This window comes from Cervus elaphus, chromosome 8 (assembly GCF_910594005.1).
Source record: "Cervus elaphus chromosome 8, mCerEla1.1, whole genome shotgun sequence".
NCBI classification, from domain to species: domain Eukaryota; kingdom Metazoa; phylum Chordata; class Mammalia; order Artiodactyla; family Cervidae; genus Cervus; species Cervus elaphus.
The window spans coordinates 42209690-42281562 of record NC_057822.1 but is presented as its reverse complement, the minus strand read 5'-3'; the positions used below and the strand labels follow the sequence as shown (position 1 = coordinate 42281562).

The window sequence follows — 71873 nt, the reverse complement described above, 5'->3', positions numbered from 1 at the left end:
TTAGAAAAGGCAGAGAAACCAAAGACCAAATTGCCAACATTCACTGGATCATAGAGAAAGCAAGGGAATTCCAGAAAAACATCTACTTCTGCTTCATTGTTCTTGCCTGGAAAATCCCAGGGACAGAGGAGTCCATTGGGCTGCCGTGTATGGGGTCACAGATTCAGACACAACTAAAGCGACTTAGCAGCAGCAGCAGCTGCTTCATTGACAATGCAAAAGCCTTTGACTGTGTGGATCACAACAAACTGCGGAAAACTCTTAGAGATGGGAATACCAGACCACCTTACCTGTCTCCAGAGAAACCTATATGAGGGTCAAGAAGCAACAGTTAGAACCTTACATGGAACAACTGACTGGCTCAAAATTGGGAAAGGAGTCTGTCAAGGCTGTATATTGTCACCCTGCTTGTTTAGCTTATATGAAGAGTACATCATGCGAAATGCCAGATTGAAGCACAAGCTGGAATCAAGGTTGCTGGGAGAAATATCAATAACCTCAGATATGCAGATGACACCACCCTTATAGCAGAAAGCAAAGAGGGACTAAACAGCCTCTTGGTGAGGGTGAAAGAGGAGCGTGAAAAAGCTTAAACCTCAACATTCAAAAAACGAAGATCATAGCACCCAGTCCCATCACTTCAAGACAAATAGATGGGGAAAAAGTGGAAGCAGTGACAAATTTTATTTTCTTTGTCTCCAAAATCTCTGCAGATGGTGACTGTAGCCACAAAATTAAAAGATGCTTGCTCCTTGAAAGAAAAGCTATGACAAACCTAAACATCATATTAAAAAGCAAAGACATCACTTTGCCGACAAAAGTCCATGTAGTCAAAGCTATGGTTTTTCCAGTAGTCATGTATGGATATGAGAGTTAGACCATAAAGCAGGCTAAGCACCAAAGAATTGATCCTTTCGAACTGTGGTGTTGGAGAAGACTCTTGAGAATCCCTTGGAAAGCAAGGAGATCAAACCATTCAATCCTAAAGGAAATCAACCCGGAATATTCATTGGAAGGAGTAATGCTGAAGCTGAAGCTCCAATACTTTGGCCACCTGATGCAAAGAGCTGACTTGTTGAAAAGGCCCTGATGCTGGGAAAGATTGAAGGCAGGAGGAGAAGGGGACGACAGAGGATGGGATGGATAGATAGCATCACCGACTCAATGGACATGGATTTGAGCAAACTCTGGGAGACAGTGAAGGACAGGGAAGCCTGGTGTGCTGAAGCCCATGTCCAACAGAGTTGGACACAAGTTAGTGACTGAACACACATATCCCCTTTGGCAACCTTAATTGTGTTTTCTATGAGGGTTAATGTCTTAATAGTCTCTGTCTCTATAACGAGTAAATAAAGAAGTCAAGATGGATGAAGGAAAAGAACAGAACTGTTTTCACAGCATCACCTTGCATTGAGAGAAGTATAGCAAAATAGCCTTCCTCCCATACAATTTTTAATCCTTAACAAATTTATTGAGCATCTACCGTGTGCAGTGCCTGTGTTTGTCATGCAGATATAATGGTCAGTAAAATAGACATTGTACTGGCTCTTGCGAAGTGTATAGTCTAATGGAGGAACACGGATAATAATCACTCGGGTATCTAATTCCTAAGTCTATTGAATGAGACAATGGAGGTAAAAGCATGGAAATACAAGATTTTAGCTGAATATAGTAGTTAAGTTTTTGGATGCATCTCGTGTTTTCTTCCCCTCTTCCTCCCATCCTCCTGTAATAATTAAGTTTTTAAACTCAAGATTTCTCTAGCAAAAATAGCATAAATTACTGTTTGTTTTCGTTATTTTATTGCTTGACCTGACTCTGTGGCTAATGGCAAAACCTGTTTTGAGGTAAACACACATCTGATTTACCCCAAAGTTGTTTCCCAATAGCGCTGATATTTAGTGAGTCAGAATTCTATTTTTGCGTGCAAGTTTTGGAGCTCTGAAAAATTACCAACACTCATAATCAGGGCTGGGTGTTCTTGCATATTAAGAATATGAAAAGACAAATAGATACCATGGTAGAAAATATGAATAGTGGTCACTCACACTGTTGTCCAGATGTCAGGAGGACTACTCTCAGGGACTTATGAAATAATTACACATAGCACAGCATATTTTGTTCTGGCTTAAGACCTAAGAAAATAAAATAACCTTTCAGTATTAGAAAGTGGACACTGTAGGGGCAAACTAACTTCTTTATTAGGGCAGGACAACACACTACTGTTCAGCTGAGGTTTCATAGTCCTCCTTGACATTTGTGGATATGAACTAGAAAAGAATTCCAGAATTCATTTCTTTTCTATTTTCTTCTTGTTTGCCTTCCTTCTGTTTTCTTCTTTTTCCTTTCTTATTCTCTGTCCACCTCCCCTCTCCTTTCCTTCCCTTCCCTCTTTTTTTCCCGAGTGCCGTCGTGTGGACCTCTGAGCCGTGTTGCTAATATTCATGATACACATGCTATACGCAGTAAACACGTATGCGGCTAAGAGGGCACACGAGACAGTGTAATGGTGTTGGGGAATACTTTTCACAGATACGTTATTTCTCGGGTTGAGGAAACTGCTAATAATCTGAAAAGGAAAGACTTATTTACTACTGTTGCTTAATGTGGTGCTCTTCTCTTTTAAATTTATCTTTATTGAAGTATAGTTGATTTACAATATTGTGCCAGTTCAGGTATATAGCAAAGTGATCCAGTTATATATGTGTGTGTATATGTGTGTATATGTATATGTGTATATAAATTCAAGCCCTTCTCTTTCTTTTTTTGGCAAAAGACTAACAAATTTTATTCATATTAGGTGTTTTTTTTTGGCATATAGTAGGTCCTTTTTGGTTATCCATTGTAAATATAACAGTGTGTATGTGTTGACCCCAAACCCCCTAACTTTCCCTCCCCCCATCCTTCCCCATTGGAGATGCAGAATCTAAAAAAAATGATACAAATGAACTTATTTACAAAACAGAAACACACTCACAGACTTAGAGAATGAATTTATGTTGTGCTCTTCTTGATGAAAATAAGATCTTTTGTCCTAGTCTGACTTTGAATTGCTTACCATTTTAATAAAAATACTAGAGCTGAATTGATAAGAATAAACATAGGAAGTGAAGAAAGATGGAATAAAAGAAATGAAAAAGAAAAGTGTGAAACACCACTGACATCGTCACCCCTAAAGCAGACACTTCCTCAAACCAGCGTCCCACCTCTGTTCACCTCTCTGGCCACAGATAACAGCCAGATAAGAACTGTATAAAGAAGCGGTGAGTAGAACAGTGGTTACCATGGGTGGAGGAAGTGGGCAGATGTTGGTCAAAGTGTATAAACATGTAGTTATGTAAGACACGTGGTCTAAGAGATCTAATGCACGGCATTACAGCTGTAGTTCATCATACCATATTGAATACTGAAAATTTGCTTTGAGAATAGATTCAGGTGCTCTTAACCACATGCACACAAAAGGTAACTGTGAGGAGATGACATGTTCATTAGCTTGACAGTAGTAATCATTTCAGTATGTATATGTATATCAGACATGTTATATGCCTTAATATATATAATTTTTATTAAAAACATGTATAAGATGCACTTCATATGCTCTAAATCATGCATTCTTGGCAGGGTGATTTCATCCCCAAGGAGTTGATGACTAGTTTACTCCCAGTGTATCTATCACATTAACATTTCATGGAGGAGGGGGGTGATTTAAAATATGTCTTAAAAGGTCCTTCAGGGGAAGACAATCGTGAAAACCAGTGCTTGAGAAACACTGCCCTTGGTGGTATCTTCATAAAGGAGATAATTTATCTCTGGTGAAATTACTTAAATCTTAAATAATTTGATATTTATATTACAGCATCAACTAGGAAATTACCACGATGGGATGAAGTCAAAATAGTAGCGTAGCTAGTAAGTGATGGAAGAGCTTGAGGCAAATTGATAGGCTTCTTGTAACCTTGAGCGCATGCATGCTAAGTCGCGTCCAACTCTTTATGACCCTGTGGACTATAGCCCATCAGGCTCCTCTGTCCTTGGGATTTTCCAGACGAGGATACTGGAGTGAATTTCTGTGCTCTCCTCCAGGGGATCTTCCTGACCCAGGGATCGAACCCATGTCTCTTAGGTCTCCTGCACTGGCAGGCAGGTTCTTTACCACTAATGTCACCTGGGAAGCAGTAGCTTTTCTGTAAATCTAACAAGCCAGGACCCAAACAGAGTCTTCACATTGGCCACAAACAAGTGGTAGGAGGTAAATCCATTTTTGCTTATTTACTGAATCTGTAGTTCTTATGTGTATATGTGCAGCAGCCATTCTTTTAATTAACTTGACGGATTGGCAGAGGTTCTCCATACCTTCTGTGATCCATCCTGGCTGAGGTCTGTGGCACTTGGAAAACTCCAGGCTAGTAGGCTTCTCCCTATTACAGCTTATGCTTATGTTCTTCCTAGTTGAGTCATATGCTCACCAACAGTCAACTTGGTTTGTTCCTGGGCCTGTTAATTAACCATTTGCATTTGTTACTATTTTAGTTATTGCTCAACAAAATAGCAGGTAAGCCTAAGAAAGCAAACAGAAAGAGGATTATTGTTTCTACAAGCACCAAGATGAACGCTTTAGAAAGAACCAGTAGAGTCACAAATTTAAGTTGAGAAGAGTCAAGGTTGTAGGCTTGTCCTCAGCCATGTTCGAATTCAGGTACAAAGAAGGTAGAGCTTTGGATTTAGCCAATTTGGGGGTTTTATCAGAGGGGTATGAGGGAGGAAAAGAAGATCTAGGGAGTTAAAGGTGTATGTGAGTTAGTGAATGCAGTGTTGGATATTAGACTTTAAGATGGCTAAGGAGGAAAATGAGAACATGAAGGTTGCGAGAGACATGGAAAAGAGGGTAGGCTTGGTCAGATGGAGGGCGCTGAGGGCGGGGGTGTCACCTGAAACACCGGAGGCTGTAATTGGAGAATGGAATGCCTGAAGTGGAGATTACAGAGGAGGTGCCATTCAGGGTGATGGCTAGGTAAGACTGGTGGCTGAAGTTGCAGAGGACAACTCAATAGGGTGAATAAAAAGGATCTGAGAGGCCGGGTTCTATTGGGGGTGGATATTGAAGCCATCAAGAACTATCCCAGGAAGAGGATTGGAGGGGGCCAGTGAAGTGGCTCAAGAAATAGAGTGACATGAGATTTAGTTAGTGGCAAATGTTTAAACGACAGAGAAGGTTGTGGGCTGCCATGGCTGGGAGAAGTATTATGGAGGAACGGGGTTACCCCTGGGCATTGAAGGCTGGAGAGTCAGGTTGGCATGGACAGAGAGGACAAGGGAAGGTGTTTCAGGCTGTATGGGTCACAGAATAAGCGAAGACCAAATGGTAGGAAGGAGCGTAGTAGATTTTTGAGGTCAGCGAGTTTAGCAGGAGTGGCAGCTTTGGATTGTGAAAGGTTTGGAATGCTGGACTGAGGATTTTGTGCTTCTGTGCTTTTCACTGTCTCTGTAGAAAAGTAATTATTCTTTGTCTGCCTTTTTGAATTCTCTCAAAGCGCTAATCTTTACTGATGTTATCCTGTGAGTCAGATTCATTCTCGCTTCGAAACTTTGAGGCTGTGAGAAATTGCCTATACTTGTAACATAGGTAAATAGTCAAACACACTAAAATATAAAAGGACAGGTGGAAATAGATTAGAAAACAAAAATTTAGCGTGTACCCAAGAGGCTATATTTTCAGAAGCTTGTGTCTGGTAAACCTCAAAGTCTTTATCTTTGAACCCTGATCTTAGAACTCTTTATCTTAGAATGCCACCCCTTCAGATTTGTGTTTTTTTTTTTTCCATAGAACTAAAAGTAAACTAAGTTAATTCTGCCATTTCCACTTCCCCTTGGCTTTCCATTCACTATTTTTATAAAACACAATAATAATTTACTGATTTGAGAAGAGATACTGAGCTTTCATGAGAACTTATATATATATATATATATATATATATATGGACAGTCTGACCAGGGTCTTCTATTTCTTACGCTAGAACAACATGGAAAGTCAAGTTACCAGAAAGCTCCTAGCTGAGGTGTAATCAGAATAAGGGTAATTTTTTTTGATAAGACAAATATCTAATGATATCAGGCTATGTTTACACAACTTGTTCATCTCCAAAAAGGTCTTCCTATTACTTGTCATCACTTATTTGAATCAGGGTCCTGGTGGGAAATAGATGGAACTGTCAGAAGTTTCATTGAAGAGACTAACAAAAGGACTCTTTACAGGGGTGTGGGCAGGGTTAAGGGAACTAACAAAGATGACAAAGCCCCTATGGGACTAGCATTGCTGGATGCTATTGCTACTCCTTGGCCTGAAGGGACAGTAGCCCTGGAGAGGAGCAACCCCCGCAGGTGCTTGTGGTCCCATGGAGAGGAATGTGCCACTGCCAACACCCTGCCAGTCGGGTGGAGCAGACAGAACAAATACCCTAGTCTCTCCCTCCTCTCACCCTCCAGCCAAGTCCAGTTGGTGGAAGCCCGCAGGAAGCCAGAAGTCAAGAGAACCCAGAGTGGTCAACCTCTTTCAGCAAGAAAGAGAAAAGCCAAGAATAGATCTGGAAAGGAAAAAGAGAGCAACCAGCCCCTGACTTTTTCAACTCTTCGATTCAATTGAAAATCTGGAAAAGTTCTTGTCATGAAGCGACTGGCAGGGTTTAGAAATGGGCTTAATAAGTAGAACGTAATGATGTTAGTCACTCAGTCATGTCTGACTCTTTCTGACCCCATGGACTGTAGCCCGCCAGGCTCCTCTGTCCATGGAATTCTCCAGGCAAGAATACTGGAGTGGGTTGCCATTTCCTTCTCCGGGGGATGTTCCTGACCCAGGGATTGAATCTGGGTTTCCTGCATTGCAGGCAGATTTTTTAATGCTAGAGCCACTAGGGAAGCCAAAATACCGTGTTTGTGATTGGTTCAGTTGGGCTGAAGGAAAGAGCTTGGTGGGAGGACCTATCAGTCTACCAGCCGAGCCCCAGATTTGATTCATCAGTCTTCTGCACCCACTCTCAGTGGCACCAAGTCATGTGAGAGAGAAAGTAGAGAATGTGTTGCTTCTTTCTTTTTTAAAAGTTTTGGCTGTGCTGGCTCTTCGTTGCTGACTGCAGCTTTCTCTAGTTGCAGTGAGTGGGGGCTCCTCTTTAGTTGCTATGCGCCGGCTTCTCACTGCAGCTGCTTCTCTAGTTGCAGAGCATGGGCTTTAGAGCACGTGGGCTTCAGGAGTTGTGGTACATGGGCCCAGTTGCCCCACAGCATATGGAATCCTCCTGGAACAGGGATCAGACCTGTATTCCCTGCATTCGCAGGTGGATTCCCAACCACTGGACCAGCAGCAAAGTCCAAGAACCTGTGCTTTCTGTGGGCAATTCAGCTCCCTTCCCCAAAGGATGATGGGGAGCAAAGGGGCAGGCCCACCCACCAGGGCAAAGCTAGGAGCATACAGCCCAGAATAGGCCCTTTGAGGGCACCTCACACCCAGGAGGAAAATGGGTGAGGCTGGACCACACATGCCTAGTTTCTCTTCCCAAACTTATGAGGCAGAGTCTCTCCACTGCCACACAGCAGAGTGAAGGAAAAGCATGGGAGGCGGCTGCCTTTTCTCCACTACCGTCTCTCATTCATTGGCCCATTCAACTTAGATGCTTTTAGGAGTTAGGCATCCTATAGATGCTGGGGGTGCAAAGATGAAAAGCACACGATTTATCCCTAGATGGGAATAATAAGAACAGTTAACCGTTACTGAGGATGTTCCTTAAGGCAGGATGTATTTTTCATTCCTTTCTCATGAAATATTCACAGCCACCGTATTAGACAGATACTAACTTAAAGTTACATTACAATTTGAAGAAAACTGAGGCTTAGCAAAGTCAAGGGACTTGCTTAAAGTCACAGATGAGTTAGGGGTGGAGCCAGCCTTTAAATCCTGTAGTGGGGCTCCAGAGGTAGTGTTCTTAACTCTTTCCCCTGTCCCAGGCCAGTGCTGGAAGTAGGCTTGCGAACAAATAATTACAGTGTAAGAAATGAGGTAAGTGCTAATGGAGGGATGTACAGCGTGCTAAGGGAGCAGAGGAAGGAGTGACTAAACACATCTATGAGTACAACGTTTGTGTGATTTCCTTTGTCCGTTGCCACAGATGAACATAGTGATGTCTTCACTATTACTATACATGGAGTCAGATACAGAGCTCAATTCATGTGGCTCTGCTGCCCCTCCCAAGCATAACAGCACTTAAAATAATTTCTTCCTGACCTCTTGGACCCCTTCCAAGAGTTCTGTTCCAACTTTTGGACTAGGCAGAAACAGGAAGAGGATGTCCTAATGTTCCCTGACTAGAGACCCAAGTTGGAATTTGAAATAGTTTTGTGATTAATATCATTGCTAAGACTCTGATGTCCTGTAATATGTATATGTGTGTGTCAGCTATATTATATAACAGCTGTGGTACATGTGCTACCAAAAAATCACTAAAATCAGCTGTGAGGTTGGCTAAATTTCTATACTTCTCTCTCTCATAGGTCTCATGTCAAATGAAGATGATTTTCTCTTTACAAAGTGGAATTCTCTCACTTTTTTTGTTATGAATTTATCATAATTTTATAGTAATAGGCCAAAACGTCTGCTGATAACAGAAGACAAGTTTAATTCTCTGTTTTATACCTCTGAGTAGAAATTGTTTCAACTTGACCCCCTTTGGTGATCATCTCACAGCTCACCTTTGAGATACTGAACCTCCATACCTTTTTTTTTTAATCACTTGATTTTAGAGGAGGCATCATTAGGTTTCTAGGACCAGACTGGATACTGTAAGCAGGTGCTGCCTGCTGCTGCCAAGTGATGGCCTATTCATGCCAGGATATTAAGCACATCCTGCAATTCAGTGTAAACACCAGGTGGGATTCTAATCCATTCAGCACAGAGTCCCTTACTCTTTCCTCCTAATGAATGAAAGTCTCTGGGAAGTCCCTGCTCAGAAATTCTCCAAAAACCTTTGAAGTCAGTGAGTCTCACTCTAAAAGGACCCAGGAAGAGGGCTAGATTCAGTGACTCCCAAGCCCGCCCCATTCACCTTGGAGTGACTCAGAAACATACAGGAAAGTTCTACATTCACATGTAACCCTCTTTCTTGTACTGGGCTACACAGGGTTTCAGGCTTGGAAAAATCCTTTCTCCTTCCCAAACTTGAAATTGCCTGGGAGTTTTGCACTCCTGACTCAGTTTATTTTCCTTTTAGGGCTAGAGAGAAGACAAAATGTGACAAGCTAATCCTCACAAGGATGGGATAACCTCTGAGTCTTAATCAAAGCAGTGTCTTTGGTCTGTAGAATAACTGGGGACACTACTCAGGCTTACTCAGAACCATCTTTGGGGAAGCTTCCCAGGAGGCGGTACAGCCCAGCTTACTGATCCGGTCAGAGGTCAGCACACAAATGTGCATGGATAGCGTAGGTCTACTGTCATGATTGTTTCTTCCTTGACCATACAGTGCATCGTACAGGCCTAGGTGGTCTGATTCATGGAGTAATTTTGGAGAGGGGCACAACACAATAGCTTTGGAGGCAAACAGGCTGTGTTTTATGATAGCCTATCTGTTGTCAAAGGAATAATCTGAAAACTGACCATTTGTGGCAAAACACTGGCTGTCTCCCAATGTTTATTCTCTTCCTGCTTTTTTCCCCCATGGTTACAGAATCCCCAATATATAGCCAGGAACAGCCTTGAAGTTCTGTTGCTAATATGACTAAGTTTTGGCCAGTGAGATATAAGCAGTATGTGTGTTCAGTTGCTAAGTCCTGTCTGGCTCTTTGCGGCCCCATGGACTGCAGCATGCCAGGCTTCCCTGTCCTTCACCATCTCCCAGGGTTTGCTCAAATTCATGTCCATTGAGTCGGTGATGCCATCCAACCATCTCATCCTCTGTCGATGCTATTTCTGAGACATGTTCTTAACGTTTAGAGGCAGGCCCTCTCTTTCTCCATCCTGCCTTCTGATTGGCTGGAACATGAGTGTGAATCTATCCTTGATCACGTGGGTTCAAACATGGCAAAGCCACATAATATTAATAGAAGGCACCTGGATGGGTCTCTGAGCCTCCAGCTGCCACACCAGCCCTGGGCTACTTACCCAGAGAGTGTTAGATGAGAAAGGAAAAACCATCTACTGTGTTTAAACTCTTCTTATCTCAGGTCTCAGGACTGTCCTGAGTTGATGACTTTGGATTTCAGTAGAGACTATTTTAGTTGAGAATGTTGCCTTATTAATTCAACTCGTCTGTTTCAACAGGTAGCTTTGCTCTCCTCTGAGCTGCGTAGCTTCCAATCAGGGTGCTGCCTTTTGGAGGGGGTGTGTGTCAGAGAAAGAAAGGGCCTTTAAACTAGGCCTCACACAGAATAGGGAGTGGGGATTTAGATTTCTCGCTTAGACTCAAATATCCTGCCTAGAACTGTCACTTATTCCAAATGTGGCATATTTCTCTGGCACACCCCATGATTGATGTCTGTAAGGGCAGAAATGCCTTCTCAGACATGACTACAGTGTTTGAACTTGTTGCTAGGACATCTATGAAATTTCCATATTCTATCCCAGGAAAAGAAATTCAATTTTTCTTTGATGCCACACGCTTCTTTAGCCAGCGACACAAGAAAACCACTGTTTGCTATGGCTTTTTGGCAGAACTCTAAAGTGGTGCCTGGATCTGGGAACCCACAGTTCAAGAATAAGTCACCATTTACATACAAAATTGTTGAATTTGGGAAGAAACTAGGTCCAGCTATGCTTGTGAAGCCACTGTCTTTTAGGGTCAAAAAAGAGCTTATTTTTCAAGTAAGTGTGTTTCACTGTTTACTGGTGACTACCAAAATAATTATTTCCTGTGTGGGTCACTGGGAGTGAGGTAATCCCAAAGAAAATGTTCCATTGTGCTTACTGGGCTGGGCAGTGCAGCAGCTCCAGACATCTCCTTAAAGGAACAGTAATTGTGCTGAACGATGAATCTGATGCATGTACCTGTTGAAGGGAGGTCCATTTCCTACTTGATACTTTCAGGATCTTATGAGAGGCATAAAAGGTGACAGTACACATATGCAGTAACATCTGTGGGTGCCCTTATCATGTTGGTTCATTTAAATAGTTTATAGATGCTTTAGAAGGAGAATTTTTACAGGACCTGAGATAATGCTGTCTGCCCCTATCCATGTAAAAGCAGAAACTTACCTGCACAAGTTGAATTGATTTGCCTGTCTGTCTTAAGTCACTGGAGGGCACGCTTTGTCTTCCCAGCCCACACTAATGGGCCCATCACTGAATGCAATGCTCACTAACCATCTGTGAGTGAAAGTATAGCTTGCCAAGGAAGGGAATCCCAAGGAAAGGATAACTACCCCGAAACTGATTTCCTTGGTACCATGACACCGAGATGAGAGAGTCTGCCAGAAGGCATATCTGGCCAGCCAAGACTGGGGCATCCCTGAGCTACCAAACTCCATGGTTGCAGAGGTTAAACAGTTCTATGCTTTCAACCTCCATCTTCCCTGGAGAGATAGGCATAGAATTTTCCACACAAACGTGCTACAAACTGGCACAGCAAGTAAAGCGAACTGGGGCAGCTGGATCAACAGGAGACAGACAATCAGACAAGGCCAAATGAAATACCAGTTTCGGTCCTGAAGCAGAGGAATGCTTCTTTATATATGTAAGATATTCATCGATTTATTTGGCTGTGTTGGGCCTTAACTGCACCATGTGGGGTCTTTTCTTGCTGTGCACAGACTCTCTAGCTGTGGCCCAAGGGCTTCAGTAGTTGTGGCACATGGCCTTAGTTGTCCTGTGGCATGAGGGATCTTAGTTCCCAAACCAGGGATCGAGCCCATGTCCCCTGCATTGCACAGCGGATTCTTAACCGCTGGACCATCAGTCCCAGGAATGCTTTTTAATGTATACCATCTGATACTTCACCCTGCCTTACTTCCCTTTGCTACTCTGCTTTAGGATCACAGCATGTACCTTGCAGATTACAGGGCAGCGTATCATAAAAGGCAATGCTCACGACTGATTAATCCATTCATCACAGTTTTATTGAGTGCCTTCTCCGTGTTAGGCATTGTATTGGGCTGGAGTTTGGGGGTGAGCAAGCCAGGTGTGGTACCTGCCCTTAGGATTTTAGCCTCTAACAGAAGAGATAGACAAAGCACACACACTAAAAGAGAGAGAAAAATTACAAATTGTAGCAGTTAAAGGAAAACAAACTGGATATTGAGGTAAGGAATAAAAGAAGCATCCAATTTACATGAAGGGGTCAGAAATGACTATCAGGAGGAGGAGCAAGGCCTGGGAAGGATGTGAAGGGGAAGAACTTTCTAGGCAGAGGAAAGAGCTCATATTAAGGACCTGATACCTAAAAGAAACTGGTGTTTCAGAGGATAAAAAAACAATGCTCATGAGTTTGCAGCAGAGTGAGTGCCAGGGAGAGGGTGCCCATACTGGCAGAAGCCCTTCAAAAATGTTTGGACTTACTACCATGGAGGACAGGATGTCAGGTGGAGGGTGTGGAGAATTTACAGGGCAGTCAGGAGGCTTGACATCACCAACCAGAGCTTGAGATCTGAGCCTGAGTGTGGTCCTTCCACTACATGTTTAAAGTTTTGTCTCAGCTCCTGTATGTCTCATCCTGTTGAGTAATGGTGAGCAGAATGGAAAACTGGAGTTCATCTGAAATGCAGGAGAAAAGCAAGAGCAGGCAGCCCTGCAGAGCTTAGGATTGTCACCTGCGTATAAGGTTAAAATGACCCACCAAGTCAGGTCAGTGTTTGAAACTAGAGGCTAAAGAGAAAACTGACATTGAGATCTGCAATGTTACCCACTCTTTCTGCTCCTTGATCTTATGTAAATATCTGTCCAGGATATAGACATGTGTGCTGTGCTGTGCTTACTTGGTCAGTCATGCTCAACTCTTTGTGACTCCATGGACTGTAGCCCACCAGGCTCCTCTGTCCATGGGGATTCTCCAGGCAAGAATACTGGAGTGGGTTGCTATGACCTCCTCCAGGGGCTCTTCCCAACCCAGGGATTGACCCAAATCTCCTGCATTGCAGGCAGATTCTTAACTGTCTGAGCCACCAGGAAAGCCCAAGAATACTGGAGTGGGTGGTGTATCCCCTTTCCAGGGGATCTTCCTGACCTAGGGATTGAACCGGGGTCTCCTGTATTGCAGGCAAATTCTTTACCAGCTGAGCTACCAGGGAAGCCAGAGACATGTGGGCGGTGTCCTTTATAGGTGTCATTAAGATGCTGTCAGATTCTAATACTGAGATTTCAGGGCATGCATTGCTTGGGGGGTGTGTGTGTGTGTGTGTGTGTGTGTGTGTGTGTGTGTTGGTGTGTGTATGTGTGTGTGTGTGTTCCATGTGTAGACTGATGAGATGCTGATGGTTGACTTAAGCAGGGTTCTTGACCAGGAATCTGATGTAATCTTGGACAGGAAAAAAATGATATGTTCATTTTCACTAACCTCTCTAACTGAAATTTACCATTTCAGCAATGTATTGAAGCAACCAATCACAGTAATTTTAGCAGTACTGGTGACTTTGCCATCAATAGAAATCACAGATATTTTCATATCATGGAGTTGTTGCAGGTATCTCAAAATATCACTTATGCTTATCATTACTTCAAAATTACAGTTACCACACCATTGCTAGATCTTTTCATTTAGTGTACTAATAAAGCAAAATTTTCACTACATCACATTTAAAAAAATATTTAAAAACTGCATTTCAATAATTTTGGGTTTTTTTTTGCAGTCCTATGTGGGGTTTTTTTTTTTGTTTTTTTTTTTTTGCATTTGAGAATAGGATTGTGAGAAGAGGTTTTTAGGCTCCCAGATTGCCAAAGGGGTCCCTGACACAAAAAAAGATTAAGAATTGCCAGACTTATTAGACGGTCTTGCCAGCTGGGTGAAGTAATAGGAATGTTAGGGACAAAATGGCCACACACCCACTTTTACGTGAGGCATTTTTGCATTTAGACTGAGTAGAAAAGGGAAAGAGAAAATAAGTACCTGCCAACCCCGTGTCTGTGCAGAAACGCATGCATGGCTTTGTTTTTTTGGCCATGCCGTGTGGCATGTGAGATCTTAGTTTCCTGACCAGGGATCAAACCTGTGCCCTCTCCAGTTGGAGGTGCAGAGCCCTGACCACCAGACCACCAGGGAATTCCCAGCACATACATGTTTTTATGCAGCTTATAGACCAACTCAGAGACCGAACTTCTGAGAAATAAAAAGAGAGTGATAGACCCAGGGAGAACAGGCATAGATCTGACAGAACACACCCACCATCGTGGCTACACAGGGTACATTTCCACAAACGTTTCCCAAGCAGAGATCTGGGAAAACAGACATCATTTTCATGAAACTCTGACCTCCAGGGCCTGGCAACAGTCCATTCAGCCAGCCTCAGCCTCTCTATTCCTTTGGACTAAAGCCTCAGGCACACAGAGATGACTGAGGCAAGGCCAGTGCGACTCGGGAGCCAGTTGCCTCCTCCAACTGCTCTCTCACCTGAAGGAGGCTATTTTTAGGAAGTCTAATTTCTCAGCAGAGACATAGCAACAGCAGCGAAGCCCTGAGAAGTCAACCCAGTTTCCCAAAAGTCTGAGGTGGCATCCAGAGAAATAAAAACGCTGACATTAAAATGCTTCTACTGAAATTACACGCGTCTACTTCTGCATCTTGAAAGGAGGAAGAAAAAGAGAGGGAAGAAGAGATGTTTGTTCCCTTCTTCAGCGATTTTAAAAACTGAATTGAAACTTAGTCACTCCGACTCTCCAGGCTCCATCACAAAAACTGAATGATCGTTTCTGCAGATGCCTCTCCTGTTGATTCATGCGGTCTAGTGGAAGCTCCTTCTGAAGCGGCAGTTTATTGTCAAAGAGCAAGGAGTCAGACTCAAGGAGCTTGTCTTCCCTTTCCCAAGATAACCGTCTCAGAACTGAAAGAAGTGTGTTTCAGTCCTTTTCTGTTACTTAGTAGATCTTCTCATCCATCAAACGTACCAAAAATAATGGCTCCTATAGAGGGTTTTTATGAGATAATATGCATGACTTGAAATGTGCCTGGTCCACGTTAGTTAATCTCAACTAACTTCCATTTTCCTGGACAAGTGGGATGGCCTCAAAGTAGTTTCCTTCTTTTTCATCAATGCTAAGGTGTTAGCTTATGTCCTAGGTGTATTCCTATCATCTCCACCCTCCCACTCCACACACAGATTATCCTCTCCCTCCTATTTCGTCAGTCTTTCTCTCTGTGATGTCTTCCATGCCTGAGCATGAAAACATGCTTCCCTCTGTCTCCTCACAAACAAACCCTACCTGACTTCTCCTCTTCCTCTGATTCCTGTTGCCTCCCACCCCCGCTTTTGAGACGGGCCTTCCAGCAGGGAGACAGTATTCTGCTCTGGGTGTCATGGTAGCTGAATGGTAAAGATTCTGCCCTCGTGGGTGGGGCCTGTGGATTTCTAGCGAGGCCTATGATTGGTGGGTAAATCTGTGTGAGCCTGGGGTGCTAGTTATGGCCACACACTTAGCCACATTCGCCAGTAGTACTTAATTGGGGATCTAAGCATTTCCACCATTGCGACTCCTTTGTCTTTCCTAGTTTCTCCGATTTGATTTATAACTGAATTATCAAGGGTGTGGATGTGTGCAAAGTCCCTTCAGTCATGTCTGACTCTTTGTGGCCCTGTGGACTGTAGCCCACCAGGCTCCTCTGTCCATGGGGATTCTCCAGGCAAGAATACTGGAGTGGGTTGCCATGCCCTCCTCCAGGGGATCTCCCCAACCCAGGGATTGAACGCAGGTCTCCCACATTGCAGACAGATTCTTTACTCTCCAAGCCACCAGGGAAGCCCAAGAATACTGGAGTGGGTAGCTTAACCCTTCTCCAGGAGATCTTCCTGACCCAAGGATGGAACCCAAGTCTCTGATGTCTTCTGCGTTGGCAGGCAGATTCTTTACCACTTGTGTCACCTGTGAAGCCCAAATTAGCAAGTAGAAGGGTGCACTTTGTTAGCCTCCTCAAATCTCAAAGATGGAAAAATGCCAAGATTCAAGGGACAGGTGGGGAAGAGCAGCCTGCAATCTGATCCACAGTCATGGTCGGGGAGCCAGAGAGCTTTTCCTATCCTCCCCCATGTCTTTGCCATGCTCCCATCAAACTGGTATGAGGTCTCAGAAATCCCATTCAACTGTGATTTGGGCAGTCGAGATCAATCAGTTGGAGTTAATGAGAGAGATTAAGCCTATTTGAAAACCGGGATCCCGTATGCTGATGTCTTCTAAATAGGTAATAGCGTTCCTGACCGGCTCACTGACCCATACAGTGAGGGGTCCTCATTGTCCTTAGTACAAAGGGCAAACTTCTTGCCATGGATTGACCAGCCTCTGCCTGCCTGTCACCTCCCTTGCCTTTCCTTAGTGTTGTTTCTTCTCCAGCCACACTGCGCTCCCTGTGTTTCCCTCAGCAAACCATGCATGTGTTGTTGTTCAGTTGCCCAGTTACATCCGACTCTTTGTGACCCCACGGACTGCAGCATGCCAGGCTTCCCTGTCCCTCACCATTTCCCAGAGTTTGCCCAAATTCATGTCCATTGCATCTTGAGACTCCCTTGAACAGCAGGGAGATCAAACCCATAGATCTTAAAGGAAATCAACCTTGAATACTCATTGGAAGGACTGATGCTGATGCTGAAGCTCCAATACTTTGGTCACCTCGTGTGAACAGATGACTCATTGGAAAAGACCCTGATGCTGGGAAAGATTGAAGGCAGAAGGAAAAGAGGGTAACAGAGGATGAGATGGCTGGATGACATCACCAATGCAAACCATGCATATAGGCTTTTGCAAATAGTGTATGCTTAGCCTGGAAGGAAAATCCCATTTCCCTGCCCACTGCTGGTCTGGCCAGTTTTGCTCACCCTGCACATCATAGCACTCCTGCCCTGAAAGCTGCTCCTGGTAAGGTAGGGGCTTCTTCCTCAGTGCTCATCCAAACTTGGGCTCCCTGGGGACAAGGACGTTGCTTTTATCTCCCCTGGCTCCTCAGGGTGCAGAATAAGGCCTTCCCTATCATGCGCCCTGAACCCAGGTGTCTTGGATGAATGAGTGCTTTTTCAGGGGTGCTGTAGATTTTCCTCCTCTTGTTAGTTCTGCTTTAAAGCCCGCTAAACAATTTCAATTTTCTAGAAGGTCCTTTATAATAATTTGGCATAGCAAAACTGGGCAAAGTTCATACAGTGAAACCAGAATAGATTAGATTTCTGATGTGGATGAGTTTTCCCTGTGTTTCCAATGTTGATTCTGGCCCCTCAGTGAAGAATGGATTTTAGTTGCCCTGATCCTGAGCAGCCTATATTATGCTGTTGTGGTTGAGTTACTAAGTTGTGTCCGACTCTTTTTGACCCCATGGACTGTAGCACACCAGTCTCCTCTGTCCTCCACTATCTCCTGGAGTTTGCTCAAGCCTGTATTATAACAGAAGCTAAATGATCTGAGGACAAGTTCAGTCTAGAATTTTCCTTAAGACCGTGAATATAAGACAAATCCTAGATTTGTCTGGATGTTGGGCCATAGCCTCTGTACTCTTGCTCTGTACTCTTACTACTGGGCTTCTTGTGACATCCCAGTTATAGTTTTTCCCCTTCCCTCAACTTTCTTTTTTCCCCCTCCGATATTTCTAGAAGAAAACACAAAATCCTCAATTTCATTGCCTGTACACACAGAAGGTTAGTAAAGGTTTTTAGTCTCTCTCTCTTGTGTGTATTAAGATGTACAAGTATAGAAAGAAAAATACTACTTTTCCCAAAAGTTACAAGAAAAATTAAGGCCTAAACCTTGGGTTGCCTCTAACTTTGTTCTTTATCTTTAGTATAGCAGATGCTTAATAAATTTTAGCTGCAGTTCTCTTTATAATTATCAGTATTATTCTTAGCAGTAATAGGACCCAGGATTTGGAAGCAGGTTGTCTTTATAACAAAACAAGTGTGGGGAATATACTGCCCTGGACCTACCTTCTCCATAGGAAGTGGAGATTGTATATATTAGCTGGAGTTCACCCAAGCTACTTTTGGGACAAACAGATCATGTGTTCTGAACAGAGGTCAACAGCTGTTTCTCCTCTGTGGCTTCCAGAAATGGGGACAGATGTATTCAGATTGACCTTCCTTATTCACTGAGTGTGGGAATGGTTGGGAAGGGTAGGGGGGGAGGGAGATAAAACAAGGGGGAGGGTGGGAAGGTTCCCATGGGGGCCCAGTAATACGAGAGAGCATTGAAAGCAATGTTGAAGTTAACAGCTCTATTTCCTGGAGGGTCTATGCTAAAACACATGTGAGGGGGAGGAAGGTCCTTACATTTTTTCCGAAAGAAGGAAAACCAGGCATGACAGTTTTCCCAAGGCCCCGACAAGATCGCACTTCCTGGAGAGGTCAGAGGTCATCTCCTTACCATCCCCCTGATTGCACAGCAGGGAATAGAAGAGGGTCAGATCAGGTTCAAAACAAGATGTGAAGTGAAATGCATTCCTCACCTTGCCCTCCCAACCCCAGTCATGTTTAATTAACATTCCTCTTTCTGGAAAATATCCAAAATGTTCCAGTGGCTTCCAAAAAAATTAAAAATTCAGCCGACTCAGGGCCCTAGGTAACTTTGTATAACGACTGCCATAAGGCAGGCGCAGTTCTTCTGAGGCCGAAGGAACATGGCCCCATGAGACCACTAGATTTCCAGAATGAGAGGATTGGAGAACGGCACAGTAGACTCCCCTGATAACAGTATCTTTGGATCTAAGACTGTCACTCCTCACACTGTCACAATAGTTTAGCCTGGGTCTGATTGGTGATAGTCTCTCCATCTCTAGTGACAGTGATGCTGCCTTCAGCAGCTACCCCTCCCCTTCTGCTTTTTTTTTCAGATGACCAAGTGGATGAGCTTGTTGTTAAGCAAGTCACTTCAGTCACATCTGACTCTTTGTGACCCTATGGACCACAAGAACTTGTGTAGACTCACCAAAGAACTTATGTTGACACTTGCCCTAGAGGAGGTGAAGCTTAATTGTCCCTCCATAAATATGGCCTGTGCATACCAACTTCTTTCCAGAGAATGTTTGAAAAACAGAAAAAGAGAGTAATATTACAGTGGAGAACCCTGTCAAGCACTATCTCATTCAGGTGACAAAGGCCACCATAAGCAGTGATAAGGGTTGAAAGCATGTACCCTTGATATGATATGAAAAAAAGGCACTTTAGCTCTATGGTCATCCCAGAGGGTTATGTCTTTATTAGTTTTTATTTATGACCTTATTTCATTATATGTAAAAGCCATAAATTGCTTCTCCATTTCCATATTGATGGACATGTGGGCTGTTTAAAAAAAAAAAAAAAAGAACCGTCCTAAAGCTCAGATCAGCATTGCCTGGGCTTGTGATGTATCCTTATTGACAGCACACAAATTCCAGGTCTCAACAGGATTAAATCCTCTAGGATGATGTCACAACTACACAAAATCTGTTTTTTCCTCTTGACCGGCTCTGCTTGAATATAGGATCAGCAGAGAAATATGGACTTCCCTGGTGGGTCAGATGGTATAGAATCCGTCTGCAATGTGGGAGACCTGGGTTTGCTCCCTGGGTTTGGAAGATCCCCTGGAGGAGGGCGTGGAAACCCACTCCAGTATTCTTGCCTGGAGAATCCCCACGGACAGAGGAGCCTGGTGGGCTGCAGTCCATGGGGTCGCAAAGAGTCAGATATGACCAAGCAACTAAGCACAGAGAAATATGAGAACCCCGTACTGCTGACTGAAGGAAGGCTCTTCACATCCTACAGAACTCTTGCTGAATTTCTATGAAGTTGGTGCTGAAGCATAGATGTGTCCATCAGGAAGATGCACGCCTCTTTACAAACCTTTCTCTTAACCACTGCCCTGTCAGTAACAGATTCAGGCTGTTGGTTTTTCTATCTGGGATGCTGTCTTCTTCTCCCATGATGTTCGAATCTAGTTCAAATCCCGGCTTTGCTACTTACTGTGTGATTGTGGGTAGATTACTTAACCTCTCTAAGCTTCTGTTTCCTCACCTATAAAATGGAGATATTAATAGTACCAACCACCTCGGGCTGTTGTGGAGATTGAAGGAGATAATGTGTGCATGATGCTGAGCATGGACCGGCGAGCAGGCAGCTCCCAGGAAATGTCATTCTAGCCACTGCATTTACACGTGGAGAGACAGGCCTGCCTCTGTTACTGGTCAAAAGATTTTTTAAAACTCTTTATTTTTCTTGGCGTAAAGACGATTAACAACGCTGTAATAGTTTCAGGTGAAGAGTGACGGGACTTAGCCATACATATATATGTATCCATTCTCCTCCAAACCCCTCCTCCCACCCAGGCCGAGCAGTCAAAAGATTCTTGTTGTTGTTGTTTAGTCGTTAAGTCATTTCTGATTCTTTGGTGACCCCGTGGACTCCTCTGTCCATGAGGCAAGAATACTGGAGTGGGTTGCTGTTTCCTCCTCCAGGGAATCTTCTCGACCCAGGGGTTGAACTTGCATCCCCTGCATTGGCAGGCAAGTTCTTTACCACTGAGTCACCAGGGAAGCCCCTAAAAGATTTTTAGGTGATTGTTTTTCTTTTTCTCTTTAAGAGTTTTTTGATGTAGACCATTCTTAAAGTGTTTATTGAATTCGTTACTCGATTGTTTCTGTTTTATGTTTTGGTTTTTGACTGGGAGGCGTGTAGAATCTTAGTTTGCTGATCAAGGATTGAACCTGCACCTCCTGCATTGGAAGGTGAAAACTTAACCACTAGACTGCCAGGGAAGTCCCTAGATAATTGTTTTAAGTTACTTTTCACCGTATTTTTCATGAAATCCTTGAAAAACCTCCCAGGTTCTTTCTGCAAATATATTATTTTTAATATTTCTTTACTTGGGATTAGTCCACCAATACGGCAAGTATTTCTTGGTTTTTGCTTCTTTTAGTGTTTTTCTGTTTCTTCTAGTGGGAGCCTAATTTTTTTCAGGCTTTGGTTCTGCTGGTTTGTGGTAATATACAGGTTTTTAAACCTCATTTTTATCTGCTTTTTTGAATAAGATTTTCAGACAAACAGCTGGAGTGATACCCCATAGCTCAAAGGGAGAATCTCAGGCCTCATTACTTCCCTACAACCACCACGTGAGCATTTGAACCTCTGTGAGGCAGAGGTTTGGGAAAAATTATAAACTAACATGAAAGACAAGTTTCTAGCAGGAATTCAGATCAAAGAAGAGATTGTCCTGGTAGGCTTGCTCTATATGAGTTAGAGATTGCCAAGGGTTTCCCACTGACTGACTTGGCAACTCTGATTCTTGAAGACTCTTCAATGATAATTTGTATAGTTTATACTGGTTTATGTTATTGTTAAAGAATTGCCTGGCAAAGAGGAATACTATGCTAATTTCTGAAATGATTCTGGTAGCATTGTTGCTATGAAGTAAAGTGAGTCCACAGAAATAGATTGAACAAACATTCAACGATTCTTTGGTTGATCCAATAAACATTTATTCATCCCTGTAATAAACATGACATGGAGATTCATTAAATATTATTTCTATCTTTAGAGTGGGCTTTCCAGGTGGCTCAGATGGTAAAGAATCTTCCTGCAATGTGGGAGACCTGGGTTCGATCCCTGGGCCGGGAAGGTTCCCTATAGAAGGGAATGGTTACCCACTCCAGTATTCTTGCCTGGAGAATTCCATGGACAGAGAGGAGCCTGGTGGGCTTAAGAGTGGAGAGACTCACTCATTGTGTGACATATGCACCCTATTGAGGGAGGTATTCTAAGATTATATGACTATAAGGTGACCCAACTGGGCTTTGACTCCTACGACTGTGGGACTTCAAGTCCTTTGCTTTTTGCCATTGGAGTTCCCAAATACATGATTCTTGCCCCCCTGCTCCCACCCCCTACAATTCAACTCAGTTCTGACACTATTTACCTGGAGTTAGTGTCAGATCGATAGGTTAAGGGCTCAGCCCAGTAAGACCACCTCCATTTCAGAAGCCAACTGCAAGTCCCTGGTTGTCACTTGTACTTCTGACCAACGGCCTACAAATTTGGTTCCCACGACCCCACCTCGGATTCAACAATGTGTTAGGGCGGCTCACAGATCTCAGAAAAACACTCATCTTCCTGAGTGTTTATTACACAATAAAGGACATGATAACTGAACAGCCACGGGAGGAGATAGATGTGGAGTGAGTTCTGGGTTCCAAGTGCTGGAACTTCTGTCCCATGAAATTGGAGTCCCTACCCTCCCTGCTTGTGATGTGTTCACCAACCCAGAAACTCCCTAAAACCTGTAGTTCAGGGATTTTATGAAGTTTTTTTTTTTTTTATCACTTAGGCATGATTAACTTGTAACTCAATCTCCAGTTCTTCTCTCCTCCCCAGAGAATAGGGGATGAGACTAAAAGTTCCAAGCTTCTGATCATAGCTTGAACTTTTTGGTCACCAGCTCGCTTCTGAAAGCTCTCCAGGGGCCCAGCAAGAGTTACCTCATTAGAAAAAAAAAAAAAAAATGTTCCTATTATCCAGGAAATTCCAAGGGATTTAGGAGCCCTGTGTCAGGAACTGGGGCCAAAGACCAAATATCAAAACAAAAGATCCTCCTAGCATCTTTATTGATTCAGTTCAGTCGCTCAATCATGTCCGACTCTTTGCGACCCCATGAATCGCAGCACGCCAGGCCTCCCTGTCCATCACAAACTCCTGGAGTTTACTCAAACTCATGCCCATCGAGTTGGTGATGCCATCCAGCCATCTCATCCTCTGTTGTCCTCTTCTCCTCCTGCCCCCAATCCCTCCCAGCATCAGGGTCTTTTCCAATGAGTCAACTCTTTACATGAGGTAGCCAAAGTATTGGAGTTTCAGCTTCAACATCAGTCCTTCCAATGAACACCCAGGACTGATCTCCTTTAGGATGGACTGGTTGGATCTCCTTGCAGTCCAAGGGACTCTCAAGAGTCTTCACCAACACCACAGTTCAAAAGCATCAATTCTTTGGCACTCAGCTTTCTTTACAGTCCAACTCTCACATCCATACATGACTACTGGAAAAACCATAGCCTTGACTAGACGGACTTTTGTCTCTGCTTTTTAATATACTATCTAGGTTGGTCATAACTTTCCTTCCAAGAAGTGTCTTTTAATTTCATGGCTACAATCACCATCTGCAGTGATTTTGGAGCCCAGAAAATAGTCTGACACTGTTTCCACTGTTTCCCCATCTATTTGCCATGAAGTGATGGGACCAGATGCCGTGATCTTAGTTTTCTGAATGTTGAGCTTTAAGGCAAATTTTTCACTCTCCTCTTTCACTTTCATCAAGAGGCTTTTTGTTCCTCTTCACTTTCTGCCATAAGGGTGGTATCATCTGCATATCTGAGGTTATTGATTAGGGAATTGAAAAAGTTTTAGGAGCTCTCGGTAGGAGCCAGGGATGAAGACCAAAATACATATTTCTTATTATATCACAATATTACATACCCTGAGACTTTTTTTTTTAAAGGATCTTACCCCTAGGGTTAGTTCCTATTATGTTTCAAACAGCCTATAGAATTTGGTCACTTGTATTTTTCTCTGATGAGCCATGTAGTGTGGACTTCAGTATCCCTGTTGATTTATTAAGGTCATCTGTTCCATCATAGAGCATATGTCCTTGAATTGCAAGAGTGTATGTGGGTTTAAGGAATCTGTAATTTCTTCAGAAAAATAGGTGCATTTTTATGAAACACTGTTTAATTAAGTCGTCTCAGTGCCATCTTGGGTCACTATTCTCTTTCTTCTCCCTCTGTGTGACCCTCTGGTCACACACGTCTAATAAGACATCTTGTTACTATTTTGCTAGATTCCATATATATGTATTAATGTATGATATTTGTTTTTCTGACTTCACTCTGTATAATAGGCTCTAGGTTCGCTCACCTCACTACAATGGACTCAAACTTGTTCCTTTTTATGGCTGAGTAATATTCCATTGTATTTATATACCACATCTTCTTTAAGTCTTCCTAGGTGGCTCAGTGGGTAAAGAATCTGCCTGCAATGCAGGAGATGGAGGAGAATCGGGTTCAATCCTTGGTTTGGGAAGATCCCCTGGAGGAGGAAATGGCAACCCAGTCCACTATTCTTGCCTGGAGAATCCCATGGACAGAGGAGCCTGGCAGTCTATAGTCCATGGGGTCGCTATCCTTTCGTCCTGAAGGAGTCTGCAGTCCTGGAGGGGGCTGGCAGTAGGGAGGCAGCACAGGGCTGGGATTATGGCATGGTAGTTCCAGTTAGAAAGATCTAGGTCTTAATCCTGGCCCCACTGCTTCCTGAGACTTCCTAGCCTGCTCTCAGAGTCAGTCTTCTTATCTGTACAATGGGGATAGAAGAGCATGTCCTTATATAGATTGTGTGAGTATACTTTGAGATCAGATGTGTAAAGTGCTTGGTTCATAAGTGCTATTATTATTATGGGAAATGTTGTTCAATCCTTTGGCCATCTGAGGGGAAGAGCCAGCTCACTGGAAAAGACCCTGATGCTGGGAAAGATTGAGGGCAGGAGGAGAAGGGAGTAACAGAGGGTGAGATGGTTGGATGGCATCACCAACTCAACGGACATGAGTTTGAGCAAACTCCAGGAGACAGTGAAGGACAGGGAAACCTGGTGTGCTGTACTCCATGGGGTCACAAAGATTTGGACACAACTTAGTGACTGAACAACAACAGCAAGAAGGATGGTCTCAGTACTCCAAGCATTGATGGATTGAAGGTCTCTTATTTCATCCCTATCATTTCTCCTTCTTAGTGTATGTGAATGCCATTGCATTTCAAGAGCAAATGTGAAAGGTCTGTAATGAAATGATTTGTTTCTTTAGTGTGTTAAAAAAGGAAGGCAAATGCCAAAGTTTGTGTTTCTTTATATTCTAAAGAGTGAACATCAAATACCCTTAGTCAAGTAATAAAATCAAGTATACTTAATTATTGTTTTGTGGGTCTGTATAAATCAGCTAACCTCTTTGGGCATCAACATCCTCTTTTGCAGAATAAAGGAGCTAGTCCATATCACTGCACTCCTTTCCAACTAAGGTTGATTCAGTTAAGCACTACCACATACATAATATCAACTAGATGCTCTATGCTTGAAGCATATTTCTTTTCTATGCAGCTATTAATTTGCTCCTTAGTCTTTTGTTATCAAGCACAGGAAATATGGGGGAGTCTTTGTTTCTACTCTACATATTCTTTTTTTTTTTTTTCCTTTTTTAAAACTCAACATTTATTTTGGAAGTTAAATGCATTATTGCATAAAAGAGCTCTCACAAAACTCTCTTGATCAACTATTAACAAAATATGGTTTCACGGTAAGGACCTATAGTAAATTTTGAGAAAAATGTTTGTGATAAAGGAAAGTTAAGTAGGAAGGAAAGTTTTGATACTCAGAATTTCCAGCCTCTCAATCTTTCACCTTTTTCCCTTTGAAAATTATTCTGTATCCCTTATAATAAAATACATACATGCATACAAACACATGTAGATTCTCTTTTAAACAAATGTGATCCTGAATCTCATATTGAACAAAAATAATGAAAATAATAAAAAAAAACTGGCATTGTGCACATTAAACACTGTAAAAGAAAATATCCTAATAAAATATTGATACATCACCCTTGATGATAAAAATCACCTGTGAGTGACAGAAGGGCTAATCCACTTAAACTTGAAAACTGTAGTTATTGTAAAATCTTCTTAGAAAAGTTTAGGTTGGGATTACAGTTCTCTACTAAGCAGATCTGTGGTCCAACAATGAATTCATATACAAGGCCAAAGTTTAAACCCAGTTAAAAACAACCATGTTTTCTGAAGCCCACTTGAAAAAAGTGTCTGGCATGTGAACACTCAGCCTTTATACCTCCAGCAGGAAATAATGTACCCCATACAGTACTAAATTTCAGAAGTTTAGTGTTTAAAAAAAAAAAAAAAACTCCCCTATCCAAAACAAAACAACCCCCCCACCCCAGTCCCAAACAAACCCCAACAACTCACATTATTAACATTTCTAATTCCTACACTCTTGCTGTGAGAAAGTACGTTGAGGCTGCTGACTCACGAAGGCTTAAGCAAACCTTTTGGCGAGGTGGCTGGTAGAACCCTACTAAGCTGAAACATCTTCACACTTCAGTTCAAAACCAGCTCCTGATGTCACCCATAAGAAATATGTTTTTCTTTTTAAAGTGTATCTAAAAAAAGGCGATTCCCCCCTCCAAAATTAGTACAAAGTTAAAAGAAATGCAAATTAGCTACGATCTATTCCAAGCACAGCACCGCCAGGAGATTCGCACGCACTATTTGGTGTTTCATGGTGGTTTTCCTTTCATTCTATTAAGGCAGTGGTTTCCACAGGTCAGTTCAGAGATAAGAAGCACGGTCCATGGCAGTTTGTTTTACAGCTCTGATGTGTTCTCTGGGAGTATCTCACTTCGTTCCCTGAAATTAGTGCTTTTTTGGTTCAGGACTCCAGAGGCTGAGACGGAGCCTCTGGGCTCTGCCTGGCACAGGATTGGTTTGTAGCTGGCACTCTCATCAGGTCCTCGCTTTCACTTAGGGTAACAGTTCACCTTGTTCTTTATCACGTTTTTACTCAAAAGTCATCAAGTTTGTAGGAACCTGTTGTTTGTTGCTTTGGCAGGCTGCACTCAAATGCTTAAACCACAGCATTGCATTCATCCTACTGCCTGCTTGAAACTTGTACGAATTTCCTTTCTCAGAGTCAGTCAGCAAGAAGAGATCTGGATGTTCTGGGTCATCAGCCATCATCACCATCCATCCTACTACAGACACATTCTTATTTGATGTTGATTTAAAATGTTTTCTTTCTGTAGCCTTTAGAGATTTGGCAGCATAGTAGAAAAGCTGCGTCCCACACAAAGCCGCCCAGTATTTTGTCCAAGGTGCTACTGTAGGCTTCTTGCCTTCTTTTAACAAAGTTTTTCTCCTGAGAACACCTTGAATAGTAACAGCCCCTGGATATAGATGTACTGCCAAATCCTCTGATTCCGCAGAACTGCTGGCCTTCATGTGGCTTCGACAGCCAGTTCGTGCCACTCTTGTCACCGGGCCGAGAGAATGGTATAATCTGTTCCTTTCAAAAGCAGGCCATGAAGTCTCTTCACTTAGTTCAGAGCCATCACTGCTACCTATTGATATTCCACTAGAAAGAGTAGAGCTTTCAGCTTGGCCTCGAGATGGTGCATGGGGCTCCATGACGCTATCATCTAATAGATGTCTTGGCCCTGCATTTGGGAACGTTGCACTCTTAAACTCTGCTGTGTTCATTTTATGAATGAAATTGTAATCCAGGCTGTGGCACTTTCTATGTCCGTGCTGAATCAGGTTCCGAGGGGATGGCGGTGTCTGCGGCAGCAAGGCTCCTTCAGCGGCCATGCTTTTTCTTCCGCTTTGTGGAGATGCTCCTACTTCAGGACCTACTAAATCCTCCCTGGAAGCAGCAGAACGTGGTGTGCTTGTCCCTGGTTCTATCTTTAATGAAAGCTTGTAATTATCATCTTCCACAAACTTTTGCAGTTCTTCTATATACTGAACAGAGTTCAGGTATTTTTGGACATGAGGCAACATGGGGATATCATATTCACAGGACTGCTGTAAATCAGAAATTATTCTAAGGATGTTATTCATCAAGTTTGATCTTTGTTCATTTTCTAGAATGCTGCCAGTTGATGGATATGCTGAATCAATGTATGTTAAATCAGACAGATAGATACCTAAATAGGGAATGCAGGGTGTCATCTTTAAGCTACTTATATAGTCTCTGAGTCTTTTGTAATTATCTTCTTTACTCATTACATATTCTAGTTTTTCAAAGGTGGTTTTGTCTTTTTGACTTAATAACGCCCATGTTTTAGTCAATCTGAAAATTGGGGCACTCTGTAAGCCGGAAACCACTGCCATAAGTGCATGAAGGTTATTCAGCTCATACAACTTCTTAGCAGTTTTAATATAGTGGCTCAAAACTTCTGCTCTAATTTTTAACGTTTGAGCATGAAGAATCTCTCTAACAACCCAAAAGCTTACGTGATTAAATCTTCTTGTGAAGGCAACTGCATTTGGTGCAGAACTGTATTTTTCTTTTTTATTCCATCCACAACTTGAAAGCTCATCTGGTTGAATGGCTTTAAATACTGGAACATCCATTAGTGTTATCTGACCCGCATATTCTTCTGGTGTAACCTTAAGGACATCAAATACCACAGCATCAAAACTTTTCTTCAATTCAGAACCTTTGTCACTTAATGATTCAGAACTGCTACTTTTCTCAGAAGCAGTAGCAGCAATATTAACATTGCTTGCCTGCCCGTTCATTAGGTCCATGCTTCCCACAACATCAGTCCCTGACGCTATTTAATAGCAACAGAAGACTGACTGCTTCATGTCCAAGGCCACAAATACATTATTATTCCTGTGCAGCCCCGGCAGACGCCTCGGAGGTTGGAAAGAAGGCGCTGGCCTCCCGTTCCGCCGTTTTGCTGCCGCTGCTGCCGCCGCCTAGGCTAGCGCGCCTACTCTACATATTCTTAATCTCTGTGCTGAATTTTAGAGTCTCCTGTTCTAGATCTGGGTGGTGCGGGGACTCCAGAATAGGGTAAACTTTCAGAGAAGGGTATTTTGACTTATTTATTTGACTGTGCTAGATCCTAGTTGTGGCACTGGGATCTTCAGTCTTTTTTTGCAGCATGCACACTCTCAGTTGGCATATGGGATCTAGTTCCCTGACCAGGGATTGAAACCAGGCCCCCTTTATTGGGAAGGCACAGTATTGGACACTGGACCACCAGGGAAGTCCTATCCTGCCTTTTACAAATTGTTGCTAGTAAGACATTAGGGTAAGATAGAAGTTCCTCTATATCTTCGAGGAACTAGGAATACTGGGTCAAATTTGAGAAATGAATCTTCTCTTGAAGATGTCCCCCTCATGACTGGGGACATGACTTCATCACTTACCTTTAGTTCACAGGTGTAAGTGAATCATTTCCAAGGACAGATTACTCCAAATGGCAAGAGGATATATTGGTATGGGAGAGGGAAGGTCACAAAAACTGTGAGAAAATTAAAATATGGACAAAGAAGGTCTACTAGAATGGGAAATACTTTTGATCTGTCATTTGCCAGACAAAAAGAGGGAAGGACATGAAGTCTTCTTTCACTTATAGCTAAATCATGAAAGGTGTTCAATGTAGTACTTGAAAATAGCAAAAATTTGTTAATTCCATCAGGGGATTGTTAGACAGCTTATGGGCTTCCCAGGTAGCTCAGATGGTAAAGATTCTGCCTGCAGTGTGGGAGACCTGGGTTCAATCCCTGGGTTGGGAAGATCCCCTGGAGAAGGGGGGCAACCCACTCCAGTATTCCGCCTGGAGAATTCCGTGGACAGAGGAGTCTGGCAGGCTACAGTCCAGGGGTTGCAAAGAGTTGGATATGACTGAGCAACTAACACACATAGACAACTTATGAGGTGATTATAGGATGAAATATTATGTATCAGTTTCAAATAATGTTTATAAAGAATGCTTGCAGGTCATGGGAAAAATGCTCAGGATATAACAGATAATAGTATAAACCTGTTGAAAACTATAAATAAAACCTGATATTAAATATGTAAAAATCTTAATAGAAAAGGACCAGAAAGTTAACAGTGTTTATATCAGAGTGGTAAGATCATAGGTGAATTTTGTTTTAGTGATTCTTTTGACATTTACAAAAGTAAAAGTATCTTTTTCTAAATTTTCTATATGACATATGCCCTCCTTTTATTGCTGTTGTTCAGTCACTCAGCCGTGTCTGACTCTTTGTGACCCCATGGACTGCAGCACGCCAGGCCTCCCTGTCCCTCACCATCTCCTGGAGCTCACTCAAACTCATGTCCATTGAGTCAGTGATGCCATCCAACCATCTCATCCTCTGTCATCCCCTTCTCCTGCCTTCAATCTTTTCCTGCATCAGCGTCTTTTCCAATGAGTTGGCTCTTCACATCAGGTGGCCAAAGTACTGGAGCTTCAGCTTCAGCATCAGTCCTTCCAATGAATATTCAGGATTAATTTCCTTTAGGATCAATTGGTTTGATCATTTATAGTCAGAATAAAAATCTATATTCAAAATATTATTATTATTTTTTAAGACATATACACAAACTTCAAACTAAGTTAATCACATAAAGCTTAGATTTTTTAGGAAAGCAGAAAAAAGTTACTGGAAGGTTTTTGAACAAGCTGTGGAGTACAAGATCCTGACCCAGTCTCCTAAAGAGGATAGCGGGGCTGGCCGCGACAGGGGAAGGCCCCTAAACACAGAAGACTTTCTCAGAAGGTAAGGCCTTCAGAGGCGTGGTCACCAGCCTCAGGGAGGCTGCTTGGAGCCTCCTTTCATGCCTGCCATTTAACCTCTAATTTCCTTGAGGAACATACAGACCACTAGACACCAAGAGGCTTTTGTCACCTCGCTGCCCCCTAAAGACACAGGATACTTTCGACTCTCCCTTTGCTTAGGGAACCTCATCCAGATATTCTGTAGGTGGGGTGCTTGCAAGTGGGGTGTCTCTCTCAAAGTTCCTTGAAGTGAGTTGGGAAAGGTTTGGCCTAAACTAAACAGTTTGTGTTTAGTGGGCTGCCTACGTCCAACACAAACGTTCAGTTCCTCATATTTATAAATGTCAATGCTGATAACTATTATTTCCCAAATCTTCAATATAATCCTTTTTTAAAAAAAAATTATTTACTTGTTATTTTTGGCCATGCTGTGTCTTCACTGCAGTGACTGGGCTTTCTCTAGTTGCAGTGAGCGGGGGCTACTCCTCAGCGTGGTGTGAGTTTCCGCAGTTGGTGTGTGGGCTCAGTAGTTGTGGCACACAGGCTAACTTGCTGCCCGGCGTGTGAGATCTTTCTGGACCAGGGATCAAAACCATGTCCCCTGCTGTGGCAGGCAGCTTCTTAACCTCTGGACCAGTGGGGAAGTCCCTCAGTATAATTCTTATTGGTGTCTTTTGGACACAGTCTATCCCCGTCTTATGAAAAGCCCTCCTCTTTTAGAATCGTCTCATCTGTCTACCCTTACATTTCAGATTTCAAGCACCCGTTTTTCACAGCCCCGACACCCCTCTACGGAGCATGATTTCCATGAGACCATCAGAGAGTGACTGATACTCTGTTTCAGTGACAAGAAAAGGTTTGCCTTTAAAAGAAGAGGAAAAGTCAGAAGTCATCAAAACAATGTAATATCCTGTGTGAAATGTTTGAGGTTTGAGTCCCTTGATCATGTGCCCCGCGAGAAGTAAGTCGGCGGTGGTGGCCGCGGATGACGAGTCGAGTCACTCAAGTCTGTCTTCAGCTCACCTCACACTTGGGCTTCTCGGGGAGGAGGGGCTGGAGCTGCTGCCCACCTCAGCACCATGATCCTCAGGCTGCTCCTGGCTCTCAACTTCTTCCCCTCAATTCAAGTAGCAGGTAAACACTTTTGATTTCTTTCCTCCTCCGGCGTTTTCTTTTGAGGATTTTGGTTCATTTCATTTCATTTATTTTTCAGGAAAAAATGTCTTTAAATCGTGCACTCTCTATTTGGTATATTTCAAAAGGGGCAATGCTTTTCTTCATTTATCACTGAATGGTTCATTTTAAATTTCGAAGCACTCAGTACATTCGGGCATTTGAAGTGTAGTTTTTGCTATGAAATGGCAACCTGTTATTGAAGAAACTCATTGATTCTCAGACTATAGCCAGCAAAATACTTAAATAAGCATTCTTTGGAATTAAATCAGATTTATCTAACTATTAGTTGGTAACATCCCAAGAATTTTTAGCATTTGTGTATACATATATATTTTTAAATGGAAGAAAATTGCTGGAAGCAGGTTGGTTCTGAGAGCTCTGGACTTAGACTGCCTGGGTTCATATCACAGATCTATTTCTTGATAACTGAGCTTAGGCTAGTATTTAAACTCTCTAAGCCTCAGTTTCCTTATTTGTGATAATAAATTCATCTCAAGGTCATTGTGGGGATAAAATGAAACAAACCATGAGAAATGTTCAGCACGGTCAATGCTTGGCCGGCAAGATAAAGGTTGGCTATAATTACCATGTCTTGTTTAGTCACTAAGTCCTGTCTGACTCTTGCCATGTCTACTTGAATTGAAAGAGTGCCAAAATGAATTCTGGAGTTGTCACAGACGCTGGTGCCATACAGATGCTAATAAATTAGTTTTTCTAAACAGCTGGTTGATATCTGTTTCAAGTGGTTGAAATTCTTTAAGTTTTCAATGATGATGGGGATGAGGATGAAGAACTTGATGTGATCACAGTTAACCCCATTTCAGATAAAGAGTTGGGGGGAGGAATGTTAATTTGGCTAAAGATCCACATGTAGGGGTTGTTGGAACCAGGGTCTGAACCACCTTTGTCTGACCAGCACTTTGTCTCTGCTCTTATGCTACCCCGCCTAATAGGCTGTGCTTTATAATTTCTTAGCTACAGATATGTCCAGGGTTAGATCATCTTTGGTAAATCACAGTTCCCAACAGAAAGAGTTTGTTGCTTACTTAGGTGGGCTGGAGTCAGGTGTTCGTTCAACTTGTTCTCAGAGTTAGAAAATGGTCCTACTTGGCTCAAAAATTGGGCAGATAGGGGTTAATTGGCATATTGAAATAAGGATAGTTATTTTTCCCTTGAAGATACAGTGAAAGGCCAGCATCTTCCATTTTCTTTCTCACTTATGCTGGTAGTGTGGGGATTGCATGATTTCTTGCTGTCCTTAAATATCATGTGCGTGAGTTCCAAAGAGTGTAATCACCCAACTTGTATAATACACCCATCTGTTTCGTTGTTGAGGTGCCAGTGAGCACCTTAAAACTTCTGTGTATTTGTAAAAGGTGTTGATATAATAAAAGACATGAGCTGGTGATGAGATAGGTTAATACCCAGCACTGAGAGCTAACAAACTTTCTTTAAAAGAATCTTCAATATCTATCTTTTAAGGGATCTCTAAAATTTATTTTTAAAGATTATTTAAAATTTCATAATTAATTAGGCCATAAAGAATGGGCAGAAAAGAGAGAGAAGCCCCACTCCGATGGAAAGCTATTTAAAATTGGTAACTGTATACAAAATACTTTTCTTTGTGCACAGCCATCATCATCAATTCATTCACTCTCCTTGGGAGACATGTTTTATAAGACTCAAGGCTTTATATGTTTCCTTTAGCACATTTATTAAAAGGGGGATAACTAGAGAAGCAGTGAAAAGATCATACACATGGAAACTGTCTTTGACTTGAGGTACATCTATGTTTCAAATGCTGGTTCACCCCCCATAATCACTTTTAAGATTTGGTGCTGAGTGGCCATCTAATGAAGTAGGAAAGGGGCAGAGAAGGCAGTTTCTTTTTTTCTCTTTTTTTTTTTTTGAGAAGGCACTTTCAAAATGCCTCTTTCAGTAAGAAAACTTATGAGAAAAAATAATTACAACATACAAAAATGTCTGGTCCCTTCTAATCAGTGGTGCAAAATCTTCCATGTGCTTTTTGTTTCTCTCTGCTTTACCCTCCATGAAAAAGTTACAGTTAAGGAAATTCTCTGGTCAAAGTGTAGCCATCCTCTTGAGGACTGTGAAAGACTAATGCTTTCTCTGTGTTGAGATGTGTGCATGTGTCTGTGTGTGAAGGACAGTTTTTTTGACCAGTTTAACAATTCTAACTCTTTGTCTCACAGCATAGCTTTAAATATTTATCCTATGAAGGTCAGACCTGAACCTGATTCTTCATGATTTTAATGACACTATAAAAGATCTTTAGAGTAAAATTAAAGAAGAATGACTCAGGAAGCATAAGAAAACCTTAACTGACACAATTCCTTTACTAACATGATATGTCTTTTTTATTGGATAATTGCGCAGTTGAGATCCACAGAAGAGGATTTTGCTGATTTCGGAATATGAATCCAGCTTAGAACTGGAGGCCCTTGATAGGGAAACAATTTGTGGTTGACGATAGAAGGAGGGTACCTGTAATACATAGTATTGTGCATTGATTTTTCAGTCCATACTGATTTTTTTTCAGCAAGCTAATCATCCAATATGAAGGCAAAAATCAGGACAACACATTTTTTTTTTTTTAAACGAGAGCATTTCTTTTCATTTCTTCCCAAACCTTAGGAAGGAAACTGTCCAAAATGGCCAATTTGAACACGATTGATTTCTCTGTTGCTGCCCTATTCCCCACAGCATTTCTTTTTCTGAGAGAGGCACAGAAGGCAGGAAAATGATTGGTATTTAATGAAAAACCATCAGCAAAGCAAGGTAATTAAAGACTTTACTTTTAGTTCAGCAAATGACCCCGCTGAGGTAGTTGTACACAAAAGTCATTGACCTCTCTCAGGAAAGTATTGCTCGGAGGCTGGGCTTGGGGAAGTTAGGTAGAAAGATGGACATAGGAAATGCAAGGTAACTAGTTGATTGCTGTGTCTACATGACAACCAATACACAGTAGCCAGTTATTCTGACTGTTCAAAATTGACTGGGTGTTTTGTCATTTCAAGTAAAATTAATGGACATTGCCAAAGTGCAATTAAGAATTTGCTTTAAACTGAGAGAGTAGCACTGAAATATACACATTACCGTGTGTAAAATAGCTAGCTAGTAGGAAGCTGCGGTATAACCCAGGGAGCTCAGGCCGGGGCCCTGTGACCTCCTAGAGGAGAAGGATGTGAGGTGGGGGGAGAAGCAGGCTCAGGAGGAGGGGGACACATGTATACTTATAGCGGATTCACGCTGGTGTGCAGCAGAAACCAACACACAATTGTAAAGCAAGTAGCTTCCAATTAAAAATTAAAAAAAAAAACAAGAATTTGTTTTACTCTGTTCTTATACCCAAAGATACTCCTTTTTTTTTTTTTTTTTCAAAGGCAACCATCCAGAAAGAACTTTTACAGCAAGGATTGTAAAATTAATGCCAATGTAACAATACTAGGAAATAGGATGAGTCATTTTCACAGGTAGATTAGAAAAAGAAATGAATCTGTAATGGTTGTTCTGAAGCTGTCACATTCAAACCTTTACTATGGGGAGGGGGAGGACCTCACTGTCTCTCCTTTAAACATACACCATCCTCTTTTTTAATATCCTTATTCTATTCTCGTGTCAAAATGCCACATGGCTACCATTCAGCTTTTATCATGTGTGACTATCTTCCTCCAAGTATTTCCTGCTTGCAATGTGCTGACATTTACAAAATGAAAATTATTATGCCACCAACATCCCAGAAGAAAATGCCGTTTGTGGTTTATCATCTTTAAAACAATAGCTCTTTATTCACACATATTGGCTTTGATAATGATACACAATTTTCACTGTAGACTTTCTTGTCTAAAAATCAGAGGGCAGGCCCTCTGAAAGCACAGTTATTTATCCTTTTTCCTTTTCATCTTGGTTCAATTTTTGTTTGCCTTTTTCTAGAAGAAATTTCTTGTTTATGAAAGTTCACAGAGGCTGGGACTTCTTAGTAGACAGTTATGCTGAACTTGAGAAAAAAAATTGACAGCTAGGTGGCTATGTGACAGATTGAAGGGGTCTCCGGTTTCCTAAGACGTGTTAAGGAATCTGTGTCTCTTATGGTAATTTCTTTGACTCTTTTTTGGTCAATGACATTGTGTTGTCATAAAAAAAAAAAAAATGTACCCAGAGACTTCAGTCAGAATCACCGCATGAGAACTGGTCCCTGAAGCTGGAGGGAAGGTAACCCAGGCCCCATGGAAAGTAGGTATCTAATTGCTTGTTTGTTAAATTCTCATTTTGATGACTCTCAGCACTAGAAGAGAGGTGGGCTGGATATGTTCAAGGGCTACTCAGCCGCTTGTTAGAGGATATGAGAAAGAGTTTAGACTTCTTGGATGTTAGGATTTCAATACTAATTTCCTAGGCATCTTAATTCAGTCTATGTGTGACCATTCAGATTATTTTAGCTTTTATTTTCATTGTTGGAAGAGAAGTGAGTGGTGGTGGTGAATTTCTTACTTAGCTGAGACTTTATCTCTGCATCACCATTACCGTCATCTTTTTCATTTGTCATCATCTTCATTATCTTGGGGACTCTGGTTGCCAAGGTAACCAGGTTTATAGTTCCTGATGGTGTCATAAGAGTCACCCACTCACAGTTCACTCTGATCTCTAATCTAATCGTGAGCCCCTTTCTGCATATCTGAGTCACCTTGTTGGTTCACAATCCACTGCCTAATGTATTGATTATAAGAGTAACCCCTAGTCATTACCTACTCACTCAAACAAGAATATTAATTATGGACATATCTTACATTTTTAACAATGACTTTGGTTCCCCTGCTAAGAACTTAGGTGGGTGATTTTTTTTTTTTTAACTTGAAAATATAGAGAGTTGTGCTTTTCATTGCTTAGGGATATTTGATGTGTGATGAAGTGTCAGAACATCACTGTGGCTGTATTGGCAGCTTTGTGTAACCTCGATGACTTGCTTTGGAATTGAAAGGGTACATAATTTATACCAGCTTCAGGAATGTTGAGTCCAGGAGGATTCCATTTCTGATTCACAGACTCTATCCCATAGAAAGTGGGTCAGGATGGAATCTTAGGAGAAGAATGTTTCCTCCCACCAGGAGGCTCTTGGGGAGACTAAAAAGAGTGTCAGTAAGTTACTCTTCTCTGAAGTGCCTGCTCCTTCTTGTGCCTTGGGAAGACAGATCTTCATGTCATCATTCAACAGGTATTTATTAACATCTTCTATGGCTTCCCTGGTGACTCAGGGGTAAAGAATTCGCCTGCCAATGCAGGAGACGTGGGTTTGATTCCTGGGTTGGATTGATGCTCTGGAGAGGGAAATGGCAGGCCACTCCTGTATTCTTCCCTGGGGAACCCAGGTACAGAGAAGCCTGGTAGGCTACTGTCCATGGGGTAGCAAGAGTCGGAAACAACTTAGGGACTAAACAATAACAACACGCTGTTTCAGGTTCCGTGACTGATACAAAACCCAGTTTGAGCTTCGGTGAAGTTAAAAATGAGAATTGTGAAAGCTTTCCAGATTTTTTTTTCTCTTTCAATTTAGGAACCCTGTGAATGATTTCCATCAATACTAATTGATTTTAAGGAAAACAATTATAAGCTGAAGCATCCACAGAATTGCTGAATTCAACCATTGACATTTTTTAAAGATGGGAGGAAACTTAGACGTCTCTCAATTTTTAGAAAAGGAAGTTGTGTTGCTGGTTCCTAGAAGATGCTACTAGAAGATGACATTGCAATGCTTCCTGGGGTTTTGGGATGCTTTTAGGCTGGACCCATTTTACTTACCTAATCTATCTCCTTTCATACTGTAATGTAAGATCCTTAACCCTTTCTTATATTGTGGCTTTCTTCACTGTCTCACACACCTGTAATCCATGTTTATGATCTTTCTGATGCTGTTTCCATTTTGGATTCCCTCTTCCTTTTCATGGGTGTCTAAGGTGGAAATGGCAACCCACTCCAGTATTCTTGCCTGGGAAATCCCGACAGAGGAGCCTGTCGGGCTATGGTCAGTGAGACTGCAGACAGTCAGAAGTGACTTAGCGACTGAGCGTGCATGCCTCCTTTCCATGCATCCAAACCCTAATCGACTTTCACTTTAAGTCTTTAGTGCAAGATCCATCTCCCTGAGGAAGCATTCCCTTGGTATTCAGTCTTTCCTATGGTCTTGTAAGAGGAATCCCAATGGGAGTGTAACTCAATCTAACATATTTAATAAACCTCTCTTATATTTCAGTTTCTATTGGGATCTGAAGGAATATAAAAAGAGGAAAAGAGACATAGACTTAATTGGCACACAAGAATTGCTTCTGCAATTAAGTAGTTCTCTGTGCTTTTAGAGACTTCAGCTCTAGTTGTGAAGACTATATATAACGGGATATAACAGCTGGAAACAGATAAATAAAACTTGGCAGTTTCCTACTTCATCATGTTATTTGATGCTGTAATGTATTGGCATATATTATTTTTGTAATCCATTATGTTCCCTACTCCTCTTACCTAAGAAGTTCTTCTCTGAGACCCTACATGGCAAAGCGAGGGACTTCTTTCTTCGTCAGGATTCCTAAAATTATTATTGTGTGCTGTGTTGGTACGTCTGTTTTTTTCCTCTAGACTGTGAGCTCCTTGCAGACAGGATTGTATCATACCCATCCTTATAACCTCGAAACTATGTATAGTGCAGGATGTGTTGTGGGTGTTGGGCAATTATTTGTTGAATAAGGAAATGAATGAACTAAAACAGGAAGTGTAAAATGATTAATAAGGTTAATATAGAAGCTTTTATGGAAATCTGGGAGTTAAGTTGGACTTTAAAGCTAGATAAGAAGTGAGTGCATGATGTTATTAATAATAATTGCTAGCTAATATTTATTTTACACTTATAATGTTCCATACATTCTTTTATCTGGCCTTCCCTGTATTAAATCATTTATTCTTTCCCTAAATCCTTTGAAGTAGTTACAGTGATTATCTTGTGTGTAAGATGGGAAAACTGAGGCATGGAGCGGATAGAACAACTTATCTGGGGTCGCACAGCTAGTCAGCGAGTCAGTCCAGGCGCCCTTGCTCCAGGGTTCATGTTCTTACCAATGCTATATTGCCTCAGGAAGGAGAAGAAATACAAATGAAGACATTATACCAGGGTTATAATTCCATGTTCTTGGAACAGATGGCCAGTCTGAAGGTATAGAGGCTTGGAGTGGTGGGGTTGAGTCAGGTCAAAAGGATTGAATGCTCATAACGGAAATTCAAACTTCATTTTCAAGACACTGGGAAGCAGCTGGAAGTTTGCAGAAGCAGGATGATCTAGAATGCATGGAGACTGGTGACCAGGAGATCATGTCACTCTGTCACTTTGTCGGGAAGAGGGTCATAGGGTTTGGGCAAAGGTGGAAAGAGAAAGAAGGGACTATTCTGAGAGATATTTTGAAAGTAGATATTTCAGGGCTTAGTACCTGGCTTGTGAAAGGGAAGGAGGGATAAAGAATGATGTCAAGATTTTGGCTTAAAAGGAATGGTGGTGTCACCACCTGGAACCAAGATTTTGTTGTTCAACTGAGTTTTGGAGGAAAATAGTGTTTAAGTATAGGTGCACTGAGTTTGAAGTAAAGACTTGAGATGTCAGAAAAATGTCCAGTACAAAGCTGAAGATATGGGAACCAGTTAAGAAGAAAACACTTAGGAATCCTCAACTTTGGAATAAAATTGAAGTGACAGAAATTAATGGCTAGTAGAAAGGAGAGGGAACAACTATAGAAAAGCAGAGAGTTGAATGAAGTCTGGAAAATAGGCCTAGTTAGGACTTAGCTGAAGAGCAGGCTGAGCTAGTGAAGGAGACAGAGAGTGTGTTGGAGAAAGAAGAGGGGAATGAGGCTCATAGAATGTCACCAGAGCCAGAGAAGAAAGAGTTTCAAAAAGAGGTAATGGTTAATAGCATTGATTATACACACACACACACACACACACACATGCACAAAGTCGTTGTTGTTTAAATTGCTAAGTCATGTTCAACTCTTTTGTGACTCCATGGACTGTAGCCTGTTAGGCTCCTCTGTCCATGGGATTTCCCAGGCAAGAACACTGGAGTGGGTTGCCATTTTCTTCTCCAGGGGATCCTCCTGAGCCTGGGATTGAACCTATGTCTCCTGAATTGGCAGGTGGATTCTTTCCCACTGAGCCACCAGGGAAGCCCTGGAAAGATTATTGATTTTGGCTGAGAGGAGGCCATTTGGGGTTTTTTGAGTTTAGGCAGAGATGGCGAAAGAAGATAACTCTTCAAAGGGTTGAGAAAAGATGGAGGGGGATAAAAATGAGATAGTGAAAAGGAGAGGAAATTTCTAGATAAAGTGAAGACCACCAGGAGCTTATATCTCCCATAGAATTTATCATAGTAATTTGTACATAGTCCACATGTAACGTTTGCAAGCCAAGTGACTTCATTACATTTGACATATGGAAGGAGCCACTTGTTGGTCTTGAGTGTGTGTGTGTGTTGCATGGGTAGTGGGGAGAGAGGGCTATTAAGAAAGAAAAGAGGAAGAGAGAGAGAAAAACAAGAGAATGGAGGCAATTTTCTTTGAGGAGATGGCGATGGAGATTTGGAGAAAGGGAGTATCAGAGAGAGGAGGGGAAATGTCTGGGAAGAGTGGGAGGAAGGGAAGAGGTAGAGATGTGTTGGGATGAAGCCAGGGTAGATGAGTGATTCCACACTGGCAAACCTGACATTGAAAACATTTGTGAAATGGGTATATATGTGTGTGTGTATGTGTGTATAAATATAAACATATAAAAAAATATATATATATATATATGATTTCTCTCAAGATAGGTCATTGTGTTAAACCTATCTCAACAATGGTGACTGGGACAGTACATACCTTAACTTTGAAGAGTTAGTCGGTTTGTACCATAAATTTGCCTGAGTCTTCCAACCTCTACATGTGGCTACACTTGGCCTCAGCTCACAGCTTTGATAACAGTATCACAAGGTTCAGACCAAGCCTGCCCAGCATCATGGGCAGGGCTCCAGTTTCCAGTCAGGGACATTAATCTTGGCATCTGTGTCTTGTTTGTTTGTTTGTTTTTTTCAGAGGAAGGACATGGTGACTTCCCCTTGGCTTTAGGGAGACTGTGACTGTTATTCTTTTTCCAAACTCAAAAGCTAAAACCCCTGATTTATCAAGAGAGGGGAATATGATGAAGAGTTTTAGTTTGTTACACTATGACTTAACTTTTCTAGGCCTTCATTTCCTCATCTGATATACAATGGGATTGGGACAAGAAGACATTTCAGGTCTGTTTCTGGCTTAAAAATACCTCTTAAATGGGATAAAAGGTTTAGCTTTTATCAGCTCTAACAAGGCAACCAGATCACCCCACCCCTTTCTGGATGCTCTATGATAGAGAAAACACAAGAATTGCAACAAGTCACCTTGGAAATTGGAGAGATTGTGAACCAGGGTCTTAGATACTAATATGCTTAGAAATGACTGCAGGGTTTGGGGGAACAATATTGCCTTTGTTCTCCCCTTCTTCCTACATAATGTTAAGGTTTAACACTATTTTTCGAACTTCCAGGTGATGACTTACCTAGAAGATTCTGAATGTGCCAAGGCGATCCTAAGCAGACTTCTCAAAGGTGTAGACTTCCCAGGTGGTGCAGTGGTAAAGAACCCACCTGTCAGTGCCGGAGACACTAGAGATGAGGGTTTGATTCCTAGGTCGGGAAGACCCCCTGGAGTAGGAAATGGCAACCCACTCCAGTATCCTTGCCTGGAAAATTCCCATGGACAGAAGAGCCTGGTGAGCTCCAGTCCATGGGGTCACAAAGAGTTGGACACAACTGAGCACACACCCCCCAAGATTTAGGGAGAAAGAAACAGGAAAAATGTACTGTTGTCTTCTTTACAGAGTTGTTTTGAATGAGGGCTAAGAATGATGGTGGCTCAGAAGGAAAACAAGGTTCCCAAGATTTGGTTACTGGATTAAAATGTGTATTTAGAATATAATATATTAATACAGCCAGTTCATTGACACCTATGGGCATCTGTTAACTGAATTACTGCCACAATATTTATGTAGAAAGTTATAAAATCCTGGTTACCTACCACTTGAACTGTAAGCAACCTTTTAGGGTAACAAAATTTGATTCTTAGACTGGTCTGGTGGCTTTTGGTATCATGCATGCTCAGTCACTCAGTTGTGTAGCTTCATGGGCTGCAGCCCACCAAGCTACTCTCTCCATGGAATTTTCCAGGCAAGAATACTGGAGTGGTAGCCATTTCCTACTCCAGGGAAGCTTCCTGACCCAGGGATTGAAACTGTGTCTCCTGTATTGGCAGTTGGGTTCTTCACCACTGAGCCACTGGGAAGCTCCAGCTTTTGTTGTAGGTAACTCTTTTATATCAAAGAAGATGCTCTGTCATTTTGTCCTCTTAGATGATCTTTCTAGCATTAGGAGCTGAGAGGATAATGCAAAGCCTTGATGGTGGAGCCTAAGTCCCATCATACTCAAGTTTTTTCTTTTTGAAGATTTTTTGATGTTGACCATTTTTAAGGGTCTTCATTGAATTTGTTACAATATTGCTTTTTTTTTGCATTTTGGATTTTTGGCGGAGAGGCATGTGGGATTTTAGCATTCCAACCAGGGATTGAACCCACACCCCCTTGCATTGGAAGGTGAAGTCTTAACCATTGGACTGCCAGAAAAGTCTCACCACTCAAGTTTCTGTTGCTTTGTATGTATATGGCTGAGTAGTGTCTCTGAATGGTAGGGATGGATTATGGTACAGGCAGTGTTTTTTTAGCAGGTTTAATAATAACTATTACCCTAATATAGATGACATTTCAATGTATGTGCCTATCTCTGATTTTCTTGAGCTCTAGTCCAACTCGTCGAACTCCTGGACTTTTCCTCTAGGGTGCCTTACCTGCCCTTCAAACACAACATACGTAAAACCCAACAACTTTTTTCCAAACAAATTTCCTCTCTTCATTTAGCTAATTTTGTCAGTGGTCTCTCCTCTAGTCCATGAGCTACACGTCATTTTGATTCCTGCTCACCATCACCAAGCATGACCCAGCACCAACACCTCACCCACCCCTTCTATCTCAGCTGCTACCTCTGAGTCTCAGACCCCAGGAGCTCACAGTGATCCTGTTGGCTCAGCTCTTACCTGTCTCTGCCTCAGCCCCACCCTCATTCCTAGCTAAAGCGCTCCCTGCTAAAGCAGCACTTACTACCTTAGTCTCAGTTCAGGTGTTTTCAATGTCTCCCTTTGCTTTCTAGTAAAATCCATGTGCCTTTTTCTTGGCATCAAAAGCTCACCATGAGGCATCAGGCATCTTCACTTACTTTCCTTCTATGTAGATACAATGTTCAGCTGATCCCCAATAAATCCTTACACTAAAAGGCATTTCCTTCATCTTTAGCCTGTCTAAATTTGCCCAGAAGTTCATGGCCCAGTTAAAGCCCTGTCTTCACAAAAGCAGACTCTTCCCGCACAACTGTCAGTGACCCTCTACAGGCCTCACACACCGTATCTGGCCTTGGAGCATAGCTAATTGTCAACCTGCCTTAGGATCTCTCCTAGAGGGAAGAGACTGCATCTTTTACATCTTCCCATCTCCCTGAAACCTAGTACAGTAGGCCCCATTACTTATTCGCTGAGTGAAAGCTTGACATTGTCAAGGTAGAAGTTGGAATACCAAAGAGTAATTTTCTGACACATCAAAATTTCTTTTCAGAAAGTATTTGTTGATCGTATTGATAACTTTTCTCTCTCAAGAATTAGTGCCTTAGATCTAGGTGCTTGGATGGGACTTTTTGTCCCTATCTGACCTCTGAGTTACTTTCTGACAATTGCCTGGAGCACAGCAAGTTTTTAAAAGGCCAAGGTCGATTGTCCTCTGCAGTACAGTGTCTGGCTGTGTGAAAACACAGATCAAGGCTGAAGGTGGTGCTTAGACTGGTGAGGGCCAATAGAAGCTTCTATTTCTGTTTCTATTATCATCTGTCATTGTATGTACTTGTTTGAACTACAGTCCCTTTAGGTTTTGTTTGAAAGTCACGTTTGCTCTTGGTAAGACTTAATGCACATATATAACTTACAGTTGTGCTTACACGTCCTGGGGAGGGCTGGTTGCTTGGCTTGACTGTTTTTCCCTACAGAATTCATTGCTTCTGTCACGGTGGTCTCCTTTACATGACTCTCTTTTCCTTCTGATTCTGGGAACCTTGCCCTTCCCTTGTACCTTTAGATCTGGGGGTGGTTATAACTCTGCTGCTTTTAGCTACGGATTCTAGGATTGGGTTGGCCAAAAAGTTCATTTGGGTTTTCCCGTAAGCTGTTACAGAAAAACCCTAATGAACGTTTTGGCCAAAGTGATACTATATCTTGTGCTTCCAAACCTTTGCCAACAGTTTTCTTCTATTATTATTATAAATAACTCACCTCCTATTGCCCAGTTTTGAGTGTGCTGTTTTCTGAATGAGACAAAGTATACATACATGGACTATGCTTTTTCAAAGCCCTTTTTGGGAGGGGCTTCCCATCAATATTTATTCCTTATGAAAATGAGAAGAGTTTCAAGATGACAATCAATAGAAAACTAGATGAAATGACACCAAAGTTATTTTGAAAACATCATGTGAATTACCCTTTTTTTTAATTTCCCTGTTTTAACATGGATTTCAGAGAGTCTGGAGCCTTTCAGAGTTTGATAGCTTTGTTTTCCTCTTTGTTTTCACTGAAAAGGATGGTGAGAGATGCTCTAGTCTGAATGTTGCGTGTTCTTTCTCACATCTGTGTGAAGCCAAGCCACCAACTAGAGTTACCAGAGCCTCCGATGTCTGGGTGTCCCTGAACCTCCAAGGCAGCACAGTCTGCCCTCTAAGTTCCTGAGCAAACCCTGGGCTGGCCTGTGGGCCACCTGCCCCTTGTGGAGCCTGAAAAAGGAGTCAGTGGTCAGATGCCACGTGTGGAAGGGTATCCCAGGCGTGAACAGGAAATGTGCTCAGAGGAAAGTTACGGTAACTTCACCAGCTCTGTGGTCAGGGGGAGGTGTTCTGTGCCAGGGGAACCAGCGTCACCTTCACACTATGTTCACAAACATCGCAGGGCAAGATGGTTCAGAAGAGAAGGATTTCATTTTTTTTTTTTTTTTGGTTCCCTCCTAACAAGCTAAATTCTGTTCAGTTAGAATTTTTAAAAAGGAAACAAGGTGATTAGGATCTTAACAACCTGATTGTTAAATGGGAATTCACTGTAGGACTCAGGGAACTCAAACAGTGGCTCTGTGACAGGCTGAAGGGGGGATGGGGAGGGATATGGGAGGGAGGTTTGGGAGGGAGGGGACACGGCTCCTATAGCTGACAAGAATCCTATAGCTGATTCTTGTTGATGTATGACAGAAAACCAGAAAATTCTGTAGAGCAGAAGAAGCTCTGATTGTGATGTTCAGGAAAAAAGTATTAGTTGCTCAGTCATGTCTGACTCTTTGTGACCCCATGGACTATAGCCCACCAGGTTCCTCTGTCCATGGGATTTTCCAGGCAAGAATATTGAAGTAGGTTGCCATTTCCTTCTTCAGCGGATCTTCCTGACAGTGACGGACCCCAATGAAGTTCTTAAGAAGTTCTGAAGAAAAACGATGTTGGTAAAGAAACATGCATGTCGGATAGCACAGGGACCTCAGCTCTGTGCTCTTTGATGACCTATAGGGGTGGGATTGCGGGGGTGGGGGTGAGGAGGGGAGGCTGGGCGATAGGGAGGCTCAGAGGGAGGGAATATATGTACACATGTAGCTGATGTGGTTTGTTGTGCAGCAGAAATTAACACAACATTGTGAAGCATTTATACAGCAACAAGAACAAAAACAGTGAGAAGAATGCACTCTTTACAAATGACCAAAAAAGAAAAAACCCAACATGTATTCTATCTTCTTCAGTGCTTCTTTAACTTCAGCTAAGGAATACAGCCTTCAGTCCTAAGTTCTGTCTATTCCATTTTGGTTCACCAGCTTCTGCATGCCATTGGATTTCTCTTTGGTGCTACGGTAAAGAAAAGGAAAGATGGAATATTGTAAATTAAACATGACAAATAAGTGGAATTCACAAAGGCCCTGAAGTTAGGATTTGCCCAGTGAAGTACAGACTGAAAGTGACTTTGTGTATTGACTAACGTTCGTGTTCAAACTCTCTTGGACATTTGGGCAAGCTGAAATGGAATTGTTTCAATGGTATAATTATCGCTTGTGGATCTGAAATAATGATAAGAGACATTTCAGTGACAATCCTGTCTGTAGGCCTTATCTGGGCTCTATCTATGACCTTTAGGAAGTCTCTGACATTGTAAGCAAGATCTTTTGTGTAGAGACAAAGTGAGTTTAGTGACAGATTTTTCTAAATATGACCATGAAATCAAGTCCATCTTGCTAAATGTACGAAATTGGTTTTCTATTCATTCATGATTTAATACATTACTCCTAGAATCATGAACATGTAAATTATATCTTAGCTCTTCTAGAATTTGTGTGGCCTTGTTTAGAAAGCCATTTCCTTCTTTGGTTTTCAGTTGCCTCTTCTATAAAATAAAGGATTGACTGAGATCACCTCCATCTTTCCTTCCAGCGGAGCAGTTTTTGTAGGATGGTGCTCCAGGAAAATGGGGTAGAAAATGAAATTTATCTTGGTCCTGTCCTCTTCCCACTCCACCGACTCCTCTATTCAACAGTATTCTCCTCCCTAATGCTCACTTATGTGCCATCCAACTATCAGGTCCAACTTTAAAGAAGTTGAGAGAAGGTCTAGAAACAATCACAGGGAAGGAAATGGCAACCCACTCCAGAGTTCTTGCTTGGAGAATCCCAGGGACGGGGGAGCCTGGTGGGCTGCCGTCTATGGGGTCGCACAGAGTCGGACATGACTGAAGCGACTTAGCAGCAGCAGCAGCACAAACAATCTCTGAAATTATGTTGAAATTTTGATGCAAACTGGCAGAGGGAAAAGAACGTGGAAATTCACAATACCATATGTAAAGTAGATTGCCAATGGGAATTCACTGTAGGACTCAGGGAACTCAAACAGTGGCTCTGTGACAGGCTGAAGGGGGGATGGGGAGGGATATGGGAGGGAGGTTTGGGAGGGAGGGGACACGGCTTCTATAGCTGACAAGAATCCTATAGCTGATTCTTGTTGATGTATGACAGAAAACCAGAAAATTCTGTAGAGCAATTATCCTTCAATTAAACAAACAAACAAACAAAAAAACCCACTAGAAGTCATGAGGCATGAGCCAAGTCCTAAGGGTCACATACTTGTCTGGGAACCTTGGGGAAGAATTAGACCTTCTGCACCTGTTTCCTCATCTGTGAAATGGGTGTAAAGGTGACTGTCCTATTTATTTATTTCACAGGTTAATGTGGAGCTCATTTGAGATAAAATAGGAGAAAGCACTTTGTAGCTCTATCAATATAGACCCTAGGTGCTCATTTGTCAATGTGTTTCCCACACTGCATTTTAGGCTTCACTTTATTTTGCAATCAAAGCATTAACTGAACAGGTGGGGAGTGTCCTTTTAGGGTCAGGGTTCCTTCCCTGGTGTTTGGAACCACACCTTAGAGATGGTTATCCACTCCACCTGTTCAGAGCATTGTTTATTTTTATAGTAATTGGCCCATTTACAATAGGCCAAAAGGGAAAGTTTTGTTTTGTTTGTTTTTGGTAACCAAGCTCCCTTCCCCTCTTTCTCATGGAAGCACAAGCAACTTTCAATTTTCCAGAAGTCAACTGTATCACAAATTCACAGATTATCTGTGGGAAATCTTTCAGTTCTCACTGCCTTGCTCACAAGCAGCAGATAAGTACCTTCTCACCTCCCGGCTTACTCTTCATGTTGCCTGTTGTCAAGGAGGAGTTGTGAGGGAAAGAGGTTTGAGGTTACTGCTTCCTGTCTCCACACCTTTAGCTGGGTTAGCTGCTAGGAAAGGCTTTGAAAAGCAAAGCACTAAATTCATCATCAAAACAACTTGCCAGTTCAATTAGAGACGTGTCAGTCAAGCCAATCTTTTGAGATCAGAAGCCAATACAACTGATGGATTGACAATGTCTCTCTTTTAATCTAGTAGGTTTGACCTAGGTAGACTAAATACTCACAAGATGGAAAACCAACTATTTCTAGGGAAAGGGGTGGGTCTGCTAAGAAAAAATTAACCTGAGAAGGATGCTTTCCACTTCTAGCACTAACTGGAAAGCAAAAAGGAATCAAACAGAATGTAGTATGGGGAAGCTAAATATTTCTCTGGTTTCTTCTTCTGAGTCTAGATAGGTCCTTGAATTTTACGATATGTCCTAAATTAATTGAAGTACTGTGGAATCCCTAAAACTCAGGGAATCAAAATGTGTATCAAATCCAAATGTCATTTGGGGTTCTGTTTTTTGGTTGCTTCGATGGATCCATGTTATTACTTTAGTATCACAGAGTAAGTGGTGTGCATTTTTTACACATGCCTCATTTTAAGAAAAAAGTAAGAGGAATCAGAATTATTGTGTCTACGGGAAGTCATAGTGATGACATGTATTCAATATCACTTAGAACAACTGATTATCTTTTTCTGCCACCAAAAGTAATCTCCTTCCTTTAGTGTTTCTCTAAAGCAGATGTAGATTTTGAAGTCCTTATGAACTGGTTTGTCGCTTAGGTTTCTCTGAATGATGGACATGAATGAACCAAGGTGGGACCAAGTACTATAAGGCTACACATGTTGAAAAACAAGAGGTTCTGTTGGCCAGAATGAATTCAACCTGAATCTTAAACTGGGAGGCTGTTGTCCACACTAGCACATATTAAATGAACTACTTCAAGCATAGCTGCTAATTTTAAAAAGATCTGTGCTGATATGGAAGAGAGAGGAAAGTAAAGCTTGATAGATAAATTGGACATCTCTTTTCCCTCAAATGGCCATTTAACCAATATTTTTTGAGCTTTTTCTCAACAAAATATTGGTACAAAGGGTCATGCAAGAAGGCACTTTTCCTTCCCTTGCTCAATTGCTGGATAAGCCATCAGCCAGGAGAATACTGACAGTAACAGCCAGCCTAAATACTAGGATCTTGGATTGCTCTTCCCTAAGTAGTACTGGAGGAGAGTGGGCTCAGGAGAAATCTGATTGATCAGTAGTAACACTGCTGAGGTCTGAATTAGAGGTTTCATGATTGACGGAAAGAAAATCTATCTTTCAGTTCTCTCATTGTATTATGCTTTGTGAAGGAAAGCAGAGGACGACCACTGCTTCTCCCTTCTGAAAAAGAGCAAATGCTGACTAAGCCCCACGGAGTTGACTGTGGGCCTGGGAAGCTTTGAGGTCATTTGCTTTTTCTTTGCCATGATCCCCTAGGCTGGAAGAATGTCCTCCTCACAGCCCAGACGTCCAAAGGCCACCTCAGTTTCTGAGCTGTCTATTCTGGTCATTTAATGAATGAAGACATAGGCAAAAGGAAAACGGGGTTACTTACTGGTTGGTCTGTGTGGTCTGAGGACAGTATTTATAACTCCCTCACTTACCACATCTAAGCCCATGCTGAGTTCTGCCAATTTTAGCCTGTAAGTATTTCTTGAGTTCATCCACTTCTTCGTAACCATAGTTCAGGCCCTTATCATCTCTTGCCTAGACTACTGCAATTGCATCCTAACTGGTCTCCATATTTTCACTCTTGTTCTCTTTAAATTTACCTTCCACATTTATGCTATGGGGATCTATATAAAATGAAAACTCGTATGTATGACTCTTCTGCTTAAACTCCTTCAGCAGGCCCTTATCATCTGCAGGAGAGAGCCCAAGCTGTGAACTGCGCTCACTTTGCCAATCTTGTCTGTAGCAACTCAGGTCCAGCAAATGGAGGTAGTTGCAATTCCCAACACCTGCCGTACTCGGTATTTTTCTCTTTGTCTTTATCTTTCCCACAGTCCCCTACCTCACCCACACCCCCTAAAACAAAGGCTCTGCTAGGAAACTTTTACTTAATAAAAATGTGCTGAATCAACATATGCATAATCCTTAGAAGACTCAGGTCAGCAGTCACCTCCTCCGGAAATCTTTAGCTGGTTCCTTCTAATCTTTAGCTGCCCCCACTAATGCAGATCACTGTGCCGCTGTTTTTAGAGTAGCTGTCGGTTCATAGAGAAGGGACTTGTGGACACAGTGGGGGAAAGAGAGGGTGGGCCCAACTGAGAGTAGTATTGACATATACACTCTACCATGTGCAGCACAGAGAGCTCAGCTTTGTGCTCGGTGATGACCTAGAGGAGTGGGGTGGAGGTGGAGTGAGAAGGAGACTCAAGAGGAGGGAGATATATGTGTCCTTAGCACTGATTCACATTGTTGTATGGTGGAAACCAACACAACATTGTAAAGCAATTATCCTCCAATTAAAAAAAGAAAAAGGAGCAGTCGGTTTATGTATCTTTCTTCCCCACCAGATTCTGAGCTGCCCAAGGACAGAAGCTGAGCCCTGCTTCCCTTTGGGAAATTGGTTTCTCTCTCCTAGTGCATCGTGGAAGGGTGTCATGCCTGAGTTCTCAAGATGCACCAAGCGACCTCCTGGAGTGTAGATGCTTGAGCTCCTCTTCCTCCTTTGCTTTCCAGGCCACTGTGGGTGCTGGGAGGAGGAAGCCAAACTGAGAGATGATCCAGGATTTCTCTTTAGCCTTACTCAGTTTTCTTGCCCATGTACCCGCCTCTGCACCCTTCTTTTTAAAAATCTCTGCAAAGAAATTCTATTCTCATGTTTTTCTTTTTTTCTTACATCAGCTTTCAAAGGGATATCAGAAAGAATTTGAATGCTCATTAGAACAACATTCAAGTAATTAGTCACGGAAACACACTTCCTGGGGTCCTCAATAGGCAGAAATACAGATACCTAATCTGAAAAGGAGTGGCATCTAGCATTTCTTGCTGGGTTGATTCTTCCAGTCAGAACCAACCCAGTGATTCTTTCTAAGTAAGCAAAGAAAAAGGCCATGGAAGATAAAACAAAAGATGAGTTGGATTTTCCTATCAAGACAAGCTGAACTTTTGGAGTCTTTACATGTTAACTTCTCAGTGCTTTTAGAGAGTATTTGTTATGGTGAATAATAAATGAAGTTAAAGTTGCTATTGAGACACAGATTTTGAATAAGGACTTAGAGATGCTAGGCAGAGTTAGCTGCTAAGAACGGTACAGTCTTATCACCATCTTTCACTTGTCAGTTATTTAATGAGACTCCCTTATTCAGACAGTGTTATACAAAAAGTGTAACCTCTTGTCTTTGCTCAAAGGAGACTTGCAAACTAGGGGTGTAGAGAAAATACATGCAGATCAAAAGCTAAACAACTGGAAGCCTCTGAAACAAGAGGTATTCAAAATGTAGAACAGAGAGTAATAGTTTTGAGACCTAAGAAAGGAGAGACGCTGGAGGCCAAGGAGTCACTGAGCAAAGTACACAGAGAGGTACTCACATCGTGTCCTGGGAAGGCATCTTAAGTGATCTGGTTAACTGGAGGGTTTTGGTTTGAGGAGTTGAGGTTGGAAAAGCTTGTGGAAGCCTATGAATTGAGGGTAAGACATGAGTTTCAACCTTTAAGCCACTGGTTCTTCAACTTGATTGCACATTAGAATCTCCTGAGAAATTTAAAATATACTGAGGTCTGGGTCCTATACCCAAAGATTCTGATTTAATTGGTCCAAGAATCAAGAGTTTCTTAAGCTCCCAGGTGACTAATGTGCTGTCCGCTTGAGAACTCTGTTAGGCTATAGCGGTTTTCAATCCTGACTGAATATTAGAATCACCTGGGGGAATTATTAAACTAATACCAAAGACACACAGAATCAGGAGAAAATATTTGCAAATCACATATCTTGATATAGGAACATGCATCAAAAATGTGTAAGAAACTCCAACAACTTGATACTAACAAGATAATTCAGGTAAATGGGCAAATGATCTGAATAGACATTTCTCTAAAAAGGATATACAGCTGGCTAACAAGTACATGAAAAAATGCTCAGCATCATTAGTCATCAGGGAAATGCAAATCAAACCATAAAGAAATACCACTTCACAACTCTAAGATGGCTATAGTAAAAAAAAAAAGATGGACAGCAACAAGTGTTGGCAAGCATGCGGAGAAATTGGAACCCTTATACGCTGCTGGTGGGGATGTAAAATGGTGCAGTTGCTTTAGAAAACATTTTGGCAGTTCCTCAACAAGTTAAATATAGAGTTTCCATAATGACCATCAGTTCCACTCCTGGCATACACCCAAGAGAATGGTAAATGGTTCATCCACACAAAAACTTGTACATGTTCATAGCAGCCTTATAAAAGATAGCTAACTAGTGGAAACAATTGATCAATGAAAAAACAAAATGTGGTATATCCATATAGTGGGATATCATTTGGCCATGAAAAGGAATGAAGTTCTAATACATGGTACAATGTAGATCAACCGTGAAAACATGCTAAGTGAAAGAAGCTAGGCACAAAAGAACACATACTGTATGATCCCATTTATATGAGATTCCAGAGTAGGTAAACCATAGAGATAGAAAATAAATTAGCGATTGCCAAGGACTGGAAAAAAGGAATGTGGAGGGGAGGCTAATGGGTATGAGAATTTTTTGGGAATAATGAAGTATTTTGGAATCAGATAGTGGTGATCCATTCACAACTTTGTGACTGTAATAAAAAGTCATTGAATTGTATACTTAAAAGGGTGAACTTTTAAAAAAGGTGAGTTTTATGGTATATGAACTGTATCTTGAATGTGAAATTCACTCAGTCATGTCTGACTCTTTTCAACCCCATAGACTGTAGTCCATGGAATTCTCAAGGCCAGAATACTGGAGTGGATAGTCTTTCCCTTCTCTAGGGGATCTTCCCAACCCAGGGATCAAACCCATGTCTCCTGCATTGCAAACAGATTCTTTACCAGCTGAGCCACAAGGGAGTCCAAGAATACTGGAGTGGGTAGCCTATTCCTTCTCCAGTGGATCTTCCTGATCCAGGAATTGAATCAGGGTCTCCTGCATTGCAGGTGGATTCTTTACCAACTGAACTATCAGGGGAGCTGAATTATATCTTAATAAGTTATAAAAAATAAAAAATGAAAAGAATCAATCCTTCCCCCACCAGCATTAACCAATTGAATTAGAATTTCTGAATGGGAGCCAGGCACATGTTCTTCTTCTTTTGTGACAAATTTTACTTATTTGTCTATTTGGCTGTGTTGGGTCTTAGTTGGGCAGGCGAGATCTTCCATGCATCATGGAAGATCTTTCCTTGCTGCTCATGGACTCTTTGGTGGTGGCGTGTAGGCTTCGGGGCACTTGGGTTCAGTTGTTCCTCAGCATGTGGGATCTTAGTTCCCCAACCAGGGATCGAACCAGAGTCCCCTGCATTGCAGGGCAGATCCTCAACCACTTCTCCCTGGGACGTCCCCAGGGACAGGTTCTTGATGTACAACTAGGGTTGAGAACTATGTAGTGGCACAGTGGTAAAGAATCCATCTGCCAATGCAGGAGATGCAGGTTCAATCCCTGGGTTGGGAAGACCTCTGGGAGTAGGAAATGGCAGCCTACTCCATTATTACTGCCTGGAAAATTTCATGGACAGAGGAGCCTGGTTGGCTGTATAGTTCATGGGGGTCGCAAAAAGTCAGCCATGACTGAGCATGCAGGCACATGCAGGAGATGAAAATCTATTAGTGACCTATGCAGCTTTGTTTTCCCCAAAGCAGAAACAAAATACTTGAGTACATGGATTCAAATCCAGTTTCAACTGTAAATTTCATTTTTAAGAGATTATTTTATTGACCCTTCAGTATGGATATGTGGGTATATTGCTTCAAATAACCCTTTTCAAAAAATGCAAATAGGTAGACAATTGTTAGTATACCTCAAAGCAATAGAAAAAAAAAGTTTTTTTTGTATTGAATTTTGAATCAAAGACACCAAGTGATTTATTGTTTCAGATAATTTTGGAAAATCATGGTTGCAAAGTTGACTCTCAGTGCTCCAGTGGCCTATTTTTCAAGCGACTGTAATTTACTTGAGATTTAGTCTTCATTTTGCTCACCATCTGCTCAGTGATATTAGGTAGATCATCCAAAGTTTCTAGGCCTCATATAGTCACTACCGAAAAAGGAAATATAATGTCATGTGCTAGAGAATGGGGATATAGTGGGGAAAAAATAAGATAGAATAGATATGCTTTCTTCCCTTATGCAGATTTCATGTTCTTTGCTTAAAAGTAAAGAGACTTAACTAGGTGTCTCCAAATTTTCTGATCATTTACCGAGGATAATATAAAGGTAGAAGACAGACTAGAGAAATAACCCCTGTGGGCCTCTTGGGCTTCTTCCATCTTCTGTGATTTAAAGAAATAAATATGCAAGTGTCTTGGAAGGTTGCCTTCAGAATTTGCTATGGAGGATAAATTTGTTGGGTAACATTTTTTTACCTCTTTATCCTATTCTTGGAATGGACAATAAAATAAAAATGTTTCAAAACACTTAAATTCCTTCATCAAAGGATGAATCATAGCTTAAAATATCAATACAAATCTACTTGTTTATCTATGTCAGGTGTTGAAAGCCACTTTCAAGTAAACCACTTGATTAGGAAATTAATACAATTAATCATGATTAACATGTTAGAAATCTCAGCATAGATTCAAAAATTCCAAATGCATAGCTGTGGTGTTCAATACCAACAGAAGGCCACTTTCTGCCTTCCAAGTGCCTTCCAACTTACTCCACTGTTCCATTCAAAGGAGAATGAAAATAATATCAAAATGTACACATTCAGTGTAATTACCTCCTAAAGAGCTCCTGTGTCTTTGTCTGCCAAGAGAAAGTCTTTGCTGGAGATCTGTTTGTTAATTAACATATCTTGATTTCAGACAAAAAGGAAGTCCTTATATTCTTTTTTCTGTGTGTGTTCCATTATTTTAATTACTTACAAATTAGAGGGTTAGCATGGTTTGTTAGAGTCAGATCTAGTCTTTAAGTCCCAATTCTACTACAAAGTAGCCCTGGTTCTTAGTTTCATCTTATGATACATGCCCTCCTTCCTTACGGAACTGGAGGAAGAGAAAAGTGAGATGTTATATTGAAAAGCACTTCGAAATCTAAGAAATCACACAAAGATACTATTATTAATTATTAATACTAGCTATATATGTTACCTATATTAACTTTTGAATAACCTTAACATCCCATTTCTCACCCATTTTTCACTTACAGAAAGTTAATAAACCTAGAATATTTATTTTGCTCAGCAGTCACAATGGATTAAAAAATTTGAGACTAAAGAGAGGAAGCAACTTATGAAGCAAGCTGTTGTTTCTTCACTAAGTCATGTCTGACTCTTTTTCAACCCCATGGACTGTAGCCTGCCAGGGTGCTCTGTCTATGGGATTTCCCAGGCAAGAATAGTGGAGTGGGTTGACATTTCTTTCTCCAGGGGATCTTCCCGACCCAGGGATCAAACCTGCATCTCCTGTGTTGGTAAGTGCATTCTTTACCACTCAGCCACCGGAGAAGCCCATGAAGCAAGCTAGTGACAAACAAAAAGAATTTAGGATGAAGTCCAAACTATCAGTGCTTTCTTCTGCCCTTCTGTCTCTCCTCCCACCCCCATCTCTCTCTCCCTCTCTTATCTTTTTTAAGTCTTTATACTCTTTTTTTTTAAGCAAATGATTTTCTCCCCCTTCAGAAAACAAGATTTTGGTGAAGCAGTCGCCCATGCTTGTGGTAAATGACAATGAGGTCAACCTCAGCTGCAAGTACACGTACAACCTCTTCTCAAAGGAGTTCCGGGCATCCCTTTATAAGGGAGCGGATAGCGCCGTGGAGGTCTGTGCTGTGAATGGAAACCACTCCCATCCACTTCAGTCAACAAATAAGGAATTCAACTGCACCGTGAAAGTAGGCAATGAAACAGTGACCTTCTACCTCCAGGACCTGTATGTCAACCAAACGGATATTTATTTCTGCAAACTTGAGGTTCTGTATCCTCCTCCTTACATAGACAATGAAAAGAGTAATGGCACCATTATCCATGTGAAAGGTAACGTACCACTCGGCCAATGTCCGCTCTCGAGTAACGGTTTTCAACTCCAGTCTTGAAAACTAGGTCATGATCAGTGGTGGGGGTTGGCTAACTCCCAAAGAGGAACACCAGAGAGGAGGTCTACACATGTTAAGCTAGTGATATTTTGCGTATTTTGTTTCCTGTCACATTCTGCCCTGGGAAGAAGTAAGGAAATGTACTCAAATGCCATTCCCATATCATTTAATCTACTCTATTCTATTTTTCAGAGAAACATCTTTGTCCATCTCCCCGGTCTCCTGAGTCTTCTAAGCCATTTTGGGCCCTGGTGGTGGTAAACGGAGTGCTAGTTTTCTATAGCTTGCTAGTAACAGTGGCTCTCTCTAACTGCTGGGTAAGAGAAGCAGCGTTGCTTTCATGTAACTTTTCTATTGCATAAGCAATTGGACATATTCAAGAATTTTGCCTATGTGGCTTATTTTCCGTTTAACATGCGATTATTTTCTCTTTCTCTGCTAGGTTTGAGTAGGTTTCCCTGCTAGATTCTCTTCTAGACTATTCAGTTTTATCTGAAATAAAAATCTGATGTGAATTTTATGTTCCAGAAGCCATTGATTAGGTGTCCAGGCAAGTAAGAAGCTAAACAGGCAAATTAGGGTGGGGGACAAATTAAGGTAGAAAGTTAGTTTTCTTCTTGCCATTTTGCAATGTCATTATGACATATAAAATATGTATAAAAACATAAGTGACTTGGGAATCTAAGCAACTGAAGCCAATGAACAATTTTTGTTCAGGGTCAAAAATCATGAGAAATTTGACTACTGAAATTACGCATTCAAACCTAGCAAAGAAACTAGGTCTGTTTATCTGAGTCATATTTTATCTCTTCTGAAGCAGTTAAATTTTGTGAGACCAACTATGGTGCTGTCATTATGAAACTGTAATGGGAGTTAGACTTTTCTAAGCTCTCACTGCTGAATTGGAGTTTACGAACTTTTGCAATTGTTCATGCAATTAACTTACACTGCTTTTCTCTACCTTCTTCAATATTGAAGTTTTGGCCTAGGTTTGAACACATATTGATAACCATATATACTGTGAATCGGGGACCTCCTTCTTTTCTTTTCTTTTTCTTACTCAGACACTTGCTGTTCTTATGTACACAGGATGGCACTCATTCCATATTGTCTTTGAATTTCTTTTTCTAGAAGTTAGATGCATGCATGAATCATTTCCTCAACAAGAGATGTGTGTTCCTCAAGGATAAAGACTATTTCTCTTGATATTCACCATCCATCTGGTATTAAGTACATTTAGTTTAGTGTTTATAGAATACTTATGAATTGATAACCTCTAGAGAGGCCAAACTAAGGATTTAAATGAGTATGCCTGGAGCACCATACTCTTCTTGAAGGCACAGTCCATACATCTGATTTGTACATGAATCAGTGATTTCTGGGAGACATGTCATGTTGAAGCCATCCTATTTACTATAGCCTTGGTGCTGGGCAGGGCATGAGTGGAGGGGGAGGGCAGTTGGGTTCACAGTCACGCCCAGGATAAATCCAGCCTGCAGTCCTTTTAAACTGTTGTTGGTCTATGGCCAAAGTTTGTCTCTCCCTTGTTTCCCGCATGCTTCTACCATTTTGGGAGACTAAGGGGCAGATGGACATTTGTCAGGCAGCCTGTTGCCTGATCTGTACCTCCAACAAGATTTGTAAGCAGCAAAGTGGCTGCTTGTTCCTGGAAATCCTTTATACCAGATATTATCTTGAGAATTTGCCTGCCTTGCCTTCTGCAAGTTGCCCAGCCCTGAGGGGGGCCTTTTATGTAGTCAAATATTGCCCAAGTTCTTCCTCTGATGTTAGTTGAGTCCCTTCATCTTTGTGGATCTCGCTATCTTCATCCAAGATATCTTACATCTTTGAACCTCTGTAGAGTTTGTCAATAATATAATTTAGAAACTCAGTTCCTGTTTTTATTTGATCCCCTTAGAATATCAACTTCTTAATTAAAATCCAGGTGCAGTGTCTTTTGGGGGTACATTTCCAGGACAGGTACTCCCCTGTACCATGCTGACCTAGGTCAATGTGCTTTCCTACCTTTGTGAAAAGTAGTTTTGGAAACTGTTTTAACTTTTTGAGGCCAGAAGGGTATTGCTCACCATTTAAAATGTATTGTCAACATGCACTAGAGTATCAGTTACTATAACCAGGTTATAAAGTATATAACTAATTATATATTAATTATATATTATATAACTATAATATAATATATAACAGTTATATATTATATAACTAATATACTAAGTAGCTCAAATTACCCAAAGGGACAAAAGTAGCTTCTCATTTTTAATGAGTTTAAAAAGTAGATTTTCAACTTGGAAACATCATAATGCAATACATTTTTCTTTGGCAGCACTACTAATCCCTAGGGCTTCCCTGGTGGCTCAGATGATAAAGAATCTGCCTGCAATGTGGGAGACCCGGGTTTGATCTTTGAGTCAGGAGGATCCCCTGGAAAAGGGAATGGCTACCCAGTCCAGTATCCTTGCCTGGAGAATTCCATGGACAGAGGAACCTGATGGGCTACAGTCCATGGGGTTACATAGAGTCGGACAGGACTGAGTGACTAACACTAACTCCTAGTGAGGTTCATCTTGCTTTGTCTTGAGAAAACTTATTCTGGTCTCTTTCTGTCTCATGAGCTCCCTGAAAATTGGGAAGTCTCAGTGCTTGGTATACCTTATCTTCTTCTGTGGCCTCTTGTGGTTAATGAGGTTACTCAATAAGAAGTGCCCTTTATTTGCATCTCAACCATAGCTGTTTGTACTCTCCGACCAAAAGGGGATGAAATAAACATATATGTATATTTCATTGAATAACACAGGATTTTTACCTGGGCTCATCTTTTCCCTTTGCTGTTCAAGCAAACAGCACCTCACTGAGCTAGGCAGGCAGGTCATTAGGGATCCCTAGAGTTTAGCCATTTCGGGGGTACTTTTCTAGGATCCTATTTTTGGCTGGCCTGCACTGGGCCTTGGTGTAAGCTGCTGCTTTCCGGAACTTCCTGAGGACATGTGATGTACTGCCTTAAGCAGTTCTAGGCTGAGTGGGTTTTTGGGAGCAGCTGTAGATGCTATCTCAGTCCTTGACCTGTGGCTGACATCTGAGTAAACAAGGAGCTCCCCTCTGCCAGCGGCCACAGACCAGCACCTGTTACCCTCACTCAACCTCCATCTGCTCCGTGGGGCTGGTGAGCCCGTTCTCCTCCTTAGTCTAAAGGAACATTTAAAAAACAGTTTTCTCCTCTATAAATCACACTGTGGGGAATGTGGGGAATATGTGTACGGGTAGTATCTGTCTTTAAATCCAGTGGGTGTGCTTTTAAAAATCAATTATTAATAATGAATTAATTTGGTTGCAACGGGTCTTGGTTGCATCCTGTGGGATCTTACATTGCGGCACGTGGATCTGTAGTTTGGGCTTCAGTACTTGCTGCACCTGGGCTTACTTGCTCAGCAGTATGTGGGATCTTCAGTCTCTGACCAGGGATCAGACCTGTATCCCCTGAATTGCAAGGTGGATTCTTAACCACTGGGCCACCAGGGAAGTCCCTCCATGGGTTCTTGAAGACCATGTCTTTTAAATAGATTGTCTTATGCTTGCCTGTGTCTTTCTGCTGCTTCCAAGAAATGAATGGGTAAGGCTGGGTTAGGAGGAAGAGAAAGGGAGGAGTGGTCCTGAAATCGAAATCACACGTCTGTGGCAGACAGTGAATAGTGAAGTGTTGAATGACTTAGTCACCCAGACATGTAAAGTGAGTGCCCTGCACACATATACACATATGCTACATGCTCATGGACACTGTGGGTTCTGTTTACTGTTCCCAGCCATGCATGTGTCATTTCTATCCCACTGTTGTATTTACAGTTAGGGTGAAAATGAGTAAATCTGCTATCTGATAACAGCAAGAGGGTAAGCATGGGAGCGGACTGCAGCAGGTTTTTCATAATTTTGGTGCAATCCAGAGAACTTCAGAATCAAGACATCTTCATTATGGGGGTCCTTCTAATTGGTTATAGTTTAATTTGAGTGTCCAGAGGCAAAAACTGTCCTTAGAAGTCTGGCAAAAGGAGTCCTCAGAGTTAGAGTAAGTACTATCCTGCCTCCCAGGATATCAGCAGCAGTCTTTCACATTTATTTCAGGGCAGTTCCTTGCCTCACTCCTTCCCTGCCATAACCCTGTGCTCAAGAGGACTCTAGTCTTTTATTTATCGAAAGGATGTAGAACCAAGATGTTTCAAGGGCAACTTCCCTCACACACTTGGTTTCCATAGCTATCTCTCTCTGAATGAATCCCCCAATTATGTCTGTTTAATGCTGTCCTCTTCTTACTTCCAGCTAGATAATCCATCCATCATCTCAAATCCCAAATAACCAAAACTGAATTGAGAGCCACTCTCAAATCTACTTTACCTATCTGCTTGCCTTATACCTATAGATGGAACACTGTCCTCCTGGTCACCCAGGCTCCGGTCATCAGTCATCTTTGAGTATGAGCAAGAAGGAGGACCCAAAGACTCTAACAATACTCATTCTAACTTGATGATGTATTTCATATCCATTGCTTCCTTTTCATTCCTTTCTTTTTCATGATCAGACTCTTCAGATCAGGATTTCTTGGTCTTGGCATTACTGACATTTTGAGCTGGATGAGACTTTGTTGTCAGAAGCTGCCTTGTACAATGTAGGATGTTGAGCAGCATCCTTGGCCTCTACCCACTAGAGGCCAGTAGCACTCATCCTAGTTGTGACAACCCAGAATGTCTTCAGGTGTTGTCAGATGTCCCCTGGGACAGAGGATAAGGCAACTGGAGGTGTCAAGGATGAGTCTTAGGAGGTCTGGTTTGGGCAACTATATGTAGGATAGTGTTACTCATTGCGATGAGAAACGCTAGAAGAGACCAGCCTTCATGCCGTTGAACATGTTGAGTTTAAAGCACATTTGAGGTCTAGTCCAGAGATATAAATTCGGGTGTATAGGTGACAACTGAAGCTGTGAATGTGGATGGAGTTGCCTAGGAGAGAGGCTGAGTAGAGGAGAATGCCTAGGACTGTCAGGAGCTCTAACACTTAATGTCTAATTAGGGAAGAATGAGTTTGCAGAGGCGGCAAGGAGGCAGTGGCCAGAGAGGCAGGATGAAACCTGGATGGTACCATCTCACAGAAGGCAAAACAGAAGCATTTCAGAAAGCAGAGAGTGATGGATAATCTAGAATGCAACTGAGAGAGTTCAAAAGATGAGGCCTGAAAACAAGTGTTTTGCCAACCTTCAGCACTTAACTCATGACCCTTTGACAAAGAAGATGGGAAGGGCTCAGGTAGGAGTGCATGGAAATAAGGCCAGTCTTTCGCTTACTTATTCATGACATTCCTGTCCAACATATTTACTTTTGCATCAGGCCTACATGCCGAGAAATAGACTTTTTTTTTTTTTTTCATTTTAGAGAACTCTGAATCCAGAAATCTGGATGGCTTTCTATTTTTAGAATTTTTATGGGTCTTTTATTAAACAAGTAAATTTTACCAGCACATTTATCCAGAAAAGATGTTCTTAACCCTCAGACAAAACTTTGCTAAGGTTCATGGTGTATATAACTCTTGTTCCAGGGTTAGTGTCACCTCTATTCCCCCCAGCCCTGGCAGAGCTTCATCCAGAGGAGCTGAGTCTGAAGAATGGAGATGAATGATACTATTGTCTTTAATGGAGTGGGTTGCCATGCCCTCCTCCAGGGGATCTTGCAAACCTAGGAACTGAACCCAGGTCTCCCACATTGCAGGTGGATTCTTTACCATCTGGCCACCAGGGAAGCCCTAATGGAAATGTATATACACATAAAGGAACAGGAATGTAACTAGTTGCCCAGAATGTAACACTCAATTAATTTGGACTCCACTGTTATGTATTTGTGACCATTCCAGACTCTGGAGGGCTGAAGGTCCTCTGGTTAATTATGGGGAAAAATGGCTTCTTTAAGCAAATGGTTAATGTAAGAAGATTGCCATAGGGATGCTTAACCTTTTCAAAGGAGGAAGGACCTTTAAGAATACTCACATATCAAAGGTTGATATGTTAATTAGACATGCTTTTGGAATTCAGTTCAAATGGCTGCATTGAGGGTAACAGGGGTGCCTTTCTTTAAAATACTTTCTTTGATTCAAAATTTTCAAGTTAATTTGGAAGAGTCCAAAGTAGTTGGGTTGGATTAACCATCCAAGTCCAAGGTGCTCAGTGAATTCATGGCTTCATTTGACTGGCTGTGCTCTGAGTGGTTGTCGCCAGATCTTAGAACTCCTCCCCAGACACGTCTGTCTGTGTCCTGAACCCTTCACAATGACACTTCTTCTTTTCACAGATGAAGACTAAGAGAAACAGGATGCTTCAGAGCGACTACATGAACATGACCCCCCGCAGGCCAGGGCCCACCCGAAGGCACTACCAGCCCTATGCCCCAGCACGGGACTTCGCGGCCTACCGCTCCTGACACGGACGCCTATCCAGATGCAAGCCGGCTGGCCTCTCTTCACCTGCTCAACACCACTGCTCTGGATAGGAAAGGCCTGCCTTGTCTTCAGCCAGCCACCTTGGCCTCCTGTTAGGCCGCTGACGCCAAATTTTCTTGAATGACTAGACCGAAGAACGTCATTTTGAGATCTGAGATGAAGTGAAGGAATATTACTGTGGCAGACTCTATCTCATAGTGCCACAGTCCAAATTCAAACTCATCGTGTATTTATTGACTGGATTGAGAGGTTAGGGTCGAAAACCAAAAGTGAGTGGATTCTGTTAAGCCTTGAAATCTGCCTCCAGTTCCTCTCCTTTCTAACTCACCCGCACGTTGTGGTCAAGCGAAGTGTGATCTCGAAAGACTTTTTCGATGGAGAAGAAGTTAGGAAATCACTCCCTTTGATGAAATGGGGATTTAAGGTGGGGATAGGTTAGAAAGGGGGAGGGAGTGGTGAGACATAAACATTTTTAAAACCATTAAAACACTGTCTCTCACTCATGTAATGAGCCACTTAGTTCCTATTTAATGCTGTTTTAGTTTGTAAAGATGTAGATACTCTTTTTGAATTCTGGCCCTATTTGGTCATTTTGACCAAGAGATTCTCTTCAGAGTCATGGAAGGCAAACCAACTTGCTTTCCTTGCTCCCTATGATGGGAACTCAATGTAGTCTTCACAATATGATTTTGAAAGAATAAAGTAGTCCTCCCACACCAAGGAAGAATGTGTCAGGAAATAAGGTCACTTTAGGTCAAAAATTATTTGAATACTATGAAGGGCTATTTGTTCAGCAGCTCATTTCAGTCCAATCATACAGGGCCCTCTTCTGTTCCTGTATTTTAGGTCTACACAGTTGGTTTCTTTATTGTCTGCGAGGAAGTCTAAAGTGGGATGCAGAGGGAACATCCAGAGAGAGAAGTAAAGATACTGTGAAAGAAAGATGTTAGCATCCATTAGAACAGGAGAGATGAGTCCTGAGAAGCTTCTGAAGGAGGGAGAACAGAAGGGAATGACACAATTCTTGCCGTGCTGAGGGGATGGCCAGCATTTGGTGGGAGTTTTCCAGAAACAGCAGGCAGAAGGAGTCATGATGAGAACTCCTTTCTGGGATTTTTGGGCTTTAAGACTCAGAGCTCCAGAAATCTGTGGTTCAGCCGTCTGTTTACCCTGGAGGTCCTTCGACATGGAAAGATATTTGATGCTTTTGAGATAGCATCAAAGTTCTGAAGACACTGCAAGGCCAGACCCTGGACACACTATGGATATTTTTCTGGTTCCAGTTTGGGTCATCTGGAGTATGTCTGGGGACCTTGAAGAACAGCTTTACTGTTGCCATAATAATCTGTTCAGTGCTTTGATTCATTCAGATGTTGGAGAAGTCTAGGTTTTAGAGGCAGGTAGACCTGGTTCAAGTTCTATTGCTAGTTGGCCTCAGGAGAGTCACTGCCTTTCTAAAACTCTGATTCTCCAACTATAAAATGAAGATAATGAGCACAAAAGTCTGTTTCTATACTATCATTTCCATGAGGGCATGTCCCAAGTTTGTCTTTTTTTTTTTTTTCTGCTTGTCCCTGGCACGTAGTACCATGCCTAACATATGTTAGCTATTATTATTCTCGTGTAGATAACCTATGTATAAAAATTAAGCTGGGCAATGACCTGAGAAAGAAGAGACTGTTATAACACAAATTTAAACCCACTACCCAGGGATGAGGTGCTACAAAATTTGAGAGCCTCTAAACTCCCTTGCATTCCCTGTTTCAAAATACTTTAGCTTGTAATAAAAATGTACAGCATTCTGCCTCCCACTTTTATGTATATAAAGAGGTCTTCTCTAACTTTTTTTGGTAACATGTGGAAGAATAGAAATCTTATAATTCCAGACAGAAGATATTGTACTTTTGTTGATTTTAAGATGGGTTTCCATTCCATGAATTTAATTATTTCAAAGAAGGTCAAACCTAGTGGTACTTGGGTGATGAAGAACTGTTGAATTTATGTGACACATGTTACACATTGTCAGGCTCTTGGCAAACAGAGTTCCTTAATCCAAGTTATCAGATTGAATTAGAAAAGGACAGAGCTAGAGAATTTTTTGAAAGGGGAATGACAAAAAATAAATTAAAAAATGGAAAGATTTGCTCTTTGGTAATAAATGGTTTTATTTTCTGATGGGAAAAATAGGTCTACTGAAGATGAATCATACTTTAGATTTTTCTTACTCACTCTGAACAGAACCAAAGTAGAAATGTTAACAGGGAAGTCCGTTTTCACTATTACTATGAACCAAGAAATGGTTTAAAAACAGTGGTTGGAGCAAGGCTTTTACAGTTTCAGATATGGCAGTTATGAAGAAAACAATGCCTTTTGCAGCTATTTTTGTAAGAGTCTTATAATTAACAGTGTTTCTATAATTTTTGATTGTGAGCTCACTTATTTGGGGATGAGCATGCCAATTTAAAGAGACTAAGTGTACATGATGTTCTGCATTCAGTGATAAAATTACTGAACTACCACATGCCTGTTTTTAAATTTGTGCTTTAACTGTGTAGAGCAGGTATGTTTTACTTTTGGTGATGAATCTGGAGAAAATCTGTTATTTAAAAAAAGCATGGGATAAACCCTTCTAATAAATCTCCAGTTTAGCCTTTAAAAAAAAAATCCAGACTTTGAAATATTAGTTTTACTTCAAAGGGAAGTATACTTTTGGATTGTTAGCATGGCTTAAGTCAGCTTCTCATCAGAGCAATGGTTTATGTCTCTGAGATGTCAGGCTGGGCTTACCTGTGCATTCTATGTGATGTAAATGCTGAATCAGAGAGATCAAACTTCATCCTTGATTCCATCTGTTCCTCGGGTTAACTAACTGAGCCACTAGTTCTCATGGCTAATTTAATGGGGATGTTGGTGGTTAAATGGATATCAGATCCTTCATCTCAGCCTTCTGTACTACTGTACAGAACCATAGCAGGCCTGGGGACTGAGTCCACAGTGCTAAATTTAACTACATGCTGGAGGTTGAGATGGTGGCAATGATGAACCTGGGACCAAGGCATCACTGCTGTAGACTTGTTACTATGCAGGTCTTGGTATCTGCAAGGGCACTTGAGGCTCAGGAAATCTCTCTCTTATAAGTATATAGATACTTTCTGATGCACTCCCCCTCAAATATCACAGATATGTTCCAGCCTCAGGGCCTTTACACATACTGTTTCCTCTGAAACGTCTTCCCTAGATATCTACCTGGCTTCCTCCTTCCTTTTCTTCAGGTCCCTGCTCAAGAGTCACTTTCTACCATTGTAAAATCCCTCCAAGAAACATCTGTTTTTCTTGCTTTTTTTTTTCCATAGCATTTCACAATTTCTTACACATGATTTTTAAACTTACTTGTTTACTGCCTATTTCCCCAAACTAGACCTAAGAGGGATGGTGCTTTGTCTGCTTTGTTTGTTGTCTTATCTCCAGTGCCCAGAACAGAGCCTGGTGTTTAACAAATATTGATTGACTGAATGAATGAATTTCACCAGCCTTTATGAATTAATGGCCAGTCTAAAGAAAGTAATCTGACTCTGAGAAGAAGGGAGCCAGTTCTGTTTTCCACTTTCCCATTAGTAAGCTCAAAAATCCACTTTATTCATGAGACAGGAAGTAAAACATATACACAGCCAAACCTGGTGAAAAAAAACCTGATATCTATAAGTTCATTTACATTTTAGAAATATTTGTGCAGTGAGAAAAACCAATACTGTTAGAGTCATCTTAAAAAGTCACGATAAAAAAAAAAAAGTCACGCTAAGTCGAGATTAGGTTGATTTCTCATTGAAGTCTCCAAATCGCCTTTTAATGGAGTATTGACTATGTTTCAAACATGCGTTTAGTATAAGTCATCTGAAAATGTTGATTTTGCTGTTAACATCCCATCCTACTACAAAATCGCTGCTCTTTCTTTTCCTTTTTTCTTGACCCACTAAATTCTATAAATGCCTTGCCTGGCTATGATTCTAAAAGAACTCAAGGATGGGAATGCTGAGGACAGACAGTTTAAGCTTCTTCTCCTGTCATACTCTTGTCATAACTGAACAGGCTAATTGCATGCAATAGTTTAAAAGAAGAATAATAAACAAAATTGTGGCATTTGGAGCATGTTGAAAAATTCAAATAGGTATATTAATTACTATACACAGTGCTATCCTCTTGGGAGTAGGAAAAGGCCCTTGCACAAGAGATACAAGCTATTACATCGTGTAATAGCTACCATTACTTGATTGTAAATTGTACTTTGAGTGTGGCCTGAAGTCACCTAGGTGTGCTATGACTTCATCTCCAAATGGACTATTTCCTTTGTGGAAATGGAGCTCATTAAACTTAAAGATAACCCAAATCTCCTACTCCAAGAAAAACTCAACTTAGCTAGTAACTCATGAATTTGATTGGATAAACCAAATCAACCAGAAAAGGATAAGTTGGTAAAAAAAAAACCAAAAAACCCAGGCATTCAATGAATAGCCTCAATAAATATTCCTTTACTGGGCTAATAAAAATAGTGTAACCTGGTTCTGTGAAAAGGTTTCAGCCCTTTGAAACTCAAGTGCAAAATGGAAAAAAAAAATGCAAACCTTTCATGACTTCACCTCACAGACCTCCCACCTTGTTCTAACTATATAACTAAGAGACCGGTATGCCACAGCCTTGAATTCACTTTTTAAAATCCAGTCAGGTAAGAGAGATTGATTCCTTTTAAAGCAGAACACTTTTTCCTCTCCTTGTCTGGAACAGAGAAAATGGATGAGTGAGAAAAAAATCAAAGAAACTTCTGGATCAATCATAACAGGGGCCCTAACCCCTGCCCTGGGCTTCTCTGGTGGCTTGACCACCAACCTAAGCAGTAGTCAATGGGATGGTCTGGGAGTTACCGGAAACTAGTTGGTCATCTTATCTGTGTCTCTTTAGCTGAGGCACCAACTCTTAGCTTTTTAACAGCGGTGCTCAGAAGTTTAGCTCTTCTGGAATGAATCTGAGTGGGTGGATCTCTCGACTTTCTCTGATTTGGCATCCTAAAGGGATGTGTGGCTTTCTCTTTGAAGATTCCCAGGCTCTCAGCACTTAGAGATCCAGGCCACTGTCGAGGTCAAAGTGGAGCTCACTTCCTCAGGGTGACTTTTGTTCCGTTCAGAGTATGGACACTGGGCTCCACGCTTGAAAAACACTAAGGATGAAATATGGGTGATCCAAGAATATGTCATCTGTTTCGAGCTGATCTCATTATTGAGGCCACTCTAAAGGCCAGAATGTGTGCTTCCTAAGCCCGTTTCCTTATCTTATTTGCCTGGGTAAACTCGGTGAAAAGTTTTGGAATGCTGGGAATTTGAGGGAACAAAAAGTCATAGAAAGGTGAATTTATCTTTGGGTAAGGGTGGATTGGATTCTACCTACACTTCAACAGGCAGAGCTATCTCAATGACAGATTGAAACACTCCTCTGGCTCCAAAGAACAAATTGTGAGAGCGAGGTGGAAATGTCAGTTGAGACAGAAGAGCAGCAAACAGCTTTGTTTTCCTATAGTTGTGGTTTTGCTTGGTGATGATGACACACGCCGATGAAAATGTGCAGCATGAACTCCAGTCGTTATCTGAGTGAGCATCTCTGCCAACACCGAAGGATATGTGTGGGTGTCACCTGCAAGCACAGAGAGAGAGAGAAAAAGAAAGGCCCTGGTTCGGAAAGAAGAGCCAGTTAATCAGAGATCAACAGTGACAAGTGGGGCTGTTTATTTCGTGAGCGTCAGATTTGACTTCCTTCCCCTTGCTAATCTCCAAGTCTGAATTTAGTCTCTGGACTAAATAGATGACTGTCTGGTGACTGAGGAAGGGGGTGGGACAAGGTGGGCTTGAGTAGGCGTCATGGCAATTACCATGGTTACTTAGTCATATCTTGGTCTCCTGGGCACACACTTAGCATTTGATAAGTTAGCTTCCAAAATGTACATTCTTGCCAACTTTCAAGAACCTGTGACATATTCCATGAGGGTAGACAAATCTGAGGTTTTCTTGGGGTCCCCTTTGCATTCCCAACCCTATGCAACTCTTGTTTCACTTGTTCTGTATCTCTTCCTCTTCTCTTCTTTCCCATCCACTTTGTAACTATTTAATGAGCACTTGCCCAGCTCTAAGAAGTAGGCTAGGATGGGGATGTGGCAGCAAGCAGCACAGTGTTACTATCTCAATGCTCACCAAGTGCAGAGTGTAGATGTTGTATATCTCTTCTTTTTTAAAATACCCTAATCAGGGTAATCACTTATTCTTAATTATGTGTTCAGACCTGAATGTGGCTATTTGATTTCAGGTTTGTATGAAACATTTTTTTTGAGATGTTCTTATTTCCCATCTCTAACATGTTTCACATCTTAGCTCAGGATTGACAATTTTTTTTCCTGGAAATGGCCTGATAGCAAATATTTTAGGCTTTGTGATCATACTGTCTCTTGCAGTTAGCTCTGCCACTGGAGTCCAAAGGCAGCCACAGACAATATGGAAACTAGGGAACATGTCTGTGTTCTCATCAACCTTTATTTGTGGATATTTAAATTTCATGTAACTTTTTTTTTTTTTTTTTTAATTTTTTTATTAGTTGGAGGCTAATTACTTCACAACATTTCAGTGGGTTTTGTCATACATTGATATGAATCAGCCATAGATTTACACTTATTCCCCATCCCGATCCCCCCTCTCACCTCCCTCTTCACCCGACTCCTCTGGGTCTTCCCAGTGCACCAGGCCCGAGCACTTGTCTCATGCATCCCACCTGGGCTGGTGATCTGTTTCACCATAGATAGTATACATGCTGTTGTTTTGAAACATCCCACCCTCACATTCTCCCACAGAGTTCAAAAGTCTGTTCTGTATTTCTGTGTCTCTTTTTCTGTTTTGCATATAGGGTTATCATTACCATCTTTCTAAATTCCATATATATGTGTTAGTATGCTGTAATGTTCTTTATCTTTCTGGCTTACTTCACTCTGTATAATGGGCTCCAGTTTCATCCATCTCATTAGGACTGATTCAAATGAATTCTTTTTGACAGCTGAGTAATATTCCATGGTGTATATGTACCACAGCTTCCTTATCCATTCATCTGCTGATGGGCATCTAGGTTGCTTCCATGTCCTGGCTATTATAAACAGTGCTGCAATGAACATTGGGGTGCACGTGTCTCTTTCAGATCTGGTTTCCTCAGTGTGTATGCCCAAAAGTGGGATTGCTGGGTCATATGGCAGTTCTATTTCCAGTTTTTTAAGGAATCTCCACACTGTTTTCCATAGTGGCTGTACTAGTTTGCACGTCACACAATATTAATATTCTTTGGATTCCGCCCCCCGCCCCGCCCCCAGCCACTCATAATGTAAAACCAACTCTTAGCTCATGGGCTGCTCAGAGGCAGATGGTGGGCTGGATTGGGGCTTTGCTGACTCTGGACTCGGATCCAAGCCACAGTTTTAGCTACAAGCTTGTCTTTGAGTTCCAGTCACTCTCTACACTTTTAGAGCTGGAAGGAGCTAGATTGGATGTGTGTGAACTTGGGAGTGGTGAAAGGTAAGTATCTGTTTTGAAACAAGGACCTGGATCAGTGGAAGAAGAAGAGGAAACTTCCTCTGAGGGAAAATCACTTTTGATAGAGATGGGAGATTATAAATAAATAGGGAGAGAAGCCAGTTCGGGATGACAGCGTCCCCTGTACCTTATGGCTAAAAGCTTTCAAATCTTAGGAACTGTGGTTCCTCTTCTCTCAAGTCCTGTTTGCTCTATCTCTTCTTTTCTCAGCATCACATCATTTTAATCTCCAGGGAAACAAAGTACATTTTGAATCACAGCACGAAGGGGCAAAAAGTGACCTGTGTCCTATGTAATGAACGGGAAGGACCATTTTCCTGTTAATTCATCCACACCCAGCCCCCTCAAATCCAACTTGGGGTGGGAATGACAGAGATCAGAAGCAACTGGTACAACACTGGCCTCCTGTCTTCTGTCCATCACATTCTTTCAGTCTGCACTTGGCTGCCATTTAATGGGTGACCAAGAGTGACCCCTCTGAAATTCAAACAGGCTCAGCATTTCCCAGGTAACTGGGGAAGTCCCTTGTACTCAGATAAGAAAAGCCTTGACCTGACCCTTACCATTTCCTCACCTCCATTCCCTTCTCCTGTCTACAGCTGCTGGTTACACCCAAGGTACAAATAGTCCTTGGAAGTAGCCCAGCCTGTGTGTGGACCCTGAGCCACACACCCATTCACACCATCTGGGCAATTTAAAAGTAGGGCCAAATGTAGCATTTAGCCTGATCTATCCAGCCAAGATGAGGAAATTGCCTCTAAAAGGTCAGATGATTAAGATGATTGTGCCAACAGTCAAGGATGCCAGTAATGAAAAAAGATTCTGGTAGAATGGATTTATCCTCACTTTGTACATGGCATTCAAGTTCTGGGTCGGGGTGAATAGCTGCAGGAATTCCAAGAGTTTTCTTCTCCAGCACGCAGGGCCACTATGAACTCTTATGTGTTGTGTGCCCTGTGCGAGGACTGTAGCCAAAGGGATGAGGAGGCTGAGACACAGTCAGGATCTGATCAAAGCAGTCAGTCCTAAAGGAAATCAACCCTGAATATTCATCGGAAGGACTGATGCTAAAACTGAAGCGCCAATCCTTTGGCTACCTGATGTGAAGAGCAGACTCATTGGAAAAGACTCTGATGCTGGGAAAGATTGAAGTCAGGAGGAGAAGGGGACAACAGAAGATGAGATGGTTGGGTGGTATCACTGACTCTGGACCTGGGTTTGAGCAAACCCTGGGAGATAGTGAAGGATGGGGAAGCCTGGCATGCTGCAGTCCATGGGGTTGCGAAGAGTTGGACACTACTTAGCAACTGAACGACAACAAATTAAGCTACTCCCCTAGAAGAGCTTGCCCACCTGCAAAGGGCACCTCTCCATAATGCCCACATTTCAGGGCTGCTACTGCTGCTAAGTCCCTTCAGTCATGTCTGACTCTGTGCGACCCCATCCCTGGGATTCTCCAGGCAAGAACACGGAGTGGGTTGCCATTTCCTTCTCCAATGCATAAAAGTGAAAAGTGAAAGTGAAGTCACTCAGTCATGTCTGACTCTTCTCGACCCCATGGACTGCAGCCTACCAGGCTCCTCCGTCCATGGGATTTTCCAGGCAAGAGTACTGGAGTGGGGTGCCATTGCCTTCTCCGACATCTAAGGGCTATTGAGGTCCTAATAGAATGCTTGACTTTCTGAAGCTTGATTACTGAGTTCTTTATAGAATAGGTTAGATCCCCATCTCAAAACAGGAATGATCCAGGATGAACAATAGTTAAAACAAAAAACATGGCATACCATTACAATTTCTCTCTGGGGGCCCTTCTCTAGTCTTCTCTTTCCTGCATTTCTACAGAGTTTAATTCAATTGGTTGGTTTTTCTTGACATACATCTGGTCGGGTTGTCTTTTAGGAGTAATGTGAGAAGAAATTTCCTGGTTCAGATC

The 71873-nt window shown here is 41.8% G+C and overlaps 2 protein-coding genes across 3 annotated transcripts; one reads left to right on the top strand and one right to left on the bottom strand.

Moving 5' to 3' along the window:
* Positions 1-25375: 25375 nt before the first annotated feature.
* LOC122698776 (ras-specific guanine nucleotide-releasing factor RalGPS2-like) lies at positions 25376-28644 on the bottom strand. 2 transcript variants are annotated; one of them, XM_043910308.1, is made up of 2 exons: positions 27230-28644; positions 25376-27151 (listed from the first exon to the last, which is right to left on the bottom strand). In XM_043910308.1, exons 1-2 carry the CDS (start codon positions 28474-28476, stop codon positions 26725-26727), a joined length of 1674 nt encoding a protein of 557 aa, XP_043766243.1. In that variant the 5' UTR covers positions 28477-28644; the 3' UTR covers positions 25376-26724. The 2 variants fall into 2 exon arrangements, with proteins under 2 accessions (XP_043766243.1, XP_043766242.1); XM_043910307.1 differs by having other exon boundaries at positions 25376-28644.
* Positions 28645-30342: 1698 nt separating this feature from the next.
* On the top strand, positions 30343-64141 carry CD28 (CD28 molecule). The gene is made up of 5 exons (XM_043910306.1): positions 30343-30468; positions 31220-31601; positions 55429-55782; positions 56034-56158; positions 62183-64141. Exons 2-5 carry the CDS (start codon positions 31547-31549, stop codon positions 62309-62311), a joined length of 663 nt encoding a protein of 220 aa, XP_043766241.1. The 5' UTR covers positions 30343-30468; positions 31220-31546; the 3' UTR covers positions 62312-64141.
* Positions 64142-71873: the final 7732 nt, after the last annotated feature.

What these genes read in the sequence shown, in the direction of transcription:
- LOC122698776 (XM_043910307.1), bottom strand. Translation starts at nt 28,476, where the DNA reads ATGGACCTAATGAACGGGCAGGCAAGCAATGTTAATATTGCTGCTACT.
- CD28 (XM_043910306.1), top strand. Translation starts at nt 31,547, where the DNA reads ATGATCCTCAGGCTGCTCCTGGCTCTCAACTTCTTCCCCTCAATTCAA. An exon ending in CCCCTCAATTCAAGTAGCAG is followed by an intron (nt 31,602 to 55,428) that starts GTAAACACTTTT and finishes CTCCCCCTTCAG; the next exon opens with AAAACAAGATTTTGGTGAAG. An exon ending in TGGCTCTCTCTAACTGCTGG is followed by an intron (nt 56,159 to 62,182) that starts GTAAGAGAAGCA and finishes TTCTTTTCACAG; the next exon opens with ATGAAGACTAAGAGAAACAG.